We start from the raw sequence: 72,089 nt of genomic DNA, 5'->3' as shown, positions 1-72,089 counted from the left end.
TAATACATTGTGAGTGTGGGGGGCCGGTAAAAAAGCCTCAGGGGGCCACATTTGGCCCACGGGCCTTAGTTTGAGGACCACTGGTGTAGAGTAATGGTAAGCTTGAATTTTGCATAGTAGTAATTTTGAAGCACAATTTGTATGTACGATGCAAAACCATAATGTGACATTTCAAAGTACTGCAAAATGAATTTTGCATGTAAGTGTAATTTTGCAATGACTGGTGATTGAGTCCAGCAGAGACTCTACTTCCTTCGTCAGCTAAGGAAGTTCGGCATGGCACCAGAGATTCTGATCAGCTTCTACTTCGCCACCATTGAATCGATCGTCTCCTCTTCCATCCTGGTTTGGTACACCGGCGCCACCGCCAGCGACAGGCTCATACTTCAGAGGGTCATCAGGGCAGCGGAGAGGGTCATTGGAAGACCTCTCCCCTCACTCGACCTCCTACACAGGAGAACGCTGAGATCGAGGGCGCTGAGGATCGCTAACGATCCTACTCACCCGGGCCATCGCTACTTCTGCCAGCTCCTACTAGGACGAAGACTTCGGGCCATCTCCACGAGGACTGCCAGACACAGTAACTCTTTCTTTCCCTCGGCCACCAGCCTCCTTAATTCCCTCCACATACTCCCATCAGCACACAAATCAATTGACACAAAAACTAATTGATAATAGGCCATTCTAGGACTTTTTTAGTACTGTCACGGGTGATGCAAAATTGCTGCTAATATAATGTAACGCAAAGTGTGATATAATGTAAACGTAATTGCTTGTCCTCTGTTTTCTTATTTCTCTCCTTGAGCTATATGTACTGTGCCAAAACCAATTCCGGGCATGACCTAGTCATGCTTGGCGAAATAAAGAATTCCTGATTCCTGATGAACATACCGGTATACTGTAATGGGTTTTCACAAGGTACGCATTTTTGCAAATATGAGAAATTTCTTGAAAATGTATTTTCTCATGTCCATATTGGCTGTATTCACTTATCACCACTCAGTAGACACGTGGCAGCTTACTGACAACATACAGTCACAAGTTATTGCAGCAACAAACCGAATTTGAAAAAAAGTATTTTATGGCATTCAAGATATAAAATGTCTTTTATGGTGATGACATTTTGTATAGATCTTTGCATTAAGGTGGTGTAAAGCCTGGTACAAACCTTCAGTTCTGATTGGCCAATTTTACCACTTCCATGTAGAATGAGGGCCAACATGCATTGCATACTGTGAGCAGATTTTGTAGGTAAACTCTCATATTACATGGAGATAATACAATTGGATGTGTGTATGCACCTTTAGATCTTTATGGCAATTTGTTTTCCCCCGAAATGCTGGGCCCAGAAAGTGGTTGGTATACTCTGAACAATGCCAAGACTCCAATGGACATTATGGCGCCATTCACACTTATCAGAATTCACATGCGTCATGCAAATGTGTAATTTTGCTTTCCATGCACATCTATGTATTTCAATGGCATCAGATTTGACCTGCTTCTTTATTAGTTTTCTTGCATTTCTTGATTTTTCTAAGTTTTTAAATCGCACTATAATGATGCTTTTTTTCGTATGCAATGTGTGATTTGCATGTAATGTCCACACCTTCAATTTTGATCGGCTAATCACTGACCAATTTAACCACCTCCATGTAGTATGAGGGTCAATAGATTTTGAATAGGTTTTGAATCCTATGAGCAGATTGTGTAGATAAACTCTGTGGAGGAGGTGAGAGGTGTGGGAAGACGGTGGGTCAAGCGACGGCCGTTTCGCGTCTCTCCGGACACTTGGTCACGCTGCGTTCCACTTAAACTTTCAGTGGAACACAGCATGACCAAGCATCCAGAAAGACACGAAACGGCCGTCGCTTGACCCAACATTTTCCCACACCTCCCACCTCCTCCACAGACAGCCTGCTGCACGACTAAAAGGTACACTTTGGTTGTTTACCTCTGCCATCACCAGTGTGTTACCATTGATGCAATAAACCAGACATAGTATGGACGGAAGGTGCACATACTTTTTTCTTTTTTTTTACTTTTCTTGTACTGTGCCTGCGTAGTAAGCTCTTAATGACGCACGCGGGAGCGAGGACGCACGCAGCCGAGGACGCTCGCGGCCATGGCCGCACAGCCGCATTACTATTCGCACAGCCGCATTACTATTCATCTAGTTGGACGAATAATTGGCAGGTGACCCGCGGCCAGAAACTGAGGGGGCTTCAGTGACAGCGTGGGACTTGATAGCTGCAGGGGGCTGGTAGAAGCCCCAAGCAAGTGACACTTTTTTGTTTTTTAAAAAGGCCACAGAACCCCTTTAAAGGTGAAAATAAACTGATGAGAAAAACAGTTGTTTCTATCCTCAGTCTCCTAAAATTGACTTTTTTAGATATCCCACAGTTTTATTTAATATATAAACCTAGTTCTTAAGTTTGTACTGTTTCATTGTCTCTGCTCAAGGACACCTTCATTGAAGTATGCCAGAGCTCACATCTGTGAACTATTGACCCTTTATCTTGCATACCTAATGTTTAACTTTTTCAGGCAGAGAAAGAAAAGAAAGAAACACAGCCTAGTTATTTGTGTGTTTGGTACTGTAATACACGTCTATCTCCTCATGTCACATGTCATCTCGGTTGTCCTTCAAGGCCAGCTTCACACTGCACATTGGCAGCACTGGGGCCACAGCCCACAGCCAAAAACAGGCCTTCGGGGATTACCGCATTAGTACGCAGTAATTCCCGTCTGGCAACAGGCTAGCAGGAAGTTATGATCACTTCCTCAAAGATGATGGAGGTGTTGCGCCACTGGTGAGCAGCTGATTCTGATAGAGGTATCCCAATACCTCGAATAAAAATTGAATATAAGAAATCAGGTAGCGCTAATAGAACATTTATCAAAATTTAATATAAGATCAATAATTAAAATATAATAAGATAGATAAAAATTAGTGGATTGTTATATGAGCTTAATTGTAAACATTAATTGTTGTTGTGACTCAGAACTGTTCCATCTATAATGGTGATTTTTAGAACATAGGGTCTTTGCAGAGATAATCCTCTTATATGGTGAATAGTAGTTGGCACATGCTGCCTTTAAAACCTCTATAGGAGTGACATCATATAATTGTTCCTTTCTCAGATAATATCTGTCGTGCAGCAAAGATTATCCACTAATGCGTTCCAAACTTCGTACTTTCAATGATCATAACACTCGAGTTTCTTCACTAATCTTAGCCTTCTCATTTGATATAGGACAGTAATAGTTTAGTGAGTACTCACGATCCCCGTATCAGACTAGGACTTGCCGTTGAAATTGCACCAAGTCTTTGCGGGAGCCGCTCAATCTCAATGGCCCCGGCCGGCGGCACAATGAGAGAGACTGACACTCTGCGCGATGGAAGCTGCAGGGTCGGGCAATCTGCCCGGCTCCCGGGAAGAGAGGCAGTAGAGCTGGAACACGAACTCCGTAACTCCGCGCTGTTTGCTGATGGTAAGCGGAAGGGGGCGTCCGCTTACCATCAGCAAACAGCGCGGAGTTACGGAGTTCGTGTTCCAGCTCTACTGCCTCTCTTCCCGGGAGCCGGGCAGATTGCCCGACCCTGCAGCTTCCATCGCGCAGAGTGTCAGTCTCTCTCATTGTGCCGCCGGCCGGGGCCATTGAGATTGAGCGGCTCCCGCAAAGACTTGGTGCAATTTCAACGGCAAGTCCTAGTCTGATACGGGGATCGTGAGTACTCACTAAACTATTACTGTCCTATATCAAATGAGAAGGCTAAGCTTAGTGAAGAAACTCGAGTGTTATGATCATTGAAAGTACGAAGTTTGGAACGCATTAGTGGATAATCTTTGCTGCACGACAGATATTATCTGAGAAAGGAACAATTATATGATGTCACTCCTATAGAGGTTTTAAAGGCAGCATGTGCCAACTACTATTCACCATATAAGAGGATTATCTCTGCAAAGACCCTATGTTCTAAAAATCACCATTATAGATGGAACAGTTCTGAGTCACAACAACAATTAATGTTTACAATTAAGCTCATATAACAATCCACTAATTTTTATCTATCTTATTATATTTTAATTATTGATCTTATATTAAATTTTGATAAATGTTCTATTAGCGCTACCTGATTTCTTATATATGATCACTTCCTGTGGCCGATGCGATCATGTATACGGAAGTGTTTTGCAAAAAAATATGCTTCTATGCATGCGTGAAACTGCGGTGGGTTTTCACATTGACACACACGTCGCCATAGACTTACATTACTTCCGATTTGCCGCAAGTCGACGCAGATCCACGCTAACATACATCTGTCCATGCGGCGAAAACCCTACTTCCATCACATCGCCGTATCAGTATGAAAGTCTTCATAGATTTTCATTACCCTGCAGCGGGGTGCGGTAAACCTACTGCACCACACCGCCCCAGTGTGAAAGGTCAGCATAAAAAAATAAGCAATAAGAATATCAATTGGGTTGGGTATTAATAGAGATTACAAATGAAAAATTGTACTTTAACTGCCCATTCATTTTGACTTTCAGCTAAAATGTCATTTGTGTCAATTACTGGCCTTGTAATAACCTGTTGTGACTTTACTATTGTTATTATTTGGTTCCCACACAGCCCATTTTAGTAGCCTCACAGGCCCCTATAATTTTCTGGCTATTGTAAATCAGCACACTGGAGTGGGGGAAGTCATCAGCACAGGCAGAGGGTGTGTGGGATTTCTGTGAAGAGACCTTCCCCACAGACCAGACTCTAGTCAGGCATTTAGCTACTTTGTCCAGCAGGTGCTGCTGCAGATAGCTATATGTGACGCCTGCTTATGATACTCTTTATAATGAACAGTGACAGAGCTGCCCAACCAAAATGTGGTGGAATCATCTAATGTCCCTTGTAAAATGTAACTGTACGTAACAAAATGTGGAGATTGCACCATAAGGCCTGGCTGGGACCCACTAGCAGTGCTTTTTCAAGCGCTTGCGATTGGAAAAGCAATTGCTAATGTAATGCTATGGGGGCTTTTTAAAAAATCACAACGAGTGGGATCACACCCATAGCATTACTTTAGCAAGAGCTTTTCCAATCACAAGTGCCTAGAAAAGCGCTGCTAGTGGGTCCCAGGCCTAAGGGCCCTGGCACACTGGAGAGCATTTTGTGGGTCGTTTCCGTTTACAAAAAAAAAAAAACCTTCATTGACTTGTATTAAAATCGATGCAAAATAGCTGCAATTGCAATTTAAAAAAAAAAAAATTTGTGACCATGATTTTAATGCAAGTCAATGGAAGCGTTTTTTTTTTTTTTTTTTAAATGAAAATGACCTGCAAAACGCTCTCCGGTGTGCCAGGATCCTAAAAGGCGAAAACCACTACTGTATTTATATTATAGTGAGAGCTTTATGTTGTGCAGTTTTTTCACAAAACCTTTCCAGGTACAAAAAAACCCACATTCCTATACTCCACTATTAGCCTCTTTAAATCACTCTATTCCCCCTCCCCAGGCACGATCAACCCACCTCCTTTCCCACCTTAGGCTGATGCTACTCATAGCTCTATCCTGGTCATTTAAAGGATACCCAAAGTCACATGTGACATGATGAGATAGACATGTGTATGTACAGTGCCTAGCACACAAATAACTATGCTGTATGCTTTTTTTCTTGCTCTGCCTGAAAGATTTAAATATCAGGTATGTAAGTGGCTGACTCAGTCCTGACTCAGACAGGAAGTGACTACAGTGTGACCCTCACTGATAAGAAATTCCAACTATAAAACACTTTCCTAGCAGAAAATGGCTTCTGAGAGCAGGAAAGAGATAAAAAGGGGAATTTCTTATCAGTGAGTCACAATGTAGTCACTTCCTGTCTGAGTCAGGACTGAGCCACTTACATACCTGATATTTAACTCTTTCAGGCAGAGAAAGAAAAAAAAGCAACACAGCATAGTTATTTGTGTGCTTGGCACTGTACATACACGTCTATCTCATTATGTCACATGTCACCTCGGGTATCCTTTAAATACTCCCTGTTACTGATACACTGCTCTTATTTTCCATGGACCTCTATCCTGCCATCTGTTATATTGTGTATTGTCTTCTCCCTATCACATGTCTTGTATGTTTGCTGTATGCTGCCAAAACCTATTTAGGTACAACCCAGGTGTGGCTCAGTGTAGTGCCCTGATAATGACATGGCAGAGAGGTTGTTGGAATGCTGAGATTAGCAGTGATGATCCAGCTCACTGTGTGCACTAATGCACCTGCAAATATAACCTTTGTTAAAACGGTGCAGAAGAATGTGAAATTCCTCAGCAATACTAATCCTGGCTGTTCTAGCAAATAGAACATTTTTATCATTGTGTTTTTTGTTTGGAGGACCCACTGGAGGGTCTGACTGTGAAATTTTGTATGTAGAGAAGCTTTGTCCTTTAAAAACTTGTGCTATCGTTTTATGCATGTGATTTTCTGCATGCATGATTCTGCATTTGTGATGTTTGTATACCTTTTTGTACTTTTGTGCACGTTTTTGCAATTTTTTTTAATGCGTTTGTATGCAAAAAATCCATTTAATTCACTTTTTTATGTGGAAAACGAAGTTTGCAAATGCAGATTCGCACAAAATCAGAAATTCAGTGCTATGCCATTGAGATGCATTACATTGCCAGAAAACACGCCTGCTACAGCAGACAGGTCTGTGACATTACAAAACGTTTCCTGACCGCATAAGTGATAACCAACCACAATTACTTAGCAATGATAATACAGCATTCCCCTTCAACCTCTGGCCAAGTCTTTTTGTTCACATTATAAATCGCAATCGCAAGCCCTAAGCAATTTTGTAAGTGCTTTTTAAAGCAATTTTCCCTACGCTTTTCTAAGCGCTTTTCAAAGGGCTTTTGTCCGGTGATTTTTTGTTTCTTCCTGAAGACACTCAGGAAGTGAACTCTTTGACCTGGAACAGAATGTATCCAATGTATTTATTCTTAAAAGCGCTGGGTAAATTGCTTTTCAAATTGCTTTTTCAAGCGCTTTGCGATTTCCCTGTACTTTGTATTGAATCAGAATCAGTTTTATTTCACCAACTACAGCAAGAGCTGTAATCGGAATTACTTGTGGTACACATGGCATAGACAGAGTATAGAAAGACAGAGTATAGACAGACGCACAACACATACAAATAGAAATGCAGTAGTCAGTTCGTATCGGCCATTACACTACTGTGCAAATACAGTCCGGTAAATAATAAAGATGCTGGTAAAAGGCCACCGAGTCCATTTTCAGATAAGAACCAGGGCAGGCAGCGGCGAGGAACCTGCTGACCAACCCAGCAATTAGAAATGCAGGCCGGGCAGGGGACGTTGGAGTTCAGTAGCCGAACAGCTTGAGGGAAGAAGGTGTTCTTCCGCCTGGTGGTTTTGGATGGTATAGTCCTGTAGCGGCGGCCCAATGGGAGGAGCCTGAAGCAGTGGCTGCCTGGGTGGGGTCACGGAGATCATGGTGGCCCTCTTCCTCATCCTAGCGGAGTAAAGGGGATCAAGAGGCGGAAGAGGAGAACCGATGATCTTCTCTGCATCCGTTATGACTTTTTGCCGCTTGTGTTTGTCGCTGGCCGCTGCGCCAGCGTACCAGACAATGACAGAGGAGCAGAGGATGGATTCTGTGGTGGCGGTATAGAAGCTGGACAGCAGCTCCCTGAGCATGCCAAATCTCTTCAGTTGGAGCAGGAAGAACAACCTCTGCTGGGATTTCTTCTGAATTGTGGTGGTGTTTTGCCCCCATTTCAGGTTGTTAGTGAGAGTCGTGCCGAGGAACCGAACCGATGACACCTTAGAGACTTCTGTCCCTCCAATGAGGACAGGTGGGAGGGGGGGGGGGGAGGGTTTCTCCTGAAATCTACGACTAGTTCAACAGTCTTTGCTGTGTTGAGGACTAGGTTGAAGGTTGAAGCGTAAATGCTCAGGAAATGGTGCAATGGCATAGCTCTCTCACCCTTTTGTGTCTTGGAATTTGCTATACATCAGCCCTCATCAGCCATCGGGGACATTGCTGTCTGCCACCGAACCCTAAAGCTGTGTACTCACCGTCTGGCGGCTCCTGCGACATCCCCTTGACGACAGTGGTCAGTGATGCCTCTTCCTGTCGGTGGGTGTGCAGGAAGGCACGTGACGCTACACGCCGGGAGTGAAAGAGACTTCATGCGATCACAGTACTTTTCATGGGAGTCGTCAGGGATCTTAGTGATCCGATGTGACAGTCGTTATTGCGGCGTGAAGCTAAGCGACGTTCGCATGGTCGTGTGCCTGTACCCACGTCACAATATTGCGGAAACGACCACTCAGCGCTCAAAACATCATCGCTTTACATTGCCACTCGGATTCAAGCTGAATAGTTCTGGATCCCTGCGGCCCAGTATGGCCTCCAGAAATTCCTGCTCTCCCCCATCAGGCCAAGTTCCCTCTGCCTGCAGCCGCCATTCATCTGGTCTCTGTGCCTCCCGACTGCCCAGTGGCAAGGCCTTTCTGTGGGACCTCTGATTTGCTGCTGAGCAGTTGCGTGCCACTGATATAACATAGCACTCAGACTACCCCTCTGCTCCCTCTTAGCTATGTTTCTATGTGTTGTGCATAGGTGGTGTAGTGGTTAGCACTCTTGCCTTGCAGCGCTGGGACCCTGGTTTTAATCCCAGCCAGGGCACTATCTGCATAAAGTTTGCATGTTATCCATGTCTTTGCATTAGTTTCCTCCAGGCACTCCGGTTTCCTCCTACATCCCAAAAACATACAGATAAGTTAATTGGCTACGATATATACTCTACACGATATAGACATATGACTATGGTAGGCTTTAGATTGTGAGCTCCTCTGAGGTGCAGGTAAGGGACAAGACAATATACTCTGTACAGTGCTGTGGAATAAGTCACTGCTATATAAATACTAAATAATTATAATTTATTCCATTACCTGAACTGTATGGGGTTTTTTTTGTACCGTACCATCACCAACCCTGTTTATGCCAAAAACAATTCTGGGTAAAATTTACATTGTACTTGGTGAAATAAATTCTGATTTTGTTACATTTGTCACTGTAATTACTTTGTCTACCAATTCTGTATTATGTACCAGTGTCTATATTTTGCGTATACCATTGTTTTATTATGTACCCCATGTATGTACCGTGCCACAGAATATGTTAAAGTTGTATTATTATTCTTTTGTATTTATATAGCGCTGCCATCTTCCCCAGCGCTGTACAGAGTATATTGTCTAGTCACAATCTAATCCCTACTATAGTCATATGTCTAGATCATGTAGTGTATGTATCGTACTTTATAAATGAATAATAATAGCAGTGAGCTGAGGACCCTGCTTTACTTCTAAAATTTGCCAACTGATCAATAGGCAGATGACGTCCAAAATTAATATTCATTTGTAATATTTTATATTTTCCCTATTTAAAAGCTTTTTTTAAACAAAAAATCATTTTTATACATCTACCTAACAAGAAACGAAAAAAAAAAAGTAAAAAAACAAACAAAGCAAAAAACGAAAATAAAAAAAACCCTAAATAAATAATTTAAAAAAAAGCTCTCTTCAAAGTCTACTAATTAGTAGGACTTGCACTTTGTACTCCTTTGGAGAGAAGCCCAGTCTTGCAAGAGACATTATACATACTGCTGTAGTGCTCAAAGAGCAGATGCCAAGAACAGTAGTCACAGTTGTGTGCCTGTTGCTGATAACAGTTCTAGAAAATGTTTGTCTATGGTCTGTAATTGCTGCTTGCTTTGAAGTGTCATATAAGGCAGGTCACTTTTTTAGTTCCTGTAAGTATGTGGTGGTAGGAGTTCCTGTGTGACATGAAAGGACCATCCTGGGTGTGATATGTCTGCTGGTCTGTTTTTGGATCTTCTGCCCCCTCAGCAGGGTCTTGCTGACAGACAATCCAGGGATAATGTGTTTCCTGGTGAAAGTGTGAAAATTGTTAGCTCTGTGTGTGTAGAAGAGACCCCAGTGACTGAATCCCTGTAGTAGCAGCCTCTTTTATCTCATGCTAATGAGTCTGGCAAAGCTGTCTGTATTTCCACAGACCAGCCCAGTGGCATAGTCAGCCATTCTCCCTGAAAACCATCTTCTGACAGGAAAGAGGGTCTATTCTCACAAATAAACCCTCCTGTCAAAGGCTCCTGAACCACATTGCCTCTCCCATACTGTTGAAGTACAGATACACAAGCAATATTGCAACCAAGACAATTTATACCTCACACAGTGACCAACGATCTGTATTAAAGGAAACCTTAGAGATCCTAAAGTAAATGATATAGATACATACATTTAGGTTAAGCTCACACTGGAGATGTCTGTCTGTGGTTATGAGAAGGTTAAACCACACATTAAAGTGAGCCTGAAGGGAACATTTGAATAAAAGTAAGATACTTACCTTAATGAAGGCTATGCATAGTACTGAGGCTTGCTCCACCAAGAGCTTGTTGGATTTGTTCTTGCAGCCACACTCTATTCTCTATGTACAAGCGCAGCCACACTGTGCCTGCACAAATTCTGTCTGCGCCTGTGCAGTAGCACGGAGCTGCTGGTACGCAGCTTTTTTTCTCCATGCATGAGTGGCTCTGCTGTCATAATAACCGTACACTCTACAATTCACTATAGAATATCCACAGTTGATGTTGGCTGCTACCAATCAGTAAGGGCCCATTTCCACTAGCGCGGAAACCGGGCCGAATCCGCAGAGTTTCCCCGAATCGCTTGCGTTAGCGATTAGGCCGGCATTTCCATCCGAATCTGTGCGAATCCCATAGCCGTGCATGGCATGGCTCATGGGATTTGTCAGCGTAACCGCAGATCCGGAAATGCCGCCGCGCGTCTCACAGACGTGTGGGTTTCCTCTGGACACTCAGGTTTCCTCCCACATCCCAAAAACATACAGATAAGTTAATTGGCGTCCCCCTAAAAAGATTGTCCCTAGACTACAATATGAACATTACACGATACATACAAAGACACATGACTATAGTAAGGATTAGATTGTGAGCCATTCTGAGTGACAATTAAGTGACACAATATACTCTGTACAGCGCTGTGGAAGCTGTCAGCACTGTATGAATACTAAAATAATGTATATTGTGTTAATAATTTTATAAGAGTTATGGTGTTATTTTGTTTACCTACATTTATATGTTACAAATAAGGGTATTGCCCATAATACACAGGCCAGCACGTTGGCGTAGTGCTTACCTCTCTTGCCTTGCAGCACTGGATTCTGGGTTCAAATCCCAACCAGGGCACTATCTGCTTGGAGTCTGTATGTTCTCCTCGTGTCTGCATGGGTTTCCTCCAGGTACATCAGTTTCCTCCCACATCCCCAAAAACCTACAGATAAGTTAGTTGGCTTCCCAATAAATTGGTCCTAGACTACGATTCATAGATTGTGATCCCCTCTGAGGGACAGTTGAGAGACAAGACTATATACTCTGTACAGCGCTGCAGAATATGTCAGCACTATATTAATACTAAATTATAATACACAGCCATACAGTACTCCGAGTATTCTATGCATAGCAGGGGTCAAGACATCATACAGAAATACTGAGACACATTTGGATATATGACACAAGTCTATGGAAAGTGGCCCATGCTGATTGTACTGAACTTTCCCCATTCACCCAAGACGTATCAGCTGAAGTATGTCCATACTACTGAGCACTGTTGCAGCAGACAATAGTCTGTAGTGTTAGTGGCCACATCTGCCCAATGGCAGCCTGTCAGCTTGCCATTGTCAGGCATAAGTAGCATGCCCTTGGCCATTACAGCAAATGGTGGAAGTGAGGTTGAGACAAGGACTGCAGACCAAGAGGGCAGACAAGACTCCAAATGGCAGCTGTCTGAATAAAGGAGGCTCTGCTGTGGCTTCATACAGCTTTCTGAAAACAGTAGTACAATATGGTTACTTTTTTTCTATTTTATTATGGGCTACATATAAAAAATGTGTGTGCAAGTATCTTTTAAATACAGCCTGCACTGAAAAATACAGAGGCTGCTCTTGCTTACTTATTTTTGGGATTGACAATTCCCCTACAGTCTTTTGTTTCAGTACTTTCAGGTAAGGGTCACGCTTGTATACGCAGAAAATGCGTATTTGCACACACTTTACAGACAACACTAATGTTTGCATGAGGAAAAGACCTTGCATTTCTCCACAGCAGTTAAAGTAAAAAATAGAGTAAGCATAGCTCTCAACTGCCCCTCTTTTGGAGGGACAGGCCCTCTTTCCTCCTCATTTATCCCTCTATCAGGACTTTGTCCCTCTTTCTATGTAAATATATATATTTCTCTACTAAAAAATGTGTTTCATTGACTCTAAACTGTATTCCCATCCTTTAAATTGATATATTACTAATTTTAAAATGTTAAAATGAAGGAAAATGAACCAGAATAGAAAGGACCAGTGTGGTTTAAATTATAAAACAACATATTTTTCTTATGAAATCTTCATGGTATGCGTGACTAGGGGTTTGATGGGGGTGTGGTCAGGGTTGTGGAAGGAGCGTGGCTTAAGTGTCCCTCTTTCTCATCTCAAAAAGTTGGGAGATATGGAGTAAGGCTTAGTTCACGCTGTAAAACGCAACCACTAAGCGCTTACATCGATTTTTTTGCATTGCGATAGGAATGCGATACCCTTGCCTCAATCTGGTTCGCACAGCCAGCCACACTCCCCCGCCGTGCACTCCCCCGCCGTGCTCCCACCCCTTGGGAGCGATCTTAACCTCCCCTGGACCGCCTTGCGCCAATGGGGGCGTGGCCGCTGTGGCAGCCCCAGGACCGCCTAACGCCGATTGGCGTTAAGTCCTGGGGCTGCAGTTTGCAGGAGATCACGTGCAGGGCAGGCTGTGTGTGCATCTCCTGCTTGGGGGGCGGAGCTCCGCCCCGCCTTCAGTCTCCGAGCGGCGAAACCGCCGTCTAATTAACATGTACTGTACAGCGCTGTGATCAGCAGCAGCGCTGTACTGGGGACAGCTGTGTGACACAGCTGTCCCCTCCTGAGGCTGGGGAGTGATCGACTGTCATAGGCTGAAGCCTATGACAGCTGATCACGCTGATTGGCTGGCTGGGGAAAGGAGGGAGGGAGGGAGGGAGGGAGCAGGGCTAGAAATAAAAAAAAAAATAGTCATTTTTATAAAAAAAAAAAAGTTAACATAAATATTGATTAAAAAATAAATAAACATGGGGGGCGATCAGACCCCACCAACAGACAGCTCTGTTGGTGGGGAGAAGAGGGGGGAATCACAAGTGTGCTATGTAGTGTGGCACTGCAGCTTGGCCTTAAAGCTGCAGTGGCCAATTTAACTAAACATGGCCTGGTCTTTAGGGGGGTTTAGCACTGTGGTCCTGAAGTGGTTAAGGAAGCCCCGGGGAAGTATGGAATCTGAGACGCTTCTCATCTCAGGTTCACTTGGAGGCCTGGAACACACAAAATGCTATCGCAATCACTAGCGATTTGTAATAGCGTTTTGCAAGCAATTTTAGGAGCGATTTCCCTGTTCCTATACAATTCATTGGAAAGGAAATGCTCCCAAAATGCTGCATGTCTTGCGATTGCAGTTTCCTTAATCGCAATCGCTCTAGTGGAATCTGTCCTATCCATTTACATTGGCAGAGCGTTTAGGGAAACCGCGAGCAATTGAAAGCGCTTCCTAATTGCTCAAAAAAGCTCTAGTGGGTTCTAGGCCTAAGGGCCCATTTCCACTACAAAATTATGCGAATTGGCTACCTAGCCGCATCACATCTCCCGATGCGGAAGTGTATTGGAGGAGATGGGACTAGAGATGTCGCGAACCTCCGATTTTCGGTTCGTCAAACCCTGTTCGCGAACCTTCGCGGAAGGTTCGGTTCGCCGAAAAGTTCGCGAACCGCAATAGACTTCAATGGGGATGCGAACTTTGAAAAATAGAAAAAATTATGCTGGCCACAAAAGTGATGGAAAAGATGTTTCAAGGGGTCTAACACCTGGAGGGGGGCATGGCGGAGTGGGATACATGCCCAAAGTCCCGGGGAAAAATCTGGATGTGACGCAAAGCAGCGTTTTAAGGGCAGAAATGACATTGAATGCTAAATTGGAGGCCTAAAGTGCTTTAAAACATCTTGCATGGGTATACATCAATCAGGGAGTGTAATTAGAGTTCTGCTTCACACTGACACACCAAACTCACTGTGTAACGCACCGCAAACAGCTGTTTGCGTAGTGACGGCCATGCTGGACTGGTGCGCACTGTGGTGAGAGTGTAGGCTGTGGCGGTTTTCAAGCCCATATGGTCGCAGGGCTGTGGTAGCTCAATGATAGAACAGCAGTGACTGTTCAGCTGATCAAATTTGGTCTGACCACAATGAAGCAATGACCTTATTATCTTCTTGTATGTAGGTAGGCATAGGTAGGTGTCCCAGTAGTTAGCTAGGCATAGGTAGGAGTCCCAGTATAGGTAGGTAGGCATAGGCAGGAGTCCCAGTATAGGTAGGTAGGCATAGGTAGGTGTCCCAGTAGTTAGCTAGGCATAGGTAGGAGACCCAGTATAGGTAGGTAGGCATAGGTAGGTCCCCTAGTATAGGTAGGTAGGTAGGTAGGTGTCCCCGTATAGGTAAGTAGGTGCCCCAGTAGTTAGGTAGGCATAGATAGGTGTCCCAGTATAGATAGTTAGGAAGGACCTGGCTGGCACAGTAATAACACATACCAAGGTCCAGCTGCAACAGATAGGGCTGTATAATGTCAGTGTCAGTGAGCAACACACAAAAAAAAACACATCAGGAAACCATTAGAGCTCTCAAAAGAGCTGTTGAGGGGTGCTATTTTAGCAATAACAATCAGCCAGGAGCAAGCCAAAAGCCTAACTAATCTTTCCCTAGGAGAACAAGTCTGCAGCAGCTGTCCCTAGTCTGTCTCTAGCAGGCACACGAGTGAGTGTAATGGCCAGCAAACCTGCCTTATATAAGGGGGGGGGGGGGCTCCAGGGCTTAGTGTAGCCTGAATGGCTACAATGTGCCTGCTGACTGTGATGCAGAGGGTCAAAGTTGACCCTCATAGTGCATTATGGGGCGAATCGAACTTCCGCAAAAGTTCGCTTGGTCCAGGCGAACGCGACCCACCAAAGTTCGCCTGGAACCGTTCGCCGGCGAACCGTTCGCTACATCTCTAGATGGGACGCGGCTGCGGGCGGATGCGGCCGTGCATGCTGCAGATTCTTGGATCGCTCCGCACAACATGCACGCAGTGGAAACTCTTCCATTGCTGTGCATGTGTTTCAGGACACCTGCGGTGGAATGTGGCTATGTAGCCGCATCGCACCGCTCCTAGTGGAAACAGGCCCATAGGGTGTACCCACATGACCAACTGCCCTTTGATAAATGTAGACTATAAAGTTCCCGTGCAGTGTAAGAAATATAGAGGTTACTATATAGACGTTACTATAGAGATTACTTACATCCTTTTAAAAATGCACATTTCCTTACTATAAAGAGGAACTCCAGTGAAAAAAATGTAATAAAAAAATGCTTCATTGTTACAATGATGTAGAAATGATTTAGTCAGTGTTTTCCCACTGTAAAATCTTTCCTCTCCCTGATTTACATTCTGACATTTACCACATGGTGACATTGTTACTGCTGACAGGTGATGTCAGTGGAAGGAGATGCTGCTTGCTTTTTTGGCAGTTGGAAACAGCTGTAAACAGCTTTTATTTCCCACAATGCAATGAGGTTCACAGACAGGAAATGGTGGGAGGTGTTTCACCATAATATCAGCCATACAGAGCCCCCTGATGATCCATTTATGAAAAGGAAAATATTTCTCATGGGAAAGGGGGTATCCGCTACTGATTGGGAAGTTCATTTCTTGGTCACGGTTCTCTTATCATGTGAAAAATGTCTGAATGTAAATCAGGGAGAGGAAAGATTTTACAATGGACAAACACTAACTAAATCATTTATACATAATTATTGTAAAAATTAGGCACTTTTTTTATTATTTTCACTGGAGTTCCTCTTTAAAGGGAACCTGAAGCGAGTACAATTATTTAAAATAAACACATGATGTACGTGCAAATGAATATTACATACTTACCTTGCCATCAGATCCTCTCAGAATCTCACCATTTTCTTCTTACAGTGATCCCTTCCAGTTCTAACAATATTTTGTCAGAACTGAAATATACCAGTTGCTGTCAGTTATATATCAGCAGCTGTCAGTTACAACTAAATGTGCTAGGTAATGCAACTTATTAAGTAATCGTCCCTCCCACTGCGAAGAAGTCATCCCCCATGGGAGGACCGTTGGAGGATGTTGGTTTCCGTAATAGCTTGCATGCAACTTTTGCCTCCCATGGGGGATGACTTCTTCGCATTGGGAGGGTTATGTACTTAATAAGTTGCATGCAAGCTATTACGGAAACCAACATCCTCCAGTGGTAGACAGATGCATTTTATTGGAATGCTGGGTGTGTATTTTATCCCACTAGTGGGGCTTGCACTCTCAAGCAGGTAGTCATAAGGATGCAATCTGTTTTTAAGTAGCGCTGTTCCTTTCCTCGCCATGTACAAATGTAAGTAACTTTAGTCAGCTGCACCCATTTAATAGCATTGCTTACTGATGTTTATGCAGAGCTTCTGTTTGGTTTAAAGGTGTGTTTGTAGTTTCTTGGGGGGGCTCAGCGCACCTCTGATTGGTGGCCATTCGGAGGCGGCCTGGTGATGCGCTGATCCACCTTTGCGCAATTTTGAATTTTTACTTGGTAGCGCACCCAGGCATATGCATAATTTAGGATTAGTTAGTATTAGGGCCACTCCCATGGGGGATGACTTATTCGCAGTGGGAGGGACAAGTACTTAATAAGTTGCATGCAAGCTATTACAGAAACCAACATCCTCCAATGGTAGACAGGTGCATTTTATTTGAATGCTGGGTGTGTATTTTATCCCACCAGTGGGGCTTGCACTCTCAAGCAGGTAGTCATAAGGATGCAATCTGTTTTTAAAGGGATACTGTAGGGGTCAGGGGAAAATGAGCTGAACTTACCCGGGGCTTCTAACGGTCCCCCGCAGACATCCTGTGTTGGCGCAGCCACTCCCCAATGCTCTGGCCCCGCCTCCGGTTCACTTCTGAAATTTCTGACTTTAAAGTCAGAAAACCACTGTGCCTGCGTTGCCATGTCCTCGCTGCCGCTGATGTCACCAGGAGTGTACTGCGCAGACACAGACCATACTGGGCCTGCGCTGTGCGCTCTTGATGACATCAGCGGGATCGAGGACACGGCAACGCAGGCGCAGTGGTTTTCTGACTTTAAAGTCTGAAATTCCAGAAGTGAACAGGAGGCGGGGCCGGAGCATCGGTGAGCGGCTGCGCGGGAACAGGATGTCTGCGGGGGACCATTAGAAGCCTCCGGTAAGTTCAGCTCATTTTCCCCCGACCCCCCTACAGTATCCCTTAAAGTAACGCTGTTCCTTTCCTCACCATGTACAAATTTATTTCTTTTATTTAATCGTTTTTGTCGTATTTGTGTCAAAATTGAGCATACGAGTGTGATACATTGGTGACAGGAGTCTAATTTTAAATTTGAGCAAAAAAAAAAAAACATTCGAAATTGTCGTATCGTAAAAAATTGTAACGTCTGTGGTCACCATGTGTCTCTGACTGCTATGAAACTGATAGTATTATTTCTTACTGCCTCAGCCCAATAGTGCTTACCTGAACAAAGTCAATACAGGAGGAAGAATCAGAATTGTTGGTTTATAAATTGGCAATTTTCACTAAAGTGCTGTCACATGAAATGGTGACTGTTGAAAGTGGCAATGCAATATAAAAGCAGTGATCATTTAAGCTAATCGCCACTTTTACAAAGCAGGAAAAAATAGCTCTGGCAAACAGGCTGCTCCCCCTTTGTAACTAGGAGTAACCCAAGTATCCCAGGCTAACCTTATAAACCTAAAGGCCTATACCTACTCCATGATTTCTACAACGATTTTACCGACAACCATCGATTTTTTTGAGCGATTGCTTCTGCCATCTCAGCACGTGGGTACAGGAGTGCGATCATACTAATGACGTTTGGCGACATGCACCGATAACTACTGTCACAGCAGATCGGGTTTTTAAGATCCCCGACGACTCTGTGCAAAATGCTGCGATTGCTTGACTTCCCATTCGCCCCCCGTCATGTGATGTCGCGTGTACCAGCCGGCAGGAAGATGGATTGGGGAAAGCTCATCATGGGGGGACATCGCTAGGATCCATCTTCCTGCATCATCAGGTGAGTATTCACCTTAAAGGATGTCTGCAGTGGCAGCCTCCATGTTTCCCTTATGAAGGGTTTGCTGTGTGCATGAGCTGCAGCATGTTCCCTGCACAGCACTTTCCAGCTGTTTCCTCAGGCAGCTTCCTGCTGAAAAGCCACTTTTACTGCTTCCAGAATGGACACTCACTCTAGACTCAGCTTTTGATGTGAAGTTGACAATTACCTCAGAACAGGTCTATATTTACACATCAAAGGATGCACTTAAAGAGCATGGGTCACTTTTCCTGTGGGATCCCTACTTCATCCTCTGCTACAAGATGCTGCCCTTGAAATTAGCATCCAGGTTACAGGTAATTACAGGAAATGTTGCAGTCTGGAGCTAAACACCTCACAACATGAAATGTCCTTATCTCATATCAGGAGGCAGCATTTTTGTATGGAGCAGCCCTCATTAGTCCATGGAAAGCTTTGTGGAGAGATGGGACAGCTTGCTGTTTTATGGTTTGCCAACATGTTAAACTAGCTGTTAAGCAGCAGCCATACAGTGTCTCCAAGCTGTAAAAGGGGGTTAATAGACTGCCAATGTCAAGCCCTTAAATATTAGTTGGGAACCCTCATTTAACCACTTCAGTACCAACATACAGAACTCCCTAAGGCTGGGAGCACACTTGAGCTGTGCGAAAATGCCTGGGTCTGTGGTTTCTTGTGCTTTTTCAATATTAGACATGTGTTTTAATGCATAGCATTAAAATATATTGAATCTGAAATGCTTGTTGCATGCAAAAAAAAGCTGAACCCATTCAGTTTTATTCTAGCAATGCAAAAATGAAAATGTGCACAAGCACAAAAAACTGCAGAATAGCTTGTCGATTGGGCATGCGCTTGGGGGCACCGATTTTTATCTGATTATAATAATCGGATGGTAGATCGCCCACCAAGTCGCCTGATGTATGGCCACCTTAAGGCTCCTATAACTCAGCAGTAGACACAGTGTCAAGTGTAAAGGTCCGTACACACGCCGGACTGGAGGCAACGACGGGTCCGTCGTCACCTCCTGCTGGGTGGGCGTTCCAGCGACAGTCTGGCGTGTGTACAGTCTGTCTGCAGACTGATACGGCTGTTTCTGAGCGATCCGCCATATCAGTCCGCCGACAGTGCGTACACACGCCGGACTGTCGTTGGAACGCCCACCCAGCGGGAGGTGACGACGGACCTGTCGTTGCCTCCAGTCCGGCGTGTGTACGGACCTTAAGACTGCTGTATTTCTGTGATTAATAGATAGGGGTGGCAGAATAAAGGGCAGGTACATTTGCATGTTGTGCAGAAAGAAAGTACCGAGCTCAGCTGTGTTTTGATTTACAGTTGGCATTTGAGCTGGATTGTTATGGGAAAAATACTGATTACATTTCCTGGTCTGGGAAGGTTGTACAAAGGTTATATTCTGTCTTGTATGCATAAAAGGCAGTGATTTCTGTTCCAGTTGGGAGCACACAAGATGGAGCTGATTCGTAAGAAAGGCGAACTTCCAACGCTAAACAGAATGAAAAAGCCCTTTTGCTGTATTCAATAACAATAACATTTTTTATAGCACTTTTCTCCCTGGGTACTCAAAGCGCTGGTACTTACCTGGGGGCAAGACAAGTAACATTATGGTATGCAGTGGCGTAGCTAAGGAGCTGTGGGCCCCGATGCAAGTTTTACAATGGGGCCCCCCCAAGCACTTCATACATAGCAATTGATACGGTGCACCAAAACCTGCCAATGGCAACTACAGTGTCAGAGGTGCAAGAAAGGGATGGGAAACAGTTTGTTAATGATTACCACTATTCAAAGTATCTATAGAAGTGATTATTAAGAGCACAGGACCAATAGAGAGCTAATACTGTAGTTGAGGGAGGGCCCTTCGGGGCCCCTCTGGCCCAAGGGCCCCGATGCGGTCGCTACCGCTGCACCCCCTATTGCTACGCCCCTAATGGTATGTTTTTGAGATATGGGAGAAAGCACTAGATTGTGAGCTCCTCTGAGGGACAGTTAGTGACAAGACTGTATATACTCTGTACAGCGCTGCGTAATATGTCGGCGCTATATAAATACTTAAATAAATAAAGCAGAGTAACTAGAAGAAAACACACAGAGAACCTACAAACTCTGTGCAAATAGTGCCCCCACCAATAATAAACCTGGGGGCAAGAGGGTGATTTACTATGCCACCAGCATACACCATACACAACAATGATACAAAATGGGGGTGGGAAATTCCACTGAAAGGCAAATATAGCTCCTACAGGAAACTGAATTTGTAAGGGCTGAACCAGAACTTTGGGGAAGCTATTTAGACTTGAGAGTTGCTGGTTAACTGTCAGCTAGCTTAATGAGCTAGCTTAATCCACATCAGAGGCTGTGAAATCTAGTATAAAGACAAGAAATAGAGTGCACTCTGAGTGCTCTCTATCTCTCACAGAGCTGTGGCCAGAGCCCAGGGATGCTCACCGCGGTTAATCACGACCGATTAGTCGTGATTCAAATAAGGGTTAATTGCTGCAGGTGCGGCGCCTTTTGGCTAAGATCAAGTGTAGTATCTGTTCTTTAGGTTTTTGGGGGGACCTGGAGGGATGGCACTGTGGCAGGGTGTCCCTTCTTGTCGTAATTCCCAGGGGCTGATTGAATGGATCTATACCATGGTCAAAGCTGAATAGCTGAGGGCTTTGCTTAGGCGTACTGCCCCTGGAAGTGGCGCTCCAGGTGCACCTGAAAAAACCTGGGATGTGGCAGATCCCAGGCAGAAGTAGGGTGCTTTGGTCTGTACTGCCCATATGCATAGCCGACTAACGCAGCTCCCCGGCCTTTTGGCTAGGGAGAGTGCGGAATTTTTATCACTCCGGCCGCAAGGTCGGGGCCAGCTTGCTGGCACCGGGGACTTTGGTCCCCACCCGGCTCCCTCTCGGGGGAGCCACCCGGACCATGTGGACGCGGTTGCCACATGGCCAGGCCCTTTGGGTAACCACTGGGCAACGTCGGGGTCCTCCAATCCTTCGGGTGTCAGAGGACTCCAGGATCCTCCAACCCCTCGGGTGTTGGAGGATGTCACCCCCTGAGCCGATGGCAAAGGGGGAAGGTTCCCTTCGGGGACACCGGAAGGGCCCTGCTGCATTGTGGGGCCCGTGGCTACTCATGCACGTTTTGTGGGGGTGCTTTAGGGCACTCACGCTTTTTCCGTGCATGGGGCTAATAGCCTTGCTTACCCGGGGCTCCTGTTGCATGCAACAGGAGCCAAGAAAGCTAAAAAAAATTAAAAAAAATAAAAATTAACCCTTGCAGGTGCGTACTTCCTACTTCAAGCCGGAAGGAGGAAGTGCGGCATAGCGGGGCTTCCAACGCGACCAATAGGAGGCTTGCAATCTCGTTGGCGCGCTAGGTGGACGGCGGCATTATAAGTAATTAACCCCGCCGCATCCAGCAATTAACCCTTATTTGAATCACGAGTAATCAGTCGTGATTACTCGTGATTAACCTCAGTGAGCATCCCTGGCTGTGGCCATCTAATGATATAGCTGTCATCATTTAGGTTTTTGGAACACTGAAGTGGTCGCTCTTGCTCTTGTAATTCTGTAGTGGTCAATGTAAAACCAATGCGAGATTTTGTCTTTCCCTGTTCTATGGAAACAGGAGGCCAAAATAAGTGACAGGTACTCTCTAAAGCAAACCTGTGTCACAAAATTAGATTAACAGGTTTAACTACCTAACGACCGCGTCACGCCAATGGGCGTGACCGCGGTGGCAGCCCCAGGACAGCCTTACGGCGATTGGTGTCAAGTCCTGGAGCTGCAGTTTAGCAGAAAACACGTGCGCGCATGCGAGATTGCTCCCTGCCAATCAGCCTTCTAGCCACGATCGCAGCTAGCAGGCCGTTTTCCGCCAAAAAGGGATGTAATTGACCTTTGTTTACCTTTGTACAGCACTGCGATCTCCTGCAGCGCTGTACGGCTGACACTAGGCTGTCCCCCGGATTGGCTGGCGAATGGAGCCCTCTCATAGGCTGATGCCTATGAGAGGTGGGGAACAGTGCTGATTGCCTCCATATGGCGATTAGGACGGCACAGGGGGGAGGGAGGGAGAGGGAGGAAGAAGGGAGGGAAAAGCCTCCCCACTCTTTAAAAAAAAAAATTGCAGCAGCGATCAGTTACAGTGGCTTGCAAAAGTATTCGGCCCCCTTGAAGTTTTCCACACATACATGATTGCAAACATTTTTTACAAATCAATAACTATAAAGTGGCGTGTGCGTAATTATTCAGCCCCATTTTGTCTGAGTGTAGTCAGTTGCCCATAGACATTGCCTGATGAGTGCTAATGGCTAAATAGAGTGCACCTGTGTGTAAACTAATGTCAGTACAAATACAGCTGCTCAGAGGTTTTCTAAGAGAATATTGGGAGCAACAACACCATGAAGTCCAAAGAACACACAAGACAGGTCAGGGATCAAGTTATTGAGAAATTTAAAGCAGGCTTAGGCTACAAAAAGATTTCCAAAGCCTTCAAAATCCCACGGAGCACTGTTCAAGTGATCATTCAGAAATGGAAGGAGTATGGTACAACTGTAAACCTACCAAGACAAGGCCGTCCACCTAAACTCACAGGCCGAACAAGGAGAGCGCTGATCAGAAATGCAGTCAAGAGGCCCATGGTGACTCTGGACGAGCTACGTGCCGCGCTGAAAAATGTGGTGTCTGCAGCGCGTGCGAAAAATGGGCGTGGCCATGACATTCTATGGGCGGAGCTAACGTAATGATGCAACAGCGAGGCATAAGAAAGCAGTGTTTACGCCGTGATGTGGTCAAACGTGGATTCACATCATAGGTGTGCAGAAACTGTGTGATGCTATTTAATAGTATGTCATAACCCCAAAGCAGCAAACACAGCCAACTATGACCATTAAATAATAAATGCAGCAACAGTTACCCCAGGCACCACAAAATAAACGCAATGGGCAACATTTCAGCACAAAATAAACGCATTGCGGGCAACATTTCAGCACAAAATAAACGCATTGCGGGCAACATGTCAGCATAAAATAAACGCAATGGGGGCAAACATGTCAGTACAAAATAAACGCAATGGGGGCAAACATGTCAGTACAAAATAAACGCACTGCGGGCAACATGTTAATACAAAATGAACGCATGGCAGGCAAGCATGTCAGTACAAGATAAACGCACTGCGGGCAAACATGTCAGTACAAGATAAACGCATTGCAGGCAAACATGTCAGTACAAAATAAACGCACTGCGGGCTAACATGTCAGTACAAAATAAACGCACTGCGGGCAAACATGTCAGTACAAGATAAACGCACTGCGGGCAAACATGTCAGTACAAGATAAACGCACTGCGGGCAAACATGTCAGTACAAGATAAACGCACTGCGGGCAAACATGTCAGTACAAGATAAACGCACTGCGGGCAAACATGTCAGTACAAGATAAACGCACTGCGGGCAAACATGTCAGTACAAGATAAACGCACTGCGGGCAAACATGTCAGTACAAAATAAACGCACTGCGGGCAAACATGTCAGTACAAGATAAACGCACCGTGGGCAAACATGTCAGTACAAGATAAACGCACTGCGGGCAAACATGTCAGTACAAGATAAACGCAATGGGGGCAAACACGTCAGTACAAAATAAACGCACTGCGGGCAAACATGTCAGTACAAAATAAATGCACTGCGGGCAAACATGTCAGTACAAGATAAACGCACTGCGGGCAAACATGTCAGTACAAGATAAACGCACTGCGGGCAAACATGTCAGTACAAGATAAACGCACTGCGGGCAAACATGTCAGTACAAGATAAACGCAATGCGGGCAAACATGTCAGTACAAAATGTACACAATGTGGGCAAACACTTCACCTGCAAGAAAAAGCATTTACTCACCTGGCAGAAGACGTCCCCTCACGCAGCCGGCCTCTGGTGTGTGCAGCTCCCCCTGGCCTGGACGATCTTCAATCTCCCGCTCAGCCTCTCACAGACAGAGCAGGGCTACGGCAAGATGGCGTCCGGAGGCGGAGCCCTGTACTGGAGACAAATAGTCTCCAATACAGGGCTCCGCCTCCGGACGCCATCTTCCTGTAGCCCTGCTCTGCCTGTGCCTGCCGGAGGAGGACAATGCAGGCTGGAGCGGGGCTGCGGGGAATGAACTTGCGCAGCGTCTAGTAGACGCTGCGGCTACTTCATTGTACGGTGGCCAGAGTCCCGAGGCCGGGACGTCCCGCTGCTAAAAGCGGGACGTTTCCCGGGACCTCATGCAGCCTGGGACAGCGTCCCCCGAAGGCGGGACGCGTCCCGGGTAAAGCGGGACGTATGGTCACCGTACCTAAACATAAAGCCAGGGCAACAATGGAATGGTTTAAAACAAAACATATCTATGTGTTAGAATGGCCCAGTCAAAGTCCAGATCTAAATTCAATCGAGAATCTGTGGCAAGATCTGAAAACTGCTGTTCACAAACACTGTCCATCTAATCTGAGCTGGAGCTGTTTTGCAAAGAAGAATGGGCAAGGATTTCAGTCTCTAGATGTGCATAGCTGGTAGAGACATACCCTAAAAGACTGGCAGCTGTAATTGCAGCAAACGGTGGTTCTACAAAGTATTGACTCAGGGGGCTGAATAATTACGCACACCCCACTTTGCAGTTATTTATTTGTTAAAAAATGTTTGGAATCATGTATAATTTCCGTTCCACTTTTCACGTGTACACCACTTTGTATTGGTCTTTCATGTGGAATTCCAATAAAATTGATTCATGTTTGTGGCAGTAATGTGACAAAATGTGGAAAACTTCAAGGGGGCCGAATACTTTTGCAAGCCACTGTAACTCCGGCAGAGTGTCCTATTAACAACAAAAGAAGGTAAAAATCGTGTGTGTGCTAAGTTGCAGGGCTGTGCAGCAACCAGACCAAGCTGCACAGCCCTGTATTGTGAAAAATAGCCTTGTCTTTAGGAGGGTGTAAGCCTATGGTCGTTAAGTGGTTAATGCAGGTACAGATGTAACAGGTGGCAAAAAGGACTTATTTGTCTGTTCACTTGTGGTCAGAAGATTTTCTAATTCATATTTATAATGTAATCTGGTGAGCAGGAAGTCTCTGGGCCGTGCCCTGCATTTCCCCCTCTAAATGCATGCAGGAAGGAGTGTTGGTTCCCCTGATCTGTTTGTTCAGCTTCTCACTGTTAACAGTACTGATTTGCCAATGAAAAAAGGACTATATATGGCCTCAGTGAGCAACAAGCAGAAATATCTTCCACTCATGAGTCCTAGGGTTACATGTCTACATTATTTAAAGACCAGGAATATCATGTGGCTTAATATGGAATAATACCTTTGGCCAATGGGTACTGCTTAGTGAGGTTGATAGGGGTAGACACAGTTTATGACTCAGGCTGAAGCCTTAAAGAGACACTGAAGCGAAAAAAAATATATGATATAATGAATTGGTTGTGTACTATGAATAATTACTAGAAGATTAGCAGCAAAGAAAATATTCTCATATTTTTATTTTCAGGTATATAGTGTTTTTTCTAACATTGCATCATTCTATAATATGTGCAGATTACACAACACTCAGCATTCAAAATGAGTCTTTCAGAGCAGTCTGTGAAGTAATGAACTCTCCTCTAGCAGAGGAAAAGTAAACAGTTCAATTACAGTTGAGATAATAAAAGTCAGATAACAGCCCTCTCCACGACTAAGTTAGTCGGAGAGCTTAATAGCTTTTTTGCATAGAGATAACAACTGGAGTTTCTCAACTCTTCCTGTACTGGAAACAATTAGACTGATGTATCTGATCTTAATGTTTTATTTCTTAGCTGTACTACACATACAAATCATAATATCATCATTTTTTTTTTTGCTTCAGTGTCTCTTTAAAGGGATTGGCAGCCCCCAAAAATGACATTTACTTACCTGGGGCTTCCTTCAGCACGTAGCAGCCGCTGTGTCCCTCGCCGCAGCTGCTCCGCTCTCAGCCGCTGACTCACAGTCCCTGATGATGCAGATGCCTGCGCAGTTCACTCCACACCACGTGTGAATGATTGACAGCGGCGCTTGCGTCTGCACCGTCGGGGACTAGTGGCTGGGAGCGGAGCTGCCAATGCAGAGGCCATCCTTTACTGCACCTGCGCGGGTGCCGCTTTCAATCACTCGCACATGGTGTGGAGTGTACTGCTACAGAGCAGAACTACAGCAGAACTACTGGCGCAAGCACGAGGTCACCCTCTGCACTGGCGGGGACTCCCTGATAGCAGAGCTACTGCAAGGGGTTGGAGGAAGCCCCGGGTATATAAATGTCATTTTTTGGGGGTGCCTGAACATACCTTTTAAGGGAACCTGAAGCAAGAGTTACATGGAGGCTGCCATATTTATTTCCTTTTACTAAATACCAGTTACCTGGCAGTCTTGTTGATCTGTTTGGTTACAGTAGTACCTGAAACAAGCATGTGGCTAATAATTTTCGGCAGAAACATCTGATCTGTTTGTTTGTTCACAGTCTATGCCTAAAAGTATTAAGGCAAGTACCCAATGTTACCTGATGTCGGGCATCATCGTTTATTATAAGCATTTTATTTTATTTTATTTATTTGTTGTATTTATAAAGCGCCAACATATTACGCAGCGCTAACACCCCAACACCCTCCCCCCCCCCCCCCCCCGCAGTGATTGGGCATCGTTAAGCAACGGACATGGCGGTTCAGATCACGTAGATCCCCGACGACTCCCACAAAAAGTACCGCAAACGCTTAAAGTCTCATGTGGGGTAACATCGTGCATACCCACTGGCTGGGAGATGGATCGTCAGAGCACTCGTCGTCAGGGAGACGTCGCTAGATCCATCTCCCTGCATTACGAGGTGAGTATGTAGCATTAGAGACAGAGCATCCGCAGGACAGCCAGGCAACTGGTATTGATTAAAAGGAAATAAATATGACAGGCCTCATATCCCTCTCACTTCATATTCCTCAAGCCCAATACACACACTGGACTGATGTCACCCCACGTGGATTAGGCTTATCCCTCGGGTGACACCGCTGAGCCGAGGCTGTACAGCATACTGCTTTAATGCGGGCAGGCGGTGGGCCAACAGAGCGGCCCAGACGTCACTTTAAAAAAGCTATAAAAGCTGTCAGGACAAAAAAAAAGATAAAAATGAAACCAGACATAGAACAAACATAAAATTACAACAAGTACAGATCTTTTATTGGCTTAATTTGCTTTATTTATATATTTGGACCCAGGGCAGAGGGAAATGACTGAGATTGTGTTTTGATTTACAGTTGCAGTCTAGATTGTTTTGGGAAACATTCTGAAACATCCTGGCCTGGGAAGTCTGTACAAAGGTTATATTCTTTCTTGTCTAAGCATGCAAGCAGGGCGATGTTTTCTACCCCAATTAAAAATTCAGAAGCCTGATCTGATTGGAAGCAAGGGAGGCGTAACACTGAGCACAACACAAAGGTGTAGCCCGACTACTAAACTCACCCTTGTCTTGGGTACGGGAGCTGGCAGAGGTCCTCAGGGTGCCGGCAAGTGGCTGGCTCCCAGTGATGCGGAAATGTTTCAGAAATCAGCTGGGAAATGATTCAGCATGTCCCCTAGGTGGGAGATTGCCTGATAATAGGAATCCATAAGCCAGACAAATATGTGGTGTGACTCCATAAAGCTGGTCTTAAAGTGACCCAGAGAAGAGCGCTATTAAAATTGTTTACTTACCCGGGGCTTCCTCCAGCCCCATAAGCATGGCTGTGTCTCTCACCGGCCTCCTACGTGCCTCTGTTAAGCCGAAATCACCTCCCAGTATTCGGCTCAGTCGGGCTCAGTCTGACTCAGTGACATCAGCCAGGGTCTTCTGCACTTGCGCAGAAGGTTATTGCATGCGCAGACGGCCCCCCGCTGGCATCACTGAGCCGAATACCGGAGCTGATTGACACTTAATAGAGGCACTCAGGAGGACGGCGAGGGACGCATCTGTGCTTTTGGGGCTGTAGGAAGCCCCGGGCAAGTAAAAAATCTTTAATTACTCTCATCTCTGGTACACATTAAAGGAAATGTCCAGCTTCTTCCTATTATACACTTTTGTGATGCCATTGTCACTTTATCCCAGAGGTCCCGGGCGCATCATCTCTGTGCGCGGTTTTCCAAACAACTCCCTAATGTGATTGTTGACATGTACTTACCGAGGACTTCTTACAGATCCCCCCCCCCAGTCTATCTTGTCCCTCGCTGAACTGCCAGTCCACACCGCAGTGATGTTTGCGCCTCCTCAATTGTGTATTGCTTAGTTTGTACAACTTACAACCGCGCAGACACGGAATGCTTACGGCCACGGGAGCGCAATTAAGGAGGTGGCATGAAGCCAGGGTCACACATCCACAATATTTCCCAGTTGGCAGGAAATTTTACCAGGGCTGCAGTTTCTACTTCCTGATTCATGGAAGCAGACATATTGTTAACCTTCTATGCTTTCAAATGGCCTTATCTGCCTTAGGCCCCATTCACACTTGCGTTTTAGCAAGTAAACGGACCGGATCCTGATCGGATCAGGACCTGATCAGAACCGTACGGTTCCGATCCGGTCCGTTTGTATCAGGCATGCATCAGGCTGCCATCCGGATCCGTGGGCAATAAATAGTGAAATTTAAATAAAAAAATGTTGGGGTCAGCAGAAGGTGCACCTGGTGCACCTGTAGAATCAGGTTCCTCCGCTGTAGGCCTCACCTCCACCTCCGACATTCTGCCAAACAGCTCCAGCACGTCTGTCACTGCTGCTCCACTCCAGACATGCTTGGCCCATGTGTCCCCATCCGAAATGGCCGCTTGGATATGCATAGGAAGTGGGGTAGAACGTCAGGTTTTTGTAGGCGGTGTGTTCTGTGCCTTCCGTTCCCCATTGGTTTCTGTGTTCCGGATGATGCTGTCAGGCTCAGGTCCGGCTCCGGTCCGGGTGCGTGGGCCGGAGATCCGGACCCAAAAAATAGCGCATGTTGGAAAAGTGTCCGGATCCGGTCCGGCTCCGTACTGTACGGAACGGACACGTGTGAACGTCCGCATAGACTTTGCATTGCTATGCGGAACGTACGTTCCGTTTGTACAGTATACGGTCCGGATCAGATCAGGAAAATCCGGACAGGGAACGCTAATGTGAACCGGGCCTAACTTGCCATGGCAGTCATGTGACACATAGGAGAGATCAGATTACAACTTGTTATTAGACACAAATGAGGGGGATTTAAACAGGCTAAACTCTCTAAATACATATAGGGTGGATTGCTCTATGTATTTCTTCAGTCCTGTGCAAGAGTTCGGGTCCACGTTAAATTGGACACCTGAACTGAGAGGGATCCGGATGCTGATATATTTACCTTTTTAAACAATGCACATTCCTGTCTGTGCTGCTGATCCTCTGCATCTAAATGCTTTAAGCCATAGACCCTGAAAAGCATGCAGATCAGGTGTTTCTGTAAAAAAAAGTTAGATAATTAGCTTAGAGGGAAGTCTCTGGCTAGTCCAGAGGCTTCTCATGTCCTCCTTGACACCATCATTGCTGCACACGGACCCTCTGAACATACAGAAGCTTGTTGGATATGCTCTTGTGGCTGCACTCCCCGGCGCCTACCTGAGTATGGCTGCGCCTGCACAGTCCTTAGCATCTCTGTGCTACTTCACAGGCACGACTGTACTCATCCCGGTGCAGTACGGTTGCATGGAGGGGCAGGGAGCTGTTTTTCATAAATATGTATAAATATATTGTGTCAATATAAAGGTTTATCAGCCATCTTGGCCCACGGTGCAAGCATTAGGTAATTAGCAGCAAATGGTGAAGAGAAGAATCCACTAAGGGTGGCCGATTGAAGAAAAGGTCCTATTGCAGAAAGAAAGTAGTAATGCTAAATCAATAACACAATTAAAAAGATACTAAAATTCAATGCTTTCCACAGCTATTACTACAGGGCAGAGTTCGTGTTCTTTGATCCAGAGAATTTATACAAATGCCCTGTGGAGTCAGGAAGGAATTTATCCTTCTGTGAGGTGAATTAGCAGCTTCCCAGGTGGATTTGTTTTCACTTCCCTTGTATCAAAACAACTGGAGATGTGTTTAGGCTGAACTTGGTGGACTTTTTTTTTTCCTTTTTAAGAGAGAGCTTACATGGTCTCACCATTTGTTTGGGTGAAGTGTACAGGAAATGAGTAATGTCCATGACGAAGCCCTGATTTAGGGTGAATCATATTGGACAGTGTGTACTTACCATTATACTCTATTCTCTCTCTCCTTCCTTCTTTTTTAGCAGATATGGTATTTTTTTATTATTATTTAGCATTTATTATAGTGCCATATTTGTGAGGACTGCATTGCTATATGCCTAATTGGTGGTAAAGGGGTGATATAATTAGGAAATGTCTACTGAAACTACTAAATAATTCCTATATTTTGTATAGCGCCTTTCTCCTGTCAGACTCATAGTGCTTGCGAGGCAGCCACACGAGCGCACCCAGTAGGCAGTAGCAGTGTTAGGGAGTCTTGCCCAAGGAACTCCTTACTGAATAAGTGCTGGCTTACTGACCAGGCAGAGCCGAGATAAGTGGTGTGGTACCGAATAACGGCCCATATGCAATTCACCATTTCTCCTGCGTTTTCTCCTAGTCTATATATTCAAACTTGTCAATAAAATGCCTTTTAAACCCAGCAAGCAAAAATATACTCAAAATAACAGTATTTTTCACCTTTTTGATCCTTTTACATTTGCAAAGTGCTGAAAAATTATTCTAAATCGAAGATGAAAAATTAGTCAACAACGGCATCTGCTATATTCTTCCGACTTCAAGTCTCTTTTGAAGAAAAATTCCTCTTTTGTTGAAATTGAGTAACAGAGGCTCCTGCCCTGCACAGTTAATAACTTATAAAGCAAGATGAGATTCTCTGGTTAGTCTGGACTCCCAGGTTGTAATGGTTTCAATTAAGTATCAACCTACTGTCGGCAAACTAGAATGTAAAGACAATATTTAAAGAGAACCTGAGCTGAAATAAGTAAAATAATTGATACTTACCTTCGCCTCCCTCTATGTTCGTCTGTAATCTTGCCTGGTATTAGGGCTCCAGTCTGGATGTACTGCGCATGAGTGGAACGGCCACGCACTTTCTGCACCTGCTATCTGTGCAGGCGCAGAGCGCTCCCAGCAACAGGAGTGCAATGGGGGCCACGCATGCACAGTGCATCACGACTAGCGCCCTAACGCTGGGCGAGTTTGCAGAGGAACAGTGTGGCCGGGTAGCATGGAGAGGAAGTAAGTATCAATTCTTTAACTTACTTTGTCGCAGGTTCTCTTTAACAGGATAAGTGTTCTCCCCAGAAATATTTGCCTGCCCAGTGGCATGAAAATGTCGCCGGGTGGGGCGTGACAGGAAAATGCAGGGTCAGCTCAACTCTACTTACAGCATAGGAGGAGGCTAAGAAGGCGAGCTATTGTCAGCTGGGTGCTCACCAAAATTAGCCGTGTGGAGCACCCAGCTAAAAGCACCCGGAGAGAACACGGAGGATATCTTTTAAAGAGACTGGTGCCGTATGGATGTTTGACTTATTTACCTTAATGGCCTGGAACCCACTAGGAGCACTTTGTGATGTGAAAAGCTCTTGCTAATGTAATGCTATGGTTGTGATCCCACTGGAGCGTTGTAATTTTATAAAGCTTCCCCACAGCATTACATTAGCAAGAGCTTTTTAAAATCACTAGCACTTACGAAAGGCTTCTAGTGGGTCTGAGCCCTTAGGCTGGGTTCATACTGGTATGTCAAACCGGTCCTACGAGCGATGAGAGCCTCACACATTTTTGATACAGCTCAAATGAATTGATGGGTCTGAATCAGGATAGGTGCGGTCCATCAAGTAGAACACATTCCTCTTTCTCAGTCCATCCTAAACACTGGCATGGATCTGGCCCTCTAGGCCTGGAGTTCGACACATGTGCATAACAGGATCAGAACAGAGGGGAAAATAGTCACATCATGTGTTTTGCACACAATTCAATGCATAAATTCAAGTATGATATAATAGCAACTGTAAACACACATTATGTGGTCCTGTACAGCATGCTTCTCATTATGCAGACGATTCCTCCACACTGCTAACTAGCTGATGGGTATGTACCATTACAATATAATTCCATGGTGTTAAAAAGATCAGTGGAATGAGTGATCCTGTGCCAAGAAATGGTTACCATATCTATTGGTCAGCTAATAAAAGCATCAAGTGTCATGTGCTGTGAAGCTCAGGTTTCCAGGATCTTAGGCTACATACACACTTGAGATGAAAGTCTTTGGAAAAGGCAAGATCACAGACCAATTTTACCCCATTGCATGTAGTATGAGAACATAGTTACATAGTTATTTTGGTTGAAAAAAGACATACGTCCATCGAGTTCAACCAGTACAAAGTACAACTCCAGCCCGTCCCCCACATACCCCTGTTGATCCAGAGGAAGGCGAAAAAAACATACTCTACACAGTCTAGTCTATTGAGCTGAACTCCCCATCAGATAGACATCTTTGCAAGATGCTGCACACAAAGATGCTGTATACATTCAACGGATCAGTATCTGCAAAAGATCAGTTCCTGAAAAAGATCGTTCTTGCAAAATGCATTCATAGTCTATGACAGGGCTGTGGAGTCGGTACAAAAATCTTCCGACTCCTCAGTTTCTGAAACTCCGACTCCAACTCTGACTCTGGGTACCAAAAATTGCTCAGACTCCGACTCCTCGACTCAGACTCCTTAGTCTAATACTTAACAGCGCTGTGGATTTTGTACAAAAATCATGCGACTCCAACTCCGACTCCGGGTGCCCAAAATTGCCCCGACTCCGACTCCACAGCCCTGGTCTATGATATCTGCAGATCCTCATTACACACCTTGTTTAACTGACATTCATCTGCAGATCAGATCCACCAGGATGGATCTTCAGATGATTGTCAGATCTGCAGATGAATGTCTGTTAAACAAGGTGTGTATGAGGATCTGCAGATCTCATAGGCCTGGTGCACACCAGAGGAGCTTTTCTGAGCATTTTGAGTTTTTGAAACCTCCTGCTAATGTTATCCTACGTGTCTATGCACACTGGAGCGATGAGGTTTTGTAAAAAAACAAACAAACAAAAAACACCCATATCATTACATTGGGAAGAGCTTTTGAAACCTCTAGCGTTTCACTGGTGTGTTTCAGCCCATAGACTATGAATGAATTTTGCAGGAACGGATTTTTTTCAGGAACTGATCTTTTGCAAATACTGATCTGTTTCATGTGTGCAGCATCTGTGTGTGCAGCATCTTGCAAAGATTTTTATCTGATGGGGAGTTCAGCTCCATAGAATAGACTGTGTAGAGTATGACTCTCATACTACATGGAAGGGGGTAAAATTGGTCTGTGATCTTTCATTTTCCAAAGACTTATCTCAAGTGTGTATGTAGCCTAAAGGTGCGTACACACATGCGACTATAGTCGTTTGTAACGATCGTTCCCCGATCTTTACCAACGACGATCGTTACAAAAAACGAACCGACTATTAAGGCAAACGACGAACGAGCCAAATCGCTACAAAAGAAAGTTCTGTTGCTACGTACACACATGCGACAACGATCGTTCGTTAAGAACGACGAACGAACTTTTAATTGATGAAAGAACGACCTAAGTAAAGGTAGTTTTAAAATGTGTGTAACGATCTGATCGTTAGAACGAACGTTACATCACAGAAAGCAACTATTGCGCCTGCGCATAAAAATGAGAAGTTCCATGGAGAAATAGTGAAATGCGCATGTCAAGCCTAGTACGAACGATCGTTTCCAACGATGTACTACTTTTGCAAACGATCGTCGTTGGTTAAAATCCGCCGAGACAGAACTTTCTTTTGTAGCGATTTGGCTCGTTCGTCGTTTGCCTTAATAGTCGGTGGTTCGTTTTTTGTAACGATCGTCGTTGGTAAAGATCGGGGAACGATCGTTACAAACGACTATAGTCGCATGTGTGTACGCACCTTGTCTCGGCGGATTTTAACCAACGACGATCGTTTGCAAAAGTAGTACATCGTTGGAAACGATCGTTCGTACTAGGCTTGACATGCGCATTTCACTATTTCTCCATGGAACTTCTCATTTTTATGCGCAGGCGCAATAGTTGCTTTCTGTGATGTAACGTTCGTTCTAACGATCAGATCGTTACACACATTTTAAAACTACCTTTACTTAGGTCGTTCTTTCATCAATTAAAAGTTCGTTCGTCGTTCTTAACGAACGATCGTTGTCGCATGTGTGTACGTAGCATTAAAGGCTTCTTTTCCAGAAGCAGTTGCTAGGGAGTGAAATGCCTCTCAAACTCTCGCAACTGCTTGCTGCTGCCTGGCAACTACTCACTGCTTTCTGGTAACTGCTCACTGCTGCCTGGCAACTACTTGCTGAGCATACAGTTCAACTGTTCATACAAAAGAGGCCTCAATCCCCAGTAGGGATGGTCAATGAAATGCAAATAAGTCTGAGTTGAAGCAGATTAAGTGGTAATTTGATGCAAATTAGAATGACAGAATCAAGTGCAGCTGCAGAATAATTTGCAACGTATGAATCATCCCAGTGCCAAGGACATCAGTTCTGTTTAGTAATGGGCTGCATTCACACTGCATCCATTGCATTGCGGAATAATTTAGCAGATCAAACTGCAGTTTCATAAAGAGCTTCTGCAGCTTGAACCAGCGGTCTGTTACTGCTGCCTTGTCACTTATGGAATAAAAGAGCATAATAGACTTATCCATGTGGTGCCGACCATCCTTTGATCTGCTGACTGTGCAGTCCCCTGGGGACACAGGGGTGAGGTTGTGGCACACCTTTGAACTGTTCTGATGCTCCTCCATATTGTTTTGTTTGCAGAATTCTGCATGTCAGCTCACTGCAATGGCACATTCTGCAGCAGGTCTGCCCATACTTTGTGGAAGCAGATGATATTAGCACCTCAATGGAGGGATGATTACAAATGCGGAGTGTCCGTTTACAACCATGAAAGCAGCAGTGGGTAGAGTTTCAGAGAACATCACTCAAGCAGAGATCAGCAGGTGCTGCAGCTGGTTTACTTCCAGTATAAACAGCAGCTGATACGAGACATGCTTAAAAAGAAATACTACTATTAATGTACGTTTATTGCATTAACGATCAGGGCCACAGTTTACACACCTCCTTATAAGTACACAAACACTTGAGGCCAGTTCTACACTTATTTTTTGAGTTGCGGCAGGGCTATGATGCTCCTGCTGCATCCCACCGCAACGCAAAAAAAGACAAACATATGACTGTGTGGCAATTTGCTGACAGAATGATATGCATAACAACGCCCCCCACTCAGTGATCTACTCCATGCTGGGCAGGAAGTATGTCACTAGGATTCCAGTCGGTGCGCACATGCACGCTGTGATGCACGCACTCCCATCAATTGAATTCCTGTGTCGCTCATTGACTTCCAATGACTTCCGCTGCTACATCACCGCGGAAGTAATACGGTAACACGCTGCAGACTTTGCATCTGCTCATCGGTGATTCGGAAGCTTCTGACGCAACGTGACACGGTAAGTGTAAAGGCGCGTACACACGCAGTATTTTTACAAACGACGGGTCAGTCAGACCCTCTCGTGGGGCGGTCGTTCTGCCGACAGTAGCACGTGAGTACAGGCTGTCGGCAGACGGATAAGGCTGTTTTTGACGGATCAGCCGATTGGATCAGTCAAAAACAATCTTATCAGTTTGCCGACAGCCTGTACTCACGTGCTACTGTCGGCAGAACAACCGCCCACGGGAGGGTCTGACGGACCTGTCGTTTGTAAAAATACTGCGTGTGTATGTGCCTTTAAAAGCCTCATACACTTGAATTACCGTTGCATTACCCTACGGTAATACAGGGCAACGCACACTTGCAATGCAAATGTAAAAGGGGCCTTAAAGTGGACCCAAATTAAAAATACAAGATTTCAGAAATAAAATCTATTTTCTAAATTATAATAATAAATAGCAGCCTTTTTTCAGCTGCATGATGGCAAATATTTTACATTTATTGGAGGAACCCCTCCCTTCCTTTCAAATTGCCGGGACAAAATCCGGCAAACTGATGGAGTAAGTAGTGTCCAGCAATGGAGGAATTGCTAATGGCTGCCCCCAGTATAACCCTAGTTATGAAAAGAGAAGGGTGAAAAAGCATGCACTGAAATGCTCATAGGCTTGAAGGAGTTTTTATTTATCTTTGTATATGTCAGAGTGGTGCAATTAAATATTTTTAATTAAAAAAGTTTGGTTTGGGTCCGCTTTAAAGTGACACTGTAGGGGGGGGGGGGGGTCAGGGGAAAATGAGTTGAAGTTACCCAGGGCTTCTAATGGTCCCCCACAGACATCCTATGCCCGTGCAGCCACTCCCCAATGCTCCGGCCCCGCTTCTGGAATTTCAGATTTTAAAGTCTGAAAACCACTGCACCTGCGTTGCTGTGTCCTCACTCCCGCTGATGGCACCAGGAGCGTACTGCGCAGGACCAGTATGGTCTGTGCCTGCGCAGTACGCTCCCGGCGACATCAGGGGAAGCGAGGACACTGCAACGCAGGCGCAGTGGTTTTCAGACTTTAAAGTCTGACATTCCAGAAGTGAACCAGAAGCGGGGCCGGAGCATTGGGGAGTGGCTGCACGGGCACAGGATGCCTGCAGGGGACCATTAGAAGCCCCAGGTAAGATCAACTCATTTTCCCCCGACCCCCTACAGTATCCCTTTAAAGCGGACCCAAACCAAACATTTTTTTTTAAATTCAAAATATTTAGTGGCACTGCTCGGACACATACAAAGATAAATAAACACTCCTTCAAGCCTATGAGCATTTCAGTGCATGCTTTTCACCCTTCTCTTTTCATAACTAGGGTTATACAGGTGGCCGCCATTACTTCTGAGCTTAGTAGGAGGTTTTAGATCATGGGCGTGTTTGTCATCAGCTACCCTCCCTCACAGGGGCGTCGTCTATGTGAAATCTCACACAAGCTGAGATCACCTCCCCTGTGACAGTAGCAGTCTGTGTTTTGTTTTTTTATCTCCTCCACCAGTCTGCTGGATTCTGTCCCGGCAATATGAAAAGAAGGGAGGGGTTCCTCCAACAAATGTAAAATATTTTATATTTGTCATCATGCAGCTGAAAAAAGGCTGCTATTTATTATTATAAGTTAGAAAATAGATTTTATTTCTGAAATCTTGTATTTTTAATTTGGGTCCACTTTAATGCTACAAATCTGTGTTTGGCTCCAGCCCTGGTCTGCTTTTAATTCTGATCCATTCAGTTCAGTGTAGCTAAGGCTTTCATCATACAGTGTGTGATTTGTAAAGAAAGGACAAGTGAGGGAATGACGTCAAACAAAGACAGAAAATCCAAGATTTGGGTTTTTTTTTTACCAGCATTGAAGATTATTAATTTATTTATAAGAAATGAATGCACATTAGCACTATTCAAACTTACTAGAACATTTAGTATAAAAAGAGACAGTATGGTCTGGGGTAAAAAAATAATAATAAAAAGAATAAGTGCTCACCAGATGGATGCACATAATGGAGACTATGCATTTCTCATGGTATGCTTGAAGTGCATCACACAGATTCAGGCACCTGATCCCAACAGTGTTAAAACAGTCATTATGTACATTAAAAAAGGAAAACACACAACACATTACCTCTCTAATATACACATATTCCTGACACAAAAAAAAAAAAGTTTGTTTCCTATAGCACCCTTCAAATCGGTATCCAAACAATCCTTTATAGTCTCCTTCACTGAAGGTAGAACCTCAAATTTACCTAAAATCTATACATCCCCCCTAGGGATGAGAATTCAATGCACTACCACTATGCATGCGCAGCCAGATTACATCTACCTACATTGTCCCTACAGATAACTTTTCCTGAACCAAGTGTCCTCTCTACCTCCTCGCTGTACACAGTCTGTGGCTTCCTCCCCGGAATCTGTAACCAGATTCACAGTGTACTGTTATGCTGCATCATAGAATGCCAGGTAAACTATAAGTATTCATGTAGTTACTCTGCAACCCTCCTCTTGCACACTGCAAGCGATTCCAATTCAGATTCCGCTTTTTAATCAGTTTTTACATCTGATTCAGATTCCGATTTGCAGTGTGCAGTGAGCAAACTGCAAATCTGAATCTGAATTGGAAGTAAAAACCGATTAAGAAGCGGAATCTGAATCGCTTGCAGTGTGCAAGAGGCCATACTCTGCTAACGGCTCTTCTTTCTACCACTGACAGGTCTGTGTTGTCTTCAGATGTTTTCTCCAGAGGAAGCCAGTTTAGGATGGCAATTTAGAGATTTATTGGCAATCCAGGCCATATGAAATGGGTTAGGCAAAAACAGCGCAGGAAATTTGGGCGCACCATGCACAGCCATAGGCCGTAATGTGAATTACGACTAAACCGGCGCAGAGTCTGTAATTTTGGCACCGTCAAGAGCCGGAGCCCAAATTACTATAAAAACAGTGTAATTTGGCCACCAGCAATAGCTGGAAGCCGAATGACGTCTTACCCCAGGTGTCAATGGCAGCCTGGAAGGGAAAGAGTAATTAGTGCTGCCAGGACTTTTGCAGGAGCAGAGTGAGCCACTTTTTTGGCTTTTCTCTGTACCTAAATGTCCTGGAGCCTTAATTACATGGATGCATATGAAAAGCCAGCTGTTCCCAGCATATGCTTGTTCCCAGGCCTAAAGCCCCTCAGTTGTATACGAGGATACAGCGTAAATCATACCAACGCAAGACAATGATACAGAGTTACAGTACCCCATGTGCTTTACATAGAGTGCATTAGGTTCCATACCGTGAGTGTAAGCTTGGCCAGTGATACTAAAGAGAGATGGAACTTCCATTAGAAAACTTTTTATATTGATAGATGTTAGTAGTTGATCGTGTTCAGGCCAGTACAAAGCCGCGCAGTTTGGGTTGTTTTATGAGCGACTTGTCAGCCACTGACACAAACACACACCAGATTCAAGAGTTTTCTAACGGGAGATTCATCTGCTTTAAAGCAAAACTGAGGCGGGCCCAAAAAATTTAAAGGACATCTGAAGTTGCCTGTCTGTCCTGCTGAACCTCTGCCTTTAATACTTTTAGCCATAGACCCTTAACAAGCATGCAGTATATCAAAGGTTTCTGACATTGTCAGATCTGACAACATTAGCTGCATGCTTGTTTCTGGTGTGATTCAGACACTACTGCAGCCAAATAGATCAGCAAGGCTGCCTCGCAACTGGTATTGTTTAAAAAGGAAATAAATATGGCAGCCTCCATATACTTTTCACTTCAGTTGTCCTTTAAGACCCTTACCAAAGAAGGAGGGATGCCTCTGGATCCTTCAGAGGCTTCCCATGTCTTCCTCAACTCCAACGCCACTGGATGGGACTCTTAGTTTGTGGCCACAGTCCCCTTCATGTACGAATGCAGGCACACTGTGTCTTTCAAGAGTACAGCCACTAGTGGACATGTAGGTTTGGCTTACTGTGCAGAAGCAACTGTAGTTAAGCAGGCGCAGTACAGCCGCACTCGTACGTGGCGGGAGCGTGGCCAAGAGAATATATCCGACAAGCTCTTGTTGGATATATCTTGTTCATAGGATCCATGCACAACAACGGTGGGGTTGAGGGGGAGAGGAGACACCTCGAATGTCCAGAGGCTTCCCTCTATCTGAGTTAGTATCTAGCTTTTTTTTTTCTTGGCCACTTTGTGTTCACTTTAAAGGTCCAACTTTCTTGATCACATGCTATGTGTTTTTAGTGAGAGTGCAAAGTTCTAGTCAGTTTCACTAAATGGGGCAAAAACACAATCGCAAGAAAAGCATGCGGTGGGAAAAGGCCCTTAAGAGTGGGAGTCAGGCCGGCACACTCACTAAGAAGTGCCACAATATGCAACTCCATAACTGTGCCAGAGAACAGTGTGTTTTAGCCAGTTTTTGAAGTGTATGGAGTTATGTATTTGCACAGCTATTCCTCTACCCATGCATAAGGCAAATTGTAAATATTTGCCAACTTCATTTAAGCCAGAACACTAGTTTGTTTCAAAATACTAGTCATGTGACCTGTGGCCAGTTCAGCTCTTTATGTACACACAATCAGACAATTCTATGAATGTGTTTTGCTGACCTGCTCATTCAGAAGCTATGGAAGGAGTAGTGAGGGTCACAGACAATAAAACATAACTTGTAAATGGCAGTTTTCAAAGAACCAGACTCTACAGAAAGTGTTACATTTCATAGTAGGCCAATGTTTTGCCAATGCACTCCAGAACCTGAACATGTCAGCTTTGACAAAAACAAACATAGCTCAATGACTTAAAAGGACATCCGAGACAAAAAAAAAAAAAGTGTAATGAAGTATATACTTCTGTTTCTAATGACATCCTTTGGCAGGCTGAGTCCCCCCGCTACCTCCTTTCGTCCGTTATAAGTCCCATTAAGCTACGACTAGTACTAGCCATGCACTTCGAACCAGAAGTAATGACGTCTGCACATGTGCAGTAGCCTCCCCATAGTCATGAGTTAGTACCAGACAGAAGAAGAGTGCCTGAAGCGCGGACCGCGCATCTATGGGGAGGCTACTGCGCATGCGCGAGGGTCATTCATTCCGGTTCAAAGGTCCTGACTAGTACTAGTTGAGGCCTACTACAGAGGACACAGCATTTAAAGGATACTATTAAATGACATGACACTAGTATGTACTACCTCACAATTTTTTATTTTTTTTTAGTCTCCGATGTCCTTTAAGAAAACATGGTTTCTGCTGTAAACATCACATTAGCCTTCCCCTGGCAGTTCTGACATTGGACACCAATAAAGGGGAGAATAGCCAAGAACCTATAGGTCCCTCTCCTGAATGGGAAACTTGCAAGCTAAGGGATAGTGCCCACACCAAGACCTTGCTGCGCAGTATAATGAATAGTATCTATACAGTGACTATAAACATGTTGCACAGTATTATGGACTGAGTAAGTTTGATTACGAAGCATTTTTACAGGGGTGTATCCTGGAATAAATCCATGCTGTGGCCCTGCCACCTCAGCTGAGGGCAGGTGACATCCAGAAAGAAGCGGCTTCAAAAGTCCTGACATTTAGGTGGCTGAAAATGATCCAGTCAAGCTTTGCACCTCCTTGTACTGCAACAAGTTACAGTGTGAAAATCCAAACATGTAAATATGACATGCAATGGCTCTTCTGGGACTACGGAACATGACAACGGCTGTACAGGTCAGCACGGGTCCCTAAGTGTACACAGATTTTTGGCAAAATCACCATGGTCTCCACATGGAAGGGGTTGGTGAAGGCTGAATCTCAGGGGTCCTGTCACTGTCCGGCACAGATTCCATCCCATCCCTGGTCATATCAGATTCCTCTGTTTCGGAACAGCTGTCATCTGAGGAGGATCCCAATAATCCCAGTGCACATGAAGGGTCAGAGACTGGTGAATCCAGAAGAACATCAAGGACTAGATCCTGAATGTTTCCCTCATTCAAAGGCATGGACTCCAGAAGGTGATTAAGAAGCTCTGCAGCCAAGCCCGAGTCAATCCCTGGACAGCTGGACACAAAGGTGTGCACCTCATGCATGCACTGGATGTAGCCTGCTGCAAAACGCTCACTGGCCTCACGCTGCAACCGGTCAGACTCTGCAAGACAGACAAGACAAACATTATAATATCACAAAGGACAAGAAACAGCATTGTATATACCGTACTGCTGTCAAAATTAGCATTGGAATTACAACTAAACAAAAAAAAAAATATGTATAGTAATTAGAAGATAAGTGAAAAATGTAACTATTGTGTCTGGGGAAAGTTAAGGGAATCTGCATGGATACACTGATCCAGCACATTTGGTGTAAATCTAGCCTTGGGAAGGAGACACTGAGAAACTATCTACACCTAGGCCCTTGTTCAATTCACTTTCTCCTAAATTTTCTCCTAGGTGATATTTTCACAACTTCTTGATAAAAAAAAAAAAAAAAAAACACCACCAGCAAGCAAGAACATTTTGACATTACTTTTTCACCTACTTTTTGGCACTTTTTCAATTGCAGAGTGCTAAAAAGTTGTTTTAGACAGAAGTAGAAAAATGATCTCCTAGGAGAAAAGCTGAATTGAATAAGGGCCCTGCTGTTTACTCAGCATGCCGTATATATTTCCTAGCAGTATTCTGGTTCTAGGCTAAAAGAATATACGTCAGAAACACCTGGAGACCACTTGTCTTGTCTATGGTATTATTTAGCGCTTCTATAGCGCTGAAACGCGATCCCCGGGAAATCGCCTGAAAATGGTGCAGGCTACACATTTGCGCTTCGCGATTTTGGGCGATTTGCGCAAATCACCCAAGAAAGAATGGGCCCATTGGGTTTTATTACACTAGCGCTTTCAAAAGCGCTAGCGGCTGAGCATTTTGCTGAAATCGCCGGCAAAACGCTCTAGTGTGAATGGGCCCTTACAGAATAATGGTGTCGTAGCCCAGAAGAGCCAATCAGCTGACAGCTTTCAGACTGCAGAATGGCAGTTATAAACTGAAATGATCAGTATTGTCATTTCCACTGAATGAGTTTTCAGCAATGTGTACCCCGGAGGTGTGCCGCTCAGATACCCACCAGCTGATCTGCTTTGCAGAATCCTTTGTACCCGTTTCACAGTGAGCTCTAGAACCTCTGCGTTCTCCATCTTCGACTGAAACTGGCAAGAGTAAAAAAAATAAAGTTATTATAGTCAACATTTAATAATGCAGATTACTACAGTACGTTTTTGAGAGCATTTTCACGTGTACATAAGCGTATGCACAATTTTTCCATAGTCCTCATAGCTCTAACATCTCAAGTTAAAGTGCACCAGAGACCAACGAATAGATTGCATCGATACTTACCTGGGGCTTCCTCCAGCCCCATAAGCACGTGTGAATCCCACGCCGTCCTCCCGTGGTCTGCCATTCAGCCCAGTAACAGGCTCAGGCGGGTCTTCTGCGCATGCGTGGACCACAGGAACACGGCGAGGGAACCAAACGTGCTTATGGGGCTGGAGGAAGCCCCGGGTAAGTATCGATTCAATCGAATTAGTCTCTGGTTTACTCTACGTTTAGGCTTCTTGCACACCAAGACGTTGCATTAGGTGGCACGTTAAGGTCGCATAACGTGCACCTAACACAACGTATGGTGCTGCAAGAGCCGACGGTAGAGTGAGCCGCGTTAGGCGGCTCGAGTCCTATAATGTCTCCCAGAGTGGCGCTGATTGGCCAGCGGGACCACGTGATGCGGAGCGAGACACTCCGCATCGCGTGGTCCCGCCGGCCAATCAGCGCCCGCCAGTGCAGTGAATATTAAGTAGCCATGTGCGCGGCTACTGTAGCTGGCTCTCCCCGCCTCCTCTCCGCCCCCCACTGCGCATGTGCAAACAGTCTAACGCGGCTATAGCCGCTCCAACGCCGTAGCATGCTGCACTTTGCACAGAACGTGCAGCGTTACATGTAACCCAACGTGGGCTGTGTGAACAGCCCACTTGTGTTACATTGCTGTGCGTTGGGGGAGCGTTACAGGCGCACTAACGTGCGCCTGTAACGTCTTGGTGTGTAAGCAGCCTTAAAGGAACTCTGTGTCACAAATGTGCTAAATTAGTTACATGCATATATGTTACGGCCAGAACCCAAAGTCTGGCCACTTCTAGTTTTGACCGGACAGAACCCGAAGTGGCCGTCTTACTGCGGCCAATGTCAGAAATTAATTGAATCCTGGCAGCTCCATGCTCCTCTCCTCTGGCTCCTCCCCCTGCCCCGCTTCCATTAACCTCTGGCAGCCGGGGACACACACATGCACACAGAGTCGTTTGTTGCTGCAGGGAAGCACAGCGGGAACGCTGCAGACATTGCTTTTGCCAGCATCCGCTCTGCAGGAACAAACTGCAGGAATCCCTGCTTCCCTGCAGCAAAGAACGACTCTGTGTCCATGTGTGTGTCCCCGGCTGCCAGAGGTAAATAGGAGGGGGGGCAGGGGGAGGAGCCAGAGTCGATGAGAGGCGCATGGTGCCGCTAGGACTCAATTCATTTCTGACATTGGCCACAATAAGACAGCCACTTCTCGATTTGACCATCCAGAACCTGAAGTGGCCAGACTTTGGGTTCTGACCGTAACATACATTAAAAAAAAAGTGACACTTTATTTTTCATTTTTGTTTTGTTTTTTTTGTAGCCTTTAGGTTCTCCAATTCATGTTTAACGCACAACTGATCTAAGGTAATGCTACCCAAGGTAAGCACAGAGGTGTGATCATGCTGGATCCACATACCTCTGTGCATCGTCCTTTCCTTTGCTCACTCCTCCCGATTCCTGTAATCATTCCTGGAAAAAATTGACTTTTGGCTAAAGTCAAATTCTCTGACAGGAAGAGGCAAGCTTGCGACAATGCTCCTTCCTATCACACTCCCATCCTCTCCTCTTCCCTGCCCTCCAGGTTGGTAGGTGGGAACACTGCAGCAAGCCTTCCTCTTCCGGTCTGAAAATATGACTTTAGGCAAAAGTCAAATTCTTTAAGGAGATCAGCGTACAATACACAAAAGGTATGTGGATATAGCATAAACATACTTCGATGCTCACCTTTGATAGCTTTGCTTCAGGTCAGGTGTCCTTAAATCTCTGGTGAGTACTTAGGGCCCTTTTCCACTAGCACGTTTGCGCTAGCTGAATCGCAAAATCGCAAACCGCTAGCGATTTTACAATCGCTAGGGTTTGCTAAATAACAGGAATCGCGGTAGGTTATTTCCACTACCGCGATTCATTTTTGACACTGAAACGAACGCGCGGTAGAACAATTATTGCCGCGATTTTGCTATGCAGTGCATAGCATAGCAAAATCGCAATCGCAAACGTCGGGTAATCGCCGGGAAATTTAGCACTTTTGCTGAATCGCAATCGCTAGCGTTCAGCGCGAACGCTAGCAATTGCTAGTGGAAAAGGGCCCTTAGTGAGTCCTCTGGTGGCCTTACTCAGAATAGGTAGGTTGTCCTACGACAATTGTCCTGTTCCCCCCTGTCATTGCCACAGTGCAAGTTTACAAGTGAAACTGGTTGCAATTGGCATCAAATGCTGTTCCCACACAAGGCTCTGGGTTACAAATGTATCACTCTTAACTAGTAGAGCTACACTGGAGACCAAAGCCCACAAATTCTGTCACCAATAACACAGGACTAGAGAGGTTGGCCACTGGGAGCAGCTCAGAGGGGGAGGGAGGGACAGGTACATTTTATGAAGTCTCTCTCCATGAACATTTGGACACAGGTTTGTGTGAAATGGCTCATACCTCACTGTCAGCTAGGATCCCCCGCAGCTCCTGCAGGCTCTCATTAATTCTTGCCCTTCTCCTCTTCTCAACCAATGGTTTTCTTGTCTGAACAAAAAAATAAATAAATAAATAAATAAAAAGGTGCAAATTTAGCTGTTGCAAGAAACATAAACCCCAAGCACTGACAGCAATGTGTAATATGTTGGCGCTTTATAAATACAATAAATAAATAAATAAATAAATAAATAAATGTGCACAAGGCAAAACAGTGGAGTATTTTCTTATGCATTTTACCAGGGCTTCATTACTAACAGCAACCAGGCAGTATGCTATACAGCAGGGGTCAGGGACCTTTTTGGCTGAGAGAGCCATAAACCCCACATATTTTAAAATGTAATTCCGTGAGAGCCATACCATATGTTTCAAACTGGGGCAGTAGGGCTCACGTCCCTGTTGCCATGGTGATGTGTATACAGTTGATCTGCCGGGCAGCGGCAGTGTCAAACATGTCTTCCGCTTCTCTTGAGTTTCAGCAACATCATCAATTTCCCCCGAGACCCAGACAGGACAAATACAGACTAACAACTTGTACAATTAGCTAGCTGACTTGGGGGTTGATTCAATTTGTAGGACGAAATCCCCGCACTTTGGCCCAGTAGGCTGCTTGTCAAGTTCGGGGATCGCTTCCTACAAAGTCACTGGACCTGACAGGGTCCAGAGTTGGACAATTGGAGCAGCCATTGTTCGTTTTGGGGTAGTGCAAGCAATTTAGTGCACGCTACAGCAGTAGCGTGCCTACTTTGAAAATGTTACTTGCACTGCCACACTAAGCTGCGCTGCTTTAGCAGTGTAGCTTAGTGAATCAACCCCCTACTGATTTGTATGTGAGCCAGATGTAGCCATCAAAAGAGCCACATCTGGCTCCCGAGCCATAGGTTCCCTACCCCTGCTATATAGTATAGCCTTATCAGATAGGAAGGCAGTGACCCAACACATGTCAATATAAAGCACATCTAAACTGAGAGGTGCATGGAGGCTGACATAATTCCCCATTTCCCTATTAAACAATGCCAATGGCCTGGCTGTCCTGCTGACCCTCTTTCTCTAATACTTTTTATCCACAGACCCTGAACAAGCATGCAGATCAGAGATTTCTGACTGAAGTCTGGTTGGATTAGCTGCATGCTTGTTTCAGGTGTGTGATTCAGGCACTACCGCAGCCAAAGCGGTCAGCAAGATGCCAGTGTCCCTGTGATGTCAGCACCGGGAGACTTGGGCGCAGGATGCAGCCGGTATGGCTTATCCTGCTGCTGCACAAGTTCCCGGCGGCGTTAAATACTATAACCCCTCTAGGGCCATGTGGATGGTGGGGAATGATGTAATTCGGCTTCCAGCTATTGCTGGCGGCCAAATTACAGTATTTTAAAAGTAAATCAGCTCAGTCTGACGGAGCCGAAGTTACTCACTGTGCACTGCTATAGCTATAATTCCTATTACGGTCTATGGTGGTGGCGGCGGCTGCGCCCAAGTCTCCTTCGCTGTTATTACAGCACTCAAGATGCCAGGCACTGTTTAAAAGAAAATAAATATTGCGGTCTACAATCCATATCCCTCTCTCTTCAGGTGTACTTTCAGGCTAGGTTCACAGTGGTCCGCGCATTCCCTTTAGCAGCAGGATCGCAACAGATCGGGAAAGCGGTGCCACACATTGTACAATCATTAAAAAGTATGATTCACTGACATTGTTAATGCGCACGTTTTGCGGTAACGCACTGCATACATTTTGTTGGGATGCTGTACACCATTATATTGCACCCACCCCACAGATAGTGCATTGCAGTGCGGCAAGCAGTGTTACAAAGTGGCCATTATGCCGCACCGCAACACACCACCGAAAGTAGCCCACACAAATGTGATTCTATTTTGAGTCCATTTCTTTCGGCTCCCATAAAATGCACAGAATAGTTCAGCAAGCACTGTTTTCTTGAAACAGCAGACACTTACTGGATATCAGTAATAACAAAATCCAATCTACTATTCACATAACTTCAAGATACAAAACAGAAGTTCGCCTAATGCTGGGAATATACACGGTTTGTCTTTTAGCTGATTAGATGGTTCGATAGATCATTTCCGACATGTCCGATCTCCCTTTCAATTCTTTGCCCATCATTTTCTGATAGAAGTGAATGGAAAAAGATAAGAAAAACGAGCGGAAGATAAGAGAATCAACTCCAGAATTGAGCGGCAAAAACGATTGAGAGCAGAAACGCACGGCAGAAACGAACCTTGTATTCCCAGCATTACAGTTGGATTGATGTCTTATCAATCTTGTCAGCTTTTTGAACAGCAAAAGACTTTTAGCTGTTTCAACTTGTTTCACAACAAAAGTTGTTCAACAATTGTGCTGCATAAAAGACCGCTGTTGAGCGTGTGTATGGGGCTTCAAAACAGAAGGTATTTGTGATTATTCAGACTGAAGGGAGCGCTGACGTGTCCCGCAATGCATCACTGCTGAACATGCAAATAAGATCTTTGTTATCCCTGATAACTACACACCTCCAGATCTGCTGGAAGGCAATGATGTGTCAGCTTGTTGATACTACAGAGCCACACTAATCCAACATGCATACAGACTTTTTCGGATTGGTTGAGCCTCATTAGTGTATGGCATGAATAATGTGGCTCTATGGGGTAGTCCTAAGGCAAGCTTCTGTTTTAGCCAGCATTTTAGTAAGAGGTCTTCTTGGTCTCTTTCAGCCCCTTACACACTCCTAGGAGTTCTGGTTTGCCATAAGCTCCTGTAATTCAGGATACAAGAGAGATGCGAAAATCATTCCCCTTTACCTGTGGCTTCAAGTACTTTTTGACCCTACCGAAATTTCTTCTTAGGATATTAAAATGATCAAGGGAAGAAAATGAAGAGAAAGGCATACACATAACACCTAGAGAGAATGACACACCTACAATACATGGAAAGTTTGCGGAGGCCCCTTTCACACTGTTGCGGTGCGCTGGTTATACAATCGCACTGCAACGGTCCTAACAAGTTGCATCGGCCCTTACCACTGTGTTGCAACCAAATCAGTGAGGTATACTTTCCACTGAAAGAATGCCTCACTTCCAGGGTATGCGCAACGCTCTGTGCCGGGACCTGCCACACCACTCACTGTGTTAGTCCCACAGGGCTATCACTGCTCCTGCTATGGGATGCACAGTTTTCATGCGATGCAATGCGCAGCGACACACTAAGTGTTCCTAACTGCCCCCCCCCCCACAACCATATATTCTGTGAGCAAAGTAGAAACAGCAGGATGTTATAAGGAGCTCAAAAAGAAGAATAAAGTTACTTAAGTCAGTAGGGGAAAGCCTTTGGATTGTCCAGAGGCTTCCCGGGTCTTCCCACACCCCTCCGTTCCTGCGCTGAGACCCTTTGTACAATGTTTGACATTAATGTTGAATATTGCTTGCGGCCGTGCTCTCCTCAGTCGATAAGCATGGCTGCACTGCACAGGCGCAAAGTACTGCCTGAGAAGTAACAGAGCTTCTTTTGCACGAGCAGCAGTGGGCTTCTAAGCTAGCACAAATCCTACAGGCACCTGCGCAGTGCGGCTGCACTCGTGCACAGATAGGAGCAATACCATTAACATGAAGAGGGTCCTGGCTGGCCGGGGATGGGGTCAAGGAGGATCGGCGCATCCTCTGGTGCATCCAAAAGCTTCCCTCTACAGTGGTAAGTATGTAATTTTTTATTTTAGTAGAATCCCTTTATTGTAAACTCCAAGGGACTAAGCAAAGTAGTTTATTATATCAGGGTTTGTTATTCAGGGGTCTCAAACTCGCGGCCCACGGTCCATTTGCGGCCCTCGATACAATATTTTGTGGCCCTCGCCGGCAAAAGCTTCCTTATAGTTCGCTTCAGTGCTCCCAAGTAATCCGCCGCATCTCCGCCGCTAAACGAGGGCTGCAGAGCCCCCAAATCGCCCGGAGGGCAATCTGCCGGCATTTCCTGGAAGGGGCAGAGCTTTCGGCTTCAGCTCTGCCCTCCTGACGTCAATCGCCGCACGGATCGCCGCCTCTCCCCGCCCCTCTCTGTGAAGGAACAGTGAGAGGGGCAGGCAGAGGCAGCGATGCGCCGCGATTGTGAAATTCCTTATGCGGCCCAGCCTCATCCTGACTTTGCCTTCTGCAGCCCCCAGGTGAATTGAGTTTGAATCAGAATCAGAATTTATTTCGCCAAGTACAACGGTGGATTGTACCCGGAATTGGTTTTGGCACATACAGGGTCGTTGATGAAAAACAGAAAAGAGCACGGTTAAGCATGGTACATACATAGACATGGGACAAGCACACATAGGACAGCATTACAGAGCAAGGTTAAGCATGGTACATACGTATAAACGGTAAAAGCAAAATAAAAGCAAAGACAGAGAGCATTACAGCATAAACGTACAGTTAACGTAATACAAACAGAGCAAAACATACACTGATAGCAGGAACAGAAAAGAGTGGGACTGGAGGAGCAGCCTGAGAGCTGATCTGAGCGCTGCCATTTTCGGCACTGGACGCTACACAGCGACACGCTCCCAACGAGACAGGTGCTCCGATTGTCCACGAAAGTAGAGAGGAAACTGAGGGGGAAAAAATGGAGGCGGACAGCAGAGATAAAGAGAGAAGGGATAGCTAAAGAGAGAATGAGGAAAGAAGAGAGAGAACCAAAGCGAGAGGAGAGAGGCAGAGGCAGGGACCTTTTTGGTTGAACAGATTAAAAACCCCTGGTACAGTCCGATAATCAGTCACCATGTGCTTGATCCGAGGTGGTCCAGAGTTCTTATGCTGGTGGTTGCGGGCAGAGGGGGCCCAGTGGTGGTGGTTGCTCCACGTGGATTGCGGCAGCTGCTCAGGCCCAGGCTGGTCAGGGCAGCAGCTATGTGCCTCCTGGATTGTTGTGGTCAGATGGGGAGGCATCCTGAAAGTGCCCGAGGTGGCTTCCAGGCAGCGGTGGTGAAGGACTCGGAGGCAGGGCGAAGCAGAGCAGTGCCTGCCTGGTCCCCTGGTCGCTCCACGTGGGTGGCGGCGGCCGCCTCAGCCGATCGACCCTGTGGTGTTCTGGCCGTGCCCAGAGGGAGCAGCTCCCTGACGAAGATGCGGCGCTGGTGAGATGCGGCGCTGGTGAGCGGATAGTATGGCTGCGGGGCTGCAGCAGCAGATGTGCTCACAGTGAGCGGATGGGTCAATGGAGGGCACCGACATCTGGCTGTCCTCGCGATCTCCGGTGCACCCCTCATGCGGCGTCCTGGTCTCCTGGCAACTAGTGCAGTGGCTGGCCCGACTCAACAGCCTGCCGGAATGCGGAAATCGGGCCGGTGGAGTCAAAGCGCGTCCTCCTCACTCCCACGTCCCGGCGGACGGAGGAACGGGCCATGTGCCAGATAGCATGCACTGAGGTCTGGCGGCAGAGCAGACGATGCCAGCCTGGGGCCTCTGCATCTCACCTCAGGCGGACGGCGGATGTTACTGAGAGCAGGTGGGAAAAATTAAAAGAAAAAAAAAGAAAAAAAGACCGGAGCCCTATGGCCGTGGCGACCGCACCCGACGCCATCTTGGGATGAGACCCCTGTTATATATTGTATTGTATATACATAGGATCTGGGGACTGAGTATTTTATTTAGGCTTCCAGTTTGCTCTAAAACAGAAAGTATTTGCAGTCATTCAGCGTTATGAGAGCAGAAATCTCTCCCATGATGCATCACTGGTGATATGCATTATTATCTCTAAGCCCTTAAAAGCCAGACACACATCCAGAACCGCTGGTGCTTTTAGCATACAACGTTTAAAGAGCAAAACTAATCCAACATGCACACAATGGTTTCAGAGTTTTCACTTCTCATCAGTGTATGGCATGGATGCAAAACGAGTCTGTGTACCGGAACTACAACTTGCCACCAGGGTAATTCAGCTGATTCTATTGGATAAAATGAGCAGTGACGTCACCTGGATATTAGATGCTACAATGTTTAGTATGCGACGGTCACACACAGTTTTAAAGGTTGTACAAATCAGGAAATATTGTTTACAAATGTATAACCTCAATGCCTCTTGTCACTTACTGTACTTAACAAATCCTGATATAAAAATAGACAGTCTCGCCTCGAGACTCTAAATTTCTAGGTCTGATTCCTGTTCTGGACACTATGAAGGTAACATGTTCTCCTTATGTTTTTATTGGCTCTCTCTGGGCACTCTGGTTTCCTACCACATCCCAAACACATACTCTGAAGAAAACTGGCTCCACCCTCCACCTAGCCCTCCCTCATTTAAAAACGGAGGTTAGGTTATAGTAAGCGCACATAGACTGAGCCCCTCTCTAGCAGTGTGATCCAAGGCTCCATTTTAAAACCGCAAGCTGATTCTCATGCCACTTGCCGAATAGCTTGGAAGCCTGCATTTCTGTGCAGGAGGGTTGTACAGATACCAGCAGTGCAACCAATAGGAGATTCTGAGTCATGCAACTGCTATAAATTAACCTATCACATTGATCATCTATATACGGTGAGAGACCAGACACCTCAGAACATCGGCAGAAGCACACAGACTGTAATGCAGAGAGACACAGACCGCTGGCGGCAGCAACCAGCAGGTGTTACTTTTTTTAAACGTATACATACACCAATGTATATGTCATACAGTGTAGTGTGGTTTAACATTGTAGAATGTCATTAGCATCAAAGTATAGGTAGTATACAGAAACGTATAACAGAATATATTTGGGCAGGGAAACGCTGCCTATCCCTCCAATGCTTTGCCATCCAAATCGCACTTTGGCTACGTGATTAAGCTGCATGCTTACATCACAGCAAGGCACAGCATGCTACGTGGAAACCAGCCCTAATGCTGGGAATACACGGTTCGTTTTTGCCTTCGTTTAAACCTTAGTTTCGATTGTGCCTTTTGTCCTTTTCGATCCCGAAATAATCGATCATACGGTTAATATCACCACCCACGGTTTCGTTTTTTTTTTTCGATTCTGATGGTTTTGTTTTTCCAATGATCGAAGGCTGCAAAGAAACGAAACGAAAATCCCTTTTTACAGGGACGGACTAGCATAAACGAATATATAATCGATCTGAACAGCCATCAAGCCTACCAATGGCTCGATTAGATGGATAAAGAGAGATAATATCAAACATGTTCGATCACTAGTCGTTCGTTTTTGGGGTCTATTAATCGAAACTATAATGAGATTATGACTATTTTCACATACGTTTTCAACACTCGATTCGTTTACCGAACGAATCGAAGGTTTAAACAAAGGCAAAAACGAACCGTGTATTCCCAGCATAAGGCCCCGTATACACTTAATCAGTTGGTATGCGTTAGTACGCGTTAGTGCGCATTGGTACGCGTTTTTTCCATAGCAGTGCATTGGGAAGAAGATTTCAGTTAAAACGCGTTAAGTGTGAAAGGTGCCATAGGATAGCTTTGTGATTTGAAAAGCTCTTGCTAATGTAAAGCTATGGGTGTGATCCCACTGGAGCGATGTGATTTTATAAAAATCCCCCATAGCATTGCATTAGCAAGAGCTTTTTCAAATCACTAGCGCTTAGAAAAGGTTGCTAGTGGGTTTAAACCCCAAGTCTTCTGGCATCCAAATATATACAATATGTTCTCTGCCATCTTATTCCAACATATGGGAAACAACCATGCAAACTTGGGGTTTTTACAATTCAGATAAAATAGGAAGAAAATAGGTTAACGTAAAACTAAGTTATGTTCCTTTTTATAATGCACATTGCCAGCCACATGTATACTAAATTTTCATGCATGGATTGATTTTCTTTGATATTTTGGGATGAAACATTTTTTACCAAAATATGCCTGAAAAGTTTTTGAAGACATTTCTATTGCCAGTAATTTTACAGAAACAATTTTTACAGATTAAAGGGACACTTAAGTCAAACAAAAAAAAATAGGTTTTACTCACCTAGGGCTTCCAATAGCCCCCTGCAGCTGTCTGGTGCCCTCGCCGTCTCCCTCCAATCCTCCTGGCCCCGCCGGCAACCACTTCCTGTTTCGGTGACAGGAGCTGACAGGCTGGGGACGCAAGTAATTCTTCGCGTTCCCAAACACATTAGCACCCTCTATGGTGCTATATGGTATATGATATATGCTATAGCAGCATAGATGGCACTATTGTGGCCAGGAAATCGAAGAATCACTCGCGTCCCCAGCCTGTCAGCTCCTGTCGCCGAAACAGGGAGTGGCTGCCGGCGGGGCCAGGAGGATCGGAGGTAGATGGCGAGGGCACCGGACAGCTGCAGCGGGCTATTGGAAGCCCCAGGTGAGTAAAACTCATTTTTTTTGTTTGACTTAAGTGTCCCTTTAATTACCGTATATAATGCTACCTTATTCTGCTTTACTGTGTAAAAGGGCTGTGTCCAGTGACAAATGGAAGATCACGGCCATATTTCAAATCTATAGACCGAAAAATAAATACTGTAATATGAGAAATGTGTCATTTGATTAACTTTTCTCCTCCAGGAGATGTTTTTCTTTTTTATTAATAAAATAATTAAACTCCCAGCAAGACACCTAGCAAAAAAGTACCAAAAAGGTAGGCAAGAAAAGGGATATTACATTTAAATTCATTTGAGGCAACTGATTGTTGTGTTTTTATTCACTCTCTGGAGGTCCTGGATATGTTTTATTAAGCAAGCTGTCTTTTTTTTTATAGCACAAAAACTAAATATTAAGCAGTTCAGTTTGATTTTACCCAAATTCAGATCAAAAGGGAGTACTGTATATACTGAACACTATAAGGGCAATAGCTTTTCATTTATAGCTGTGACATAACACTAATTGTGGCTTCCTGTACAGCACAGAACGGAAAATGAACACGTCTGTTTGCTACTTTAAAGCAAATCTGTAGCGAAAATAAACTTCTGAGATAATGAAGTGTATGTGTAGTACAGATAATAAATAGAACATTAGTAGGAAAGAAAAGAGTCTCCTATTTTCTAGTAGAGGAAGAGGGAAACAACTCGAGTTATCTATGCAAAAGAGCTTCTCTGAGCTAGTCAACTGGAACTCCGTTCAGTTTTCTGAAAAGCTTATGCCTAGCACACACCATGCAATTTCCCATTTGATAAACCGGTTGAATAGATAATTTACGATTGTTTTTTTTTTAAAACGATTTTCCAATCACTTCTATACAAAAATGATCAGAAAAGCGATTGGAAATCATATCGGACTTGTCGTAAATTATCAGTTAGACCTGTCAGTCTGATGGGAAATTACATGGGGAGTACCAGGCATAAAACAGCCAAGAAACAGCGAGAGACAGCAGGAACTCACTAGAAATCTCTGCAGCGCTTTAAAATTGCCTCAGCACTGTGTGCATCGATTCCTAGGGTGAATGCAATCGCGATTCCTCGATGCTTGGTAGCGCTGTACAGTAAACTATACAACTCTTCCGATTTGCGATTCCTCTTTATTTTTTTTTAAATAAAAAAAAAACTTGAAATCATGACACCAGGTAAGTATTTAAAGTTTTATTCAGGGCCCGTTTCCACTATAGCGTTGCGGAATCGCCGGCGAATCACCGCAGGCAAATCGCATGCGGGTGCGATTTCGCATGCGTTTTTGCTGCGATTTCGCATGCGATTTCGCATAGGGTAAGGCTGTATGCGAATTTAACCATGTCACTGCCTGTGTAAATTAACATTAATACCTATGCGAAATCGCATGCGAAATCGCAGCAAAAAACGCATGGGGAAAACGCATGCGATTTCCCTATTAAATACATTGCGTGCGATTCGCCTGCATTCCACACGCAGGCGAATTCTGAGGGCCCTACCCTGCAGATTTTTTCTGCACAGAAAAACGTGCGGGGAAACGCACAAGTGGAAACAGTCCCATCCACTTGTACTGACTGTGCGAATCCGCATGCGGGCAACGCATGCGGATTCGCGATAGTGGAAACGGGCCCTCAAAGCGTGTACCCCAAAACGCTGCATAATCACTTTGATAAGCGATTTATGCAGCGCTTATATACTTTGCATTGAGCGCTGCGGTCAAAATGCTGCATGTCCTGCGACTGCATATCCCTAATTGCAAACGCACTTATGGGTTTCCCGTCACTCACTAACATTGGCAAAGCATTTTTGGGAATCGCCAGCAATCCCAAAACACTGCCAAAAATGCCCTAGTGGGTTCCAGGCCTGAGATAGGTTTTACTGCAGGAAAGGTCATTAGCTCTGTTCTGTTTTACAGCTTAAAGGAAACCAGCGATGGTTTTGTAGGCCCTATTTATACTTACCTGGGGCTTCCTCCAGCCCCATGAGCACCGGGGCCTCCCTCGCCGGCCTCCTCTGGTCCCCCGTTCCGTTGCTATAACCCGGTAACCCACGCAGGCACAGAACGCTCCAGAGGACGTGAGCGTGGCGGGGGCAAGTGGCCAAGCATGCGCAGAGGTTAACGACTGGCGGTGACTGACCGGATTACCGGGAGTCGTAGCGTCAGAAAGTAGGGGTTGAAGAGGACGGTGAGGGAAGCCCCAATGCTCATGGGGCTGGAGGATGCCCCAGGTAAGTATAAATAATTATTATTATTTATAAAGCGCTCTGGTACACTTTAAAACAGAGTATGGATTCTAAACTGCATCTGTAAGGCCCTGTTCACAGTGGTCAGTTACGTTGCAGAATAATTCTGCATGTCAACTCACTGCCCATACAATTCCATAGGGCTGCTAACAGTACTGCATTGTAACTAATCATATCATTTTCACTCACTGCATGCAGGCTTTGTATTAAAGTTTATATCCAGTGTCCATTACAGTTCGCAGTCATCATAACACATTATAACGCATGCATTATGCAAGTGACCACTGTGCTACCTTGCCTGAAAGTCTGATGCAATGTTATAAATAAAGCTATATAAATGAAAATAAAAAGACTTTTTTTTTTTGCAACTAATGTTCTGTTTATTATCCATACTACACGTGCAATTAATTATTAGTTTATTTTTTATACAGTTCTGCTTTAACTAATTTACTGTCCTCAACTTGTAAGATCTATACAGTCTCTTCTTGTATTGTATGGTCTGTCCGTTAAACAACTGCAAGGACAAATTCCTTGTAGTTGCAGAGGTATTTGGTCAAATAAAAGAGATTCTGATTTGTGAAGATGCAATTACAGAACGATACAACTCATATGGCAAAACAATATATTCACAATACTACTTTCAAAATACGGATATCAATTTGCTTCAGTTTTATCAAAGCGATTATTTATAAAAAAAAAAAAAAAAAAAAAGTTTCAAAATGCTCTACAGTCCTATGGGAGATAAGCGCCATAGAAATGTTATTTATGGTTATTGCTGTGGATGACAAACTTGAGATGAACTTATGACATACACAGAAGGAAATAGAGTACTCTACCCAACAGAGGCTACAGGGTTTTCCAGCCAAATGTATTTAATTGTTGAATGGGAAAATCCAAAAATTCCAAGAAAATTGATCAGTACGTTTTTGAATTTTTAAACTCATTAATTTACTTTATTTTTAAATCAACTGCATAAAAATCTGAATAATACCTTGTACACATTAGAATTGAGATATAGATTTTTTTTTTTTCAAAATATCTCAACCTTTGTTATATTGATTATGATAATCGCAGACAATTACAATACAGTGAAAAGGCTCAATATACTAGACTCAAGTGAGGCCCCATTCACACTTAAAAGCGCAAAAATGTTTTGCGAGAGTGATTTTTCTGCGATTACACGCGGAAAAAAATCACTGGACACTGTGTTGATTTTTCCACGATCGCGTTTAGTGCTTCTATAGCACTGAAACGCGATCGCCGGGAAATCGCCTGAAAATGGTGCAGGCTACGCATTTGGCAATTTGCGTTAATCACCGGCGATTAGCGCAAATCGCCCAAGTAAGAATGGGCCCATGGGGTCTTGTAGCACTAGCACTTTAAAAAGCGCTAGCGCTTGTGCGTTTTGCCGAAATCGCCAGCAAAATGCTCTAGTGTGAATGGTGGGCCCTGAGACTCCAATCAGCTAATGAATCCAAAACACCTGCAAAGGGTTCCTATTTCAAATATTAGTTTCACCTTTTAGGTACTGAAATAAATAGATTTTTGAACAATATTCCAATTTTTGGCGGTTCACCTGTATTGTCTGGACCAATTAACTGCAACGTGTCCTTGTGGACGACTAGAGCTTTGTGTCTGTGGTGCTCCACAGCAACATGTTTCTGCTAAACAGTTACGGTGCCCATACACATCCATTTTCCCATTCAAATCCCGGCATATTCAATTAATCTGCTGGAAACTGATTCCCCAAAATGTCGATTAGATTGGACAGGATAAAAAAAAAAAAAAAATGTTCAATGGTTTGATAGATTTTCAATAGATTCCCTGCAGGAATTTATTGGAAATTAATGTGCAGTTTATGGTAGGAAAGGTTTCTACTGAATCTATTTGTTTTCAGAAAGAAATTGGCTGGAAGTCTATTGTCAGCCTCACTAATGCCTAATACACACTGTACCATTTTTGGTAAGATAGACGATTCGATAGATAAAATCTGTCATGTCCGATATTGCTCCCGATTGTTTCCGCGCTCGATTTCTCATAGCGTTGAATGGAAAAAGATAAGAAGAAAAAACGAATGAAGATAAGAGAATCAGGTCGCAAAAATCGCACAGAAAATCTTACAGTGTGTACCCAGCAAAACAGAATCTGTTACCAACAAGCAACTGTTACAAAGTAGCTAGTATGCCCTGATTCTGTCTTCACAATACCCTAGGGGGCCATTATAGCCAACCACTGGATTATCTTTGACAAGTCCAATGGACACTTCTACATGTAAATGATCCCCCTTCTAAAGGCAATAAAACCAAAACAACCAATATACAAGATAAATAATCATTTATTTTATTTGTAACAATCTATATACCATCGATACTTTGAAGCTACGTCTACACGTAGCGATCCGGCGGCGATTTGGCTTATCAATCGAGCCAGTTAAAGTTTCTGGCAGGACACCCACACAAACATGCAGAGTGCAAACTTCCTGGAGAAGGGGTTCTGCTGGAATTCAAACTAAGATCAGAGAACTTCAAGACAGGAATGCGAACCACTAGTAACTGTGCTGTCCATCAAACATCCTGATGCTGGGTATACATGGCTCGTTTTTGAGCCATTTAGATGACTCGATAGATAATTTCCGACATGTCAGATCTCCCGCTCGATCGTTTCGCCGCTCGATTACTGATAGCAGTGAATGGAAAAAAGATAAGAAAAAGAGCGGAAGATAAGAGAATCGACTGCAGAATTGAGCGGTTAAACGACTGAACGGGAGAATCGAGCAGCAAAAACAAGCAGCGTATGCCCAGCATTAGCCTCCCTGCTGTTCAATTTCCCCAGGATTTTTTGTGCAAAAAGGTGATCTAATTAATTTTCATAACCTTTTTTTTTCCTGTAACTTGTTAAAATGTGTCACACAAGGATCTAGTGTACAGTGCAGGAGAGTACTGATATGTATGCACGTCAATACTGTTCATAGCAGATTTTGTATTGACATGTATAACTGTAAATACTGCCAGGGAGGTTAACATTGTGTTGTGTTGTGTTCACATCACAAACGCGGATGGCCATGCGTGCGGAACGCAACGTGTACGAACGCACGCCATCCGCGTTTGTGTGCGTTGCGTGGCTGATCCCATCACTGAAAAGTGAATGGGACAGCCGCGCGTTTTTACAAAATCTGCGTGCAGCATGTGTTCCCGGACGGCACAGGTCCGGAACGCATGCAGTGTGAACATCAGACAGTGCACTCTATGCACTGTCGGATGTCGTGCGTGTCTGCCTCCTGCACGCGTTTCCAAAACGCGGCTGGAAACGCGTGCAGTCTGAACGGGGTCTAAGGCTGGAACCCACTAGAGCCCTTTTTTGAGCGTTTAGGGAGCGATTTCCCTAAAAGCTCTGCCAATGTAAATAAATGTAACACATTCCACAGTAGCAATTGTGATTAGCAAAATCGCAATCACAGGACATGCAGCATTTTGGGAGCGTTTGCACTTCAATGTAAAGTAATAAAGCGCTGGGAAATCGCTCATAATAATCTGAAAGGACCAATCAAAATCGCTTATTAAATCGCTGTCACAATCACTGGCAAAAAAAAAAAAAAACCTTACACTTTTTAAAATCGCTACCAAAATCGCCAGAAACCACCCATGAAATCGCTTACAAAACGCTAATTAAAAATGCTAGCGATTTGTGATTTGTAGTGGGTTCCAGGCCTTACATTGTACTCTGTCAAACGCAATAAGAAAGGCTCTCTCAACTATAATGTCTAAGAACATAAAACTACACTACACAAAGAAAAGAAATGCTATACAATTTAGTAGCAGTACAGTATTGTACCATGTTAACCATCAGTGAAAGCAGGAAGTTTTTATCAGAATGCATTAAGTCAATGAAAAGTATGCTTCACTGCTATGGTTAACATGCGTGTTTTGCGGTAACGCACCATTCCACCCAACATTATAATCGCAACGCACCCACTGCACTGTGAACACCATCTTGATGGTGCATTGCAGCAACACAACACTGTAAACGTAGTCTCACAAAAACACATGCAGTGTGTACAAAGCCTTAGTTTCAGGGAAAGTCATTAAAAAAGCATAAGAGTAATAAATGTAATGATAACCCAAGGAAGGGGGGGGGGAAACATCATTAAATAGTAACTAGCAAGACAATTAGATGACACGTTCTTCTATTAACTTGCACTGGTATCACCACATTCAGAATTGGGATAAAATGAAGTATAAATACAGAAAACCATTACCTTTCAAAAAGCAGGACAACAATAAAGCAGAGAACATAAAATATAGTAAAGCAGAGCACCTCAATTATACCACAATATAGACACAAAAACACCAACAAATTATAAACAAACACATTGGTGTTTTAGTGTTGCTTTCCAGATAAGCCCCGATATAGCACAACAATCACATCAATCTGAATATTATAAATCCACTCATTGGTTACTAGTAGATCACGTACACAGATCTGACACATACTGGTGGTGTCAATGTTATAAATATCTAAACAGACATGAGAAGTTTGCCAGGTCACGTATGCTATATGGAATGACTAGCCAGGATCACGCATGCTATATGGAATGACTAGCCAGGATCGCGCATGCTATATGGAATGACTAGCCAGGATCACGCATGCTATATGGAATGACTAGCCAGGATCGCGCATGCTATATGGAATGACTAGCCAGGATCACGCATGCTATATGGAATGACTAGCCAGGATCACGCATGCTATATGGAATGACTAGCCAGGATCGCGCATGCTATATGGAATGACTAGCCAGGATCGCGCATGCTATATGGAATGACTAGCCAGGATCGCGCAGGCTATATGGAATGACTAGCCAGGATCGCGCATGCTATATGGAATGACTAGCCAGGATCACGCATGCTATATGGAATGACTAGCCAGGATCGCGCATGCTATATGGAATGACTAGCCAGGATCACGCATGCTATATGGAATGACTAGCCAGGATCGCGCATGCTATATGGAATGACTAGCCAGGATCGCGCATGCTATATGGAATGACTAGCCAGGATCGCGCAGGCTATATGGAATGACATTGCTATACATCCACATGTGCACCGCCTGCACTCTGCATGATGGCTGCAGAGCTGCACATAGGCCAGGCAGGCCGATCTCCTCCATACACACCCTTGCAGCAGCATCGCTACGCTGCACAGCGGAGAGTCCCCAAATCCACGGTATAGGTCACAATAGCAGCACACTGTACGGTCCTCCGCTCCGCTCCTCGCCCCCTACTACAGAGCCCGGGGCCTGAGCCCTCCATACATTGTGCATGCAGAGCACAGCGCCTCACCTGCCTGTCACCCCGATCCATCGCGTGTATGTGGACACAAAGAAGGTTCCACTATATGCTTATAGGGGCGATCTCTCACACCTGCTTCTCCCCCCGATCCATGTGACTATATACAAAACGTTCTCTTGCTCTCTTTGTGACGTCACCACGCGACTGCTCCTTGCTTCCATATACTCTCTGCCTATTTGCATGTGAATAAGTGGCCGCTGGTGATGTCACGCTGAAAGCTGCCCAATGGAAGCGCTCTCCATTGTCCCGAGCGGCAGCTGCTGTGTAGGGCAGAAGAAGGTGGCAGGACGGGACGGAAATATTTTGCTTGGGAGCGCCGCCCGCACTTCACTTTGTTGAACCCTAAACAAGAGAGGAGGGACCAGAGAGGATTCAGTGATGAGTCTGTGTTTATTATGTGTATACAAGCCACGCCAGCTGTCCCCTTTTGGGCCTGGAAAACTGCCTGACACAAACGCATTCTGGTATAAGCAGAGCAAGAAGTAAAAAGCAAAGCAGGAGTTGCTCTAGTATTTGCTTGCTTGGCCACAGCAGGGTTGCCAAATCTTTCCTTACTGACAAGTCTCAAGCTGCATACTCACCTTCAGACGTCTTCTTGATCTCTGTCATCCAAGGTGTTGTTACCAATTTCTGCTAGGCGACAGAGCACTAACAACGCTGTACAGTCACGTCATCGGGCCCTATACAGGGGACCAGAGGGATAACGAGTGCATGTGATGGAGCGGCTTCTGGTGGGTGGGGAAGTGACGATAATAGTGCCGTTGTGAGGTCCTCGGGAGTCGCTAAAAGTGTACCAGAGCTGTCAAATAACCAAGATTTGATACTTACCCGCAGCTTCCTCCAGCAGCATATGCTCCTCTGAGTCCCTCGCCATCCTCCCGCGGTCTGCCGTTCAGCCGCGAGGATGGCGGGGGACTCAGACGAGCTTATGCTGCTGGAGGAAGCCGCGGGTAAGTATGAAAATCGTCATTATTTGACAGCACTGGTTTCCTTTAAGATCTAACATGCCAGCTCCTTAGCGATTGTCTGCGTTATGGTCCACCACACTTGACCGTTTCAAAAAATTGTTTAGTATATGATCATAGTATAGGTTGACTTCATCTCCACATCTGAGTGAGAAATAAGTCCCAAGTAATCAATGACACTGCTTATGCAAATTGTGATTAGTATGGTCCACCACAGCCAGTTCAGACCAAAGTGGGTATGGACCCTTAACGGATACCAAATCCAAATCAAGTAAGAGAAACAGGGGGATCAGGCATGTACTGGCAGCTGTTCTCGTTCTCCTCTGCCCCCTCCTTCCATACCTAAATGCCCTCGGCAGCCTCTTCTGGGTCGCCGAAGTCAGGCATTATTGCGCAGGCGTTGGTATGGCTGCGTGCATCCTACAGTGAGCGCCTGTGACCGGTAGTGCTCTGCACTTGACGTAGCTGTGACATCATGTGCAGTGTACTCACGGGCGCATAAGTGTAGGGTGCGCACAGACAGGCCAGGGCCTGCGCACTAATGCCTGACTCCGGAGACCTGGAAGAGGCTGCTGGGGGGCATTTAAGTATGAAAGGAAAGGGGCAGAGGAGAACGGGTGGAGCGGAGGGCATCAGGACAGCTGACAGTACATGCCTGCACCCCCATTTCTCCTACTTGATTTGCCTCTGGTATCCTTTAAGGCTGCTTCCACACTTCAAACAGTCTGTTGTGGTGCAATTCTTCTGAAATCGCACCGGTCCTGAAGGGTTGCACTGCACCATAATGGTGCGGTGCGACCATACGAGTCATATAGTACAGTGAAAGTATGCATCACTTAGCTTGGAAACATGCACATTGTAATATTAACGCACTGCATACAGTGTGTCGGGACCCGCCGCACCGCAATCAGTGTGATAACCCCAAAAGGGCTATCAGTGCTTCTGTGATGTTATGCATTGGCTTTGTGTGACTCAGCCGCTGGGCTTATTACAACCCCTAGAAGTCTGTTAGGTCTCATGCCGTATTTCCGCTCCAAGCCAGGCCTCCACTCTCCCCTCCGGAAGCTCACGGCGTATGCCACGCACCTCTCATGATCGCGCTCCCATCGCTGGGAGTACTCTGCACTTGTGCATTTCAAAGAGAACTGAACTGCACATGCGCAGAGCACTCCCAGCAACAGAAGCATGGTCACGAGCAGCGCACATGCCCAGAAGATCCCGACGCGGCTGTTGGCCATGATCTTCCGGAGAGGAGAGCGGAGGCCTGGCTCGTAGTTGAACCGTACGGCATGAGACCTAACAGACTTCGGCATGAGACCTAACAGACTTCTAGGGACTGGAAGAAGCCCCAGGTGAGTAAAACTTTTTTTTTCCCCAAATGTATCCTTTAAGTATCCAGGTTCTGAGGTTACTTACATACAGTATAATCAGTGCATAGACTGCATCTAGTTAGCCATGAGGCCTGTATAATTTATATGTGTCAGTAATTAAAGGAATGAGTTGGCAACACTGGGCCACTGGAGTAGCTGCTGTATTCAGTCAGTCAGGCAGCAGTGCAGTCTTTGAGGGTTTGTTCACACTAGAGGCATTTCTTGCTTTTTTTTAAGCGCTGGCGATTTTTCAAAATCGCCCTGAAAGTGATTACACCATTATTCTCTATGAGACAGTTCACATCTGAGCGGTTTGTTTCCGATCCGCTCAGAAAAGCGGTGCATGGGCCATTTTTAAGGTCATTTTGCCTCAGTGGAAGGTATAGGAAAAACGCAAAACGCTTTGTGCAGCGATTGCATTCGTGTTTTTAAAAATAAATACATTGTATTTATTCTTTCCTGGATCAAAGAGTTCACTTCCTGACTGAAGTCAGGAAGTGTAAAAACGCAATCGCTCGGCAAAACCGCTTACAAAAGCGGTTCACAAAAAAAAACCAGCGCGCAGGTAATCGCCGGGAATCGGAAATAAAAATTGCCTGAAAAACGCCACACACAGACGGACACGCCAACGGAACACAATGTGATCCAGGACTTAGGCTGGGTGCACACTAGGCAGTGCGTTTTTATTTTTTGCTGTGGTTTTTTTTGCGATTGTGTTTTGCATTTGCATTTTTTGTGCTTCTCGCATTGCATTTTTTTTTTTAATTAACTTCCCTAATCAATGGAGTAAAATACAATAACAATGGAAGTAGACAGTATAGAATGGTTAATAGTGGGTGAAGCACTTATTTTGCAGGTGTGCAGCTCTGTGATGTAATGCTCAGGGCCGGTTCCAGACTTTTTGCTGTCTGAGGCAAACTTGTGAGAATGACGACTGCGTTTGCTCTCCACTCGCTTCTCCTCCTACTCTGACTGCATGCTGTAAGTGTAAACTCAAAGTAAAAACATGCTGCCCTTGTAATCTTTGCTGTCTGATGCAAATATTTCACCTTGCTTCATAAGAGAACTGTCCCTGGTAATGCTCCATATTCCAGCAGTTGCAGCATTAGTGTCAGACTGGGCTCATACTTTACCATAGCATTACTATATACATATTGCACAGATGGTCTACACAGGGCAGGGGTGTAACAATAGCCATTGCACAAAAGCCAGGGGCTAAGGGGACCCGGCTGTCATGAGATGCAAAGCATGGCAGCGGAAGCATCACACATTACCTGTCAGCGGAGCTAGAGACACGTTCTCTTCACCCCCCTCTTTTGCTACATGATATGTGTAGATTCCTACAAATATCATAGTGCCGCGCAGCCAATCGCCATGCAGCCAGGGCCGTCCTGCCCATGATGTAAGTGACGCAGCTTCCTCAGGCAGCGTCAGCTGGCATCTCGCCCACCCCCTCACTCCTGGTTTCCGGTGGCCACCTCCTGCAGCAGGACAGGCTCACCGGATCCCTCTCGCCTGTCCTGCTTGTAGTAGACCTCAGATCCGCGTGACCCGCAGCAGCTCCCATAGCAGCGAGTATACTGGAAGTAATTTGGAAGACTGAGAGGGCACCACAACATAGGATAGGTAATGTATAAATACCTTGGGGGAACAGCAATGAGAGTTTCGTCACTTCATCATCCAATTGCTGCACACCCAATCAACCACGACGTCCATAACATCTTGTAGCATGGCAGATCGACACGCTTGGCCTGAAATTGGTCGCATCGTCGATTGGGAATGCACTTGGGGGCACCGATTTTAATTATAAAATCGGACGGTCGATCGGCCACCAAGTTGCTAGATGTATGGATACTTTTAGACTTTATTAATTGCTAATTTAATGGTTAAACTTTTTCAAATGTTTGCAGTGCAGAAAAATAATGTGTATCCTCTGCAATACAAATAAAGCAATTTGCACATTTTTTTTGCTGTGCATTCCACTGGAATACTAACAACTACATGCAGATAATTTGTAACTTCCTTACACTGAATTACTGGGAAAATGAAGTACTTTTAGTGTGTCATTTGTCCTGCTGCCATCCCCTTTCATATGACAGATAAGTGTGACATTTATTGGAAAGATTACAGCAGTTTGGAGCAGCAGGGGACATGCTTGGTTATTGTCTCCAGCCTTCTCTGGCAAGACTCAAGAATTTATAAAGTTGTTGCCTCTGTTTAGGAAACATGTCAGACAGCAATGTGATAAGAAGGGGAAGATGTTATGACAACTTTCTTATTGTTTATACAACACTTTTTTAGACGTATGGAGGCTGAAGGCAGAATGGCTTATCTTTTTTAACTCTTCAGAAGTGTATACAAAACAAATGGCACATGGAATAGAAAGTAGGCAAACACTGTCCACCGTTTCTACCTTTTCTGTGATTCTATCACATGACCAATACTTCTTGATTACATATTTATTCAGCAGCATCAGTCAGTGTGCAGCATTGCTTACTCTTCTTTTGGTTGATTTTTACATTTAGAATTATTCAAAATGTACCAAACATAATTTAAATAAGACTGTTAGGGATAGTTAGATGACAGTTTTAGACTGCTCTTTGGTTTCTGGCCAATACTGGCATAGAGATCGCCATAGCAGCATAGCAAGGGCTTGTAGTCAAGGAGGGTGGTAAGGGGGTCTGCGACAAGCCCCCTAAACTGCAGAGCGGTGCAGAGTGGAGAGCTAACTTATTGGAGGATTACATGATGAGAGATGCCGCTGGAGCCATAGAGATTATTATTATTTAGTATTTATATAGTGCTGACAGCGCTGTACTGAGTATATTGTCTTTGTTACTTCAACTGTTCCTCAGAGGGGCTCACAATCTAATCCCTACCATAGTCCTATGTCTATGTATGTATCGTGTAGTGTATGTATCATAGTCTAGGGCCAATTTAGGGGGTAGCTAGTTAACTTATCTGTATGTTTTTAGGATGTAGGAGGAAACCTTAGCATCCGGAGGAAACCCACACAGACACGGGGAGAACATACAAACTCTGTGCAGATAGTGCCCTGGCTGTGATTCAAATCAGCGGCCCAGCGCTGCAAGGTGAGAGAGCTAGCCACTATGCCACTGTGCTGCTCACAGAGATGAGGCCTAGGAGGAAGGTGGATGGCTTTGCTGGAATGTGGAGAGGTGACTAGGTGAGTTATCTCTCTGCTTTGCCACTCTGCATGGGACACATCTGACTATTTAATGCAGGATGAGGTTCTTACTACCTAATACTCTCTGGCTACCAAGTACAGGGGGGCACCTCTGGCTACACATACTGGTAGACTACCTCTGGCTACCAAATACTGAGAGGCACTTTTGCTTCCTATCTTGAGAAAGGGGGCTACCTATGGTTAATACTGGTGTAGCCCTGGCTACCAAACTGTGTGGCATCTCCGACTACCTAATCTTGGGGGCACCTCTGGCTTCCTAATGCTATGGTGTCCCCTGGCTACTGAATACTATTTGGGGGTGCCTCTGACTACCTAATACAATTTGGGGTTACCTTTGACTACCTAATACTACGGATAGGGGCACATCTGGCTACCAACTACTATTTGGGGACACATCTGGCTACCTTACACTTTTGGGGGGCACATCTGGCTGCCTACTAGTATCCGGGGGCACATCTGACTTCCGAATACTTTCTAAGGGAGATTCAAAGGACTTCTAGTTGTGGGACACACCCAGCTACCTAATACTAATATCTGGGGGAGGGAGGGTGGTGGGTGATCAGAGGTCCCAAAAACTACCTAAGGCCGGTTCACACTTGCTTAAAAAAACATACTTGTTCAGGACATTTTCTAATTCTCGCTTAGTGTAGGAAGCGGATCCTAATATTAAATACCGGAAGGGCTTGGCGCGCTGCACTAAGCGGAATTTGGCACATTTTCCCAGACCGGACGGGAAATATATGCAATGAAAGCCTATGAGAACAGGCACTGTCCGTTCTCACTAGGCTAGTTGCTGTGTCCTGTCCTCTTTGCACCTTTCACTCGCCGCCATGACATAATACTAATATGTCCTGCCGCCGATTGCCGCCGTTCAGTCTCTCCTACACAGCGCAGCGGCCAACGTAAGCATGAGTATCTCCATTGGGCTGCAAAAGACCAATGGGAATCCTCCCTGTTGCTAGGTTGAACTGGCCTAATGCAGCCTTTGGAGCGCACCATGCTCCTGTTGGCGTCTGGGCTGAATATGGACAGGCTGAGCGGCGATGGGACAGGTGAGCAATGATGCGTACGGGCGCACTTAGTGGATGAGCTTACGCTTACCATTTTTCATCTGCTCTAGTGTCAACTGACCCATAGTACTACATGGGGGTGGGGTGACTAGAGGACTCAAAATCTAGATAAGACTACTTTCCTGTAGCCTCCATGTCAGCACAGTTTATTTATATATTATATTATGATATATATATATATATATATATATATATATATATATATATATATATATACTGTATGTTGTGGGTACTTTGAGAAGGTTAGCCCATAGAAATATATATATATATATATATATATATATATATATGTATGTATATATATATATATATATATATATATGTATTGTATTTTGTGTTAGTGTATATATATATATATATATATATATATATATATATATATATATATATATATATATATATATATATATATCAATAATATTTATATAGCGCTTTTCTCCCTGGGGACTCAAAGCGCTGTGACCCTGCATTATGCAGTCTCAAAGGCTAGGGAAAAGAGGTGAGTTTTTAGCCTTTTTTTAAAGCTGTCCAGAGAAGGAGCCTCTCGTACTGATTGTGGAAGTGAGTTTCATAGAGTAGGGGCTGCATAGGAAAAGGCCCGGGCACCAAATGTTAAGTGTATCCTGGGAACTACCAGCTTCATCTTGTTGACTGAGCGGAGGGTGCATGGAGGGACATAAAGTTCCAATAGATCCGCTATGTATTTAGGTCCCATATGGTTTAGAGCCTTGAATGTCAGCAGGCAGATCTTAAAATTGATTCTCCATTTTACTGGCAACCAGTGAAGAGTTTGCAGTACTGGGGTGATGTGTGAGCTGCGGGGGGCATTGGCTAGGAGTCTGGCTGCAGCATTCTCTACTAGCTGTAAGGTGCGCAGAACCTTATCTGTAGATCCGATGAACAGGGCGTTGCAGTAGTCTAGGCGGGAGGATACAAATGCGTGAACCAGGGCAGGTAGGTCTTCAGCTGGGATAAGGTGTTTGATTTTCGCTATATTTCTTAGATGGAAGAAGGAAGACTTGACGACAGCTGATATCTGCTGTTTGAGTTTTAGATTTCCATCCAGGATCACCCCAAGGTTTCGCACAGAGTCTTTGTACTGTATAGTATCTCCCCCAATTACTAGTTTGAGGTCGTGAGCGTTTTGAACTTTATCCATTATGTGTGGACCACCTACCACCAACACCTCTGTTTTGTCAGAGTTCAGCCTCAGCCAGCTGGTGTTCATCCAATTTTGTAAATCCACTAGACACGCATTTATGGATGCTGATGGGTCTTGGGTGCCAGGCTTGAAGGACAGATACAGTTGTGTGTCATCTGCATAACAATGGTATCCTAGGCCATAGTTCTGGATTATTTTGCCCAGTGGGAGCATGTAGACTGCAAAGAGTAATGGAGATGGCACAGAACCCTGTGGAACTCCACAGGCAAGTGGCACTGGGTTAGAGTAGTGTGAGCCCAGACATACTTGCTCTGTCCTGCCAGATAGGAAGGTCTGAAACCAGCTAAGAACAGAACCCTTAAGGACACAGTAATTCTTCAGTCGCTGGATAAGTATTTCATGATCCACAGTATCAAATGCTGCAGACAAGTCAAGAAGAATCAGAATTACAATATAATAATACAATACAATAACATTTGTAAAGCGCTTTTCTCCCATAGGACTCAAAGCGCATAGCTGTGTCTCAGATTAATACAGGGTTTCAGGCTGGGTTATGTTACAGAGGAGATAGTCAGATGTTCATGAATGCCAGACTGAAAAGGTAGGTTTTCAGTTTAGACTTAAATGCTTCCAGGGATGGGGCTGTCCTGATTGGGTGTGGCAGGGAGTTCCAAAGTGTAGGGGCAGCATGACAAAAGGCTCTGTCTCCAAAGGTTTGGAGCAATCACCCTTGTCCCTTGCAGTAAGTAGATCATTCATTACTCGGACTAATGCCATTTCAGTGCTGTGCCTTTTCCTGAATCCTGACTGACAAGTATCAAAGATGTTATCTGTAAGCCTGGCTTCTAGCTGGTTGGCGACTGCTTTCTTGATAACTTTTGATAGGAATGGTAAGTTCGCCACAGGTCTGTAGTTGGTTACAGAATCCGGATCAAGTGATGGTTTCTTCAAGAGGGGTTTTATGATTGCTTTCTTTAGTTCTTCTGGGAAAAGCCCACTTTGCAAGGAGCACTGAGTGATTTTGTTAAGTGCTGGCCTGATCAGCTCTGGTCACTGCATTAAGGATCCAGTTGGGCCAGGTCGCAGGTAGTGGGGCGGAGACTTTGAATGAGAATTCCAAAATCTTCTTCACTCAGAGTGTCAAAGACTTGCCATGGTGGTACGGTAGTAGGCATATGCAAAGTCCAGTGGTCAATTGTTGTTGTTGGTGTAATGCTGGCACGGATGGTAGACACCTTGTTTGTGAAGAAGGCAGAGAATTCTTCACACCTTTCCCTGGAGAATGTGGTTGGGGCTTTTAGGCAGGAAGGGTTGCAGAGTGATTCCACTGTGTGGAAGAGTTGACCAGCTCTGGCTGTAGATATTTTGTGCGAGATAAAGTCTGATTTGATTTTTTTCTTGGTTATTGCTTGTTGGTATTGTCTGAGGTGTTGAACTAGGCTATATATATATATATATATATATATATATATATATATATATATATATATATATATATATATATTAGGAAAGATTACTTAAGCACCGTCGGTTCTTCTTATTCTTACTACTTCTTTTCTCTTTTACTTCAGTCACACAGCATATCCAGATTTGCTGAAGAAGCGACATGGGGCGCAATGAAAAATCGCAGGGATCCTACCAAAATATATGAAGACTGCGAAAAAAAAAAAAAAAGGAGGGTGAAGTATGTTTTATTACTTACCTATTTTTATGAACAATTTTCAGCACATCAAGTGAGAAAGTCAAGAAGGATAAAGATTCCACTTATTATATAGGATCTAAGGAAAGGTCCCGCAGCAGGGACAGAGCCTCGAGGAGAAGAAGGCGCTCAAGACCCAGGAGAAGATCTAGTAGAGATCGCTCGGTCTCTTATTACAGTTATTGTTCATACTCACCGGAAAATTCTAGGCATGACCATCAAGCTCCTCAAGAGACAAGAACCCTAGACCAGAGGGAACAGGTTCAAAAGCAGTGTTGGGCCTGTGATAAGCCAGCATTACCAGATAAAAAGCTATGTCAGCAATGTTTCAAAGAATCATCAAAAGAAAGAAAACAGGAGTCATCGGAAGCTCTAGATTTAATTAATCAGACTAATTTAAATTAATCAGACAGGCAGTCAGAGAAGAAATGGAAAAAGGAGCGTCAAAGTAATACTGCAGAACCAGTACAAACACAGTCAGTAATGCAGACGTTAGAGGAAGAAGAAATAGCAGCTGTACTATATGGAGCAGATAATGAGGGGGCACAAAGGCTGCCTAATACTAATATTTGGGGGAGGAAGAGATGAGGAGGCCCAAAAACTACCTATTTTTTTTACATGTTCATAACTTCATTCCTAACTTTTGCTTGTCTATTAACTCAACATGTTTCCGGATTGCAAAATGTTTTATACCACACATGCACTGTGTATGCATTTTGTACATCCTGATTTTACTGTGCACAAAGGAAATGTGTGTGTTTGTGTGCGTGTGTTCGTGTGCATGCGTGAGTGTGTGCATGCCTGTGTGTGTGTGCATGCGTGTGTGTGTGCATGCCTGTGTGTGTGTGTGCATGCGTGTGTGTGTGTAGGGCTTACTGATGTATTTTATTGACTGAAGGCAACAAAGGAATCTTTATTTTGAAAGATGTTGCCGATCCAATAGTGTTTTCTGGTTACAGACATGAAGTCATGTAGCCAGG

The 72,089-nt window shown here is 44.8% G+C and overlaps 1 protein-coding gene across 1 annotated transcript; it reads right to left on the bottom strand.

The window, feature by feature from the left end:
• Positions 1-37,782: 37,782 nt before the first annotated feature.
• Positions 37,783-61,927, bottom strand: LOC137571442 (transcription cofactor HES-6-like). The gene is made up of 4 exons (XM_068280557.1): positions 61,627-61,927; positions 45,708-45,794; positions 43,017-43,098; positions 37,783-42,051 (listed from the first exon to the last, which is right to left on the bottom strand). Exons 1-4 carry the CDS (start codon positions 61,645-61,647, stop codon positions 41,675-41,677), a joined length of 567 nt encoding a protein of 188 aa, XP_068136658.1. The 5' UTR covers positions 61,648-61,927; the 3' UTR covers positions 37,783-41,674.
• Between the last annotated feature and the right edge of the window lie 10,162 nt (positions 61,928-72,089).

This window comes from Hyperolius riggenbachi, chromosome 4 (genome assembly GCF_040937935.1).
Source record: "Hyperolius riggenbachi isolate aHypRig1 chromosome 4, aHypRig1.pri, whole genome shotgun sequence".
Classification (NCBI taxonomy): Eukaryota; Metazoa; Chordata; class Amphibia; order Anura; family Hyperoliidae; genus Hyperolius; species Hyperolius riggenbachi.
Note: the sequence above shows the minus strand (reverse complement) of the source record. Positions and strands in the feature narration are given on the sequence as shown.

Bases quoted from the DNA above. Each gene is read 5' to 3' on its own strand.
- LOC137571442 (XM_068280557.1), bottom strand. From the start codon at position 61,647: ATGGATCGGGGTGACAGGCAG. The intron at 45,795-61,626 runs GTGAGGCGCTGT...TTTTTTGTTCAG, and splicing joins TGGATCGGGGTGACAGGCAG to ACAAGAAAACCATTGGTTGA. The intron at 43,099-45,707 runs GTATGAGCCATT...TACTCTTGCCAG, and splicing joins GGATCCTAGCTGACAGTGAG to TTTCAGTCGAAGATGGAGAA.